This window comes from Nicotiana sylvestris, chromosome 2 (genome assembly GCF_000393655.2).
Source record: "Nicotiana sylvestris chromosome 2, ASM39365v2, whole genome shotgun sequence".
NCBI lineage: Eukaryota > Viridiplantae > Streptophyta > Magnoliopsida > Solanales > Solanaceae > Nicotiana > Nicotiana sylvestris.
The window spans coordinates 26,817,484-26,889,572 of record NC_091058.1 but is presented as its reverse complement, the minus strand read 5'-3'; the positions used below and the strand labels follow the sequence as shown (position 1 = coordinate 26,889,572).

The 72,089-nt window shown below is 41.1% G+C and overlaps 3 protein-coding genes across 6 annotated transcripts; 1 reads left to right on the top strand and 2 right to left on the bottom strand.

Moving 5' to 3' along the window:
• Positions 1-26,711: 26,711 nt before the first annotated feature.
• LOC138883863 (uncharacterized) lies at positions 26,712-27,960 on the bottom strand. Its single transcript, XM_070164581.1, has 3 exons — positions 27,790-27,960; positions 27,103-27,696; positions 26,712-26,777 (listed from the first exon to the last, which is right to left on the bottom strand). Exons 1-3 carry the CDS (start codon positions 27,958-27,960, stop codon positions 26,712-26,714), a joined length of 831 nt encoding a protein of 276 aa, XP_070020682.1.
• Positions 27,961-30,820: 2,860 nt separating this feature from the next.
• On the top strand, positions 30,821-32,992 carry LOC104215289 (putative cyclin-D6-1). The gene is made up of 6 exons (XM_009765058.2): positions 30,821-31,108; positions 31,399-31,485; positions 31,588-31,683; positions 31,786-31,987; positions 32,096-32,226; positions 32,524-32,992. The coding sequence occupies exons 1-6, from the start codon at positions 30,941-30,943 to the stop codon at positions 32,758-32,760; spliced, it is 921 nt and encodes a 306-aa protein (XP_009763360.1). The 5' UTR covers positions 30,821-30,940; the 3' UTR covers positions 32,761-32,992.
• Positions 32,993-42,566: 9,574 nt separating this feature from the next.
• LOC104245645 (pentatricopeptide repeat-containing protein At1g11290, chloroplastic) lies at positions 42,567-57,753 on the bottom strand. 4 transcript variants are annotated; one of them, XM_070167800.1, is made up of 3 exons: positions 54,988-57,753; positions 54,166-54,474; positions 42,567-42,665 (listed from the first exon to the last, which is right to left on the bottom strand). In XM_070167800.1, the coding sequence occupies exon 1, from the start codon at positions 57,649-57,651 to the stop codon at positions 55,210-55,212; it is 2,442 nt and encodes an 813-aa protein (XP_070023901.1). In that variant the 5' UTR covers positions 57,652-57,753; the 3' UTR covers positions 42,567-42,665; positions 54,166-54,474; positions 54,988-55,209. The 4 variants fall into 4 exon arrangements, with proteins under 4 accessions (XP_070023901.1, XP_070023900.1, XP_009799584.1 ...); XM_070167799.1 differs by lacking the exon at positions 42,567-42,665 and adding an exon at positions 53,358-54,019; XM_009801282.2 differs by lacking the exon at positions 42,567-42,665 and adding an exon at positions 53,358-54,002.
• Positions 57,754-72,089: the final 14,336 nt, after the last annotated feature.

The following is a 72,089-nucleotide window of genomic DNA, read 5'->3' as shown; positions in this document are numbered from 1 at the left end:
AAGACACAATAGGGACTACACTGGGAACATTTGAGGCTCAAATATGGTGGAGATTCGTAGGGAGAACTTAAGGAAAAGAAGTATTTGGTTATTGACAGAAAAAGAGACATTTTGGCTTTTGATGTGAATAGTGATAAAAGAGATAGTGGTTGAGTTTATTTAAATAAAGTGAGAGACCAGTTAGGAATGAGTATTGATTTTCAGGGTAGACGGGTCGTTTAGTAACGGGTAGGACGTTTGGGTTTTAAAGAAGGGAGAAAGAGAAACTGAATTTTTAATGACGTGGCACTTTCTCATCCGTTAAAAAATTGTGCATGAGAGTTCAAAGGAACTACTAACCTGTGACAAGGGAACCAGGTTTCCTGACACGTGCAGTTGAACTGACGAATGACTTTATATTAAACCTTGAGATCGAGCCCTCCTATTTTGTAAATGTGAGCCTCATCTTTTTACCAAAATGCAATACCATTAGCTTCTTATTTGCTCTGTAATTGCCATGCGTGTCTACCTGTAATAGTATAGAAACGAGTTAAACTTTGCCAGAAAACACTTTTTAGCTATTTTACCTGTTCATTTCTTTCATAGCCAATCATTGAGGGACCAGGTGCTCAGCTTGATTTTATGAACCCAGTGACAATCGATTCTTTTCAAAGTGCTCTCTGCTCAGTGCTTTGGTGAAGATATATGCAATTTGATCTTCTATGCTTTAATACTTCATGCAGATAAGCCCCTTTTTCAACATTATCTTTGAGAAAATGATGTTGCACATCAATGTGCTTTGTTCTCTTATGCTGAACTGGGTTCTTTGCCATGTTGAGAGCACTGTTATTATCACACAGTAATAGAACACAATTAGAAAATACATCAAAGTCCTCTAATTGTTGTTTGATCCACAATAATTGAGCTCAGCAAGAGGCAGCTGCCACATACTCAGCTTCTGCAGTTGAAAGAGCCACTGAGTTTTGTCCTCGTACCTCATGAAATTATACACGATCCCAAAAAGTGTGCCATGATAGAAGTACTTTTTCTATCCACCATATAACCAGCATAATCAGCGTCAGCATACCCAATCAAGTCGAATTGTCTCCAGAGGGATAGTAGAGAACCAGGTCATGTGTTTCTTTAAGATGCCTTAGGATTCTCTTGGAAGCCTTCAGATGAGATTCTTTTGGATTATATTGAAATCTAGCACATAGTCCTACACTGAATATGATATCTGATTTGCTTGTTGTGAGATATAAGAGTGACCCAATGATACCTCTATACATGGTCTCGTTTACATGAGAACCAGGTTCATCCATGTCCAGACGAGTGGAAGTGACAATAGGAGTACTAATAATTTTTGAACTTTCTATCTCAAATCCCTTTAGAAGCTCTTTGATGTACTTTTGCTGACTTATCATTGTTGCCCTTTAGAGTTTGCTTAACTTGCAGACATAAGAAGAAATTCAATTCCCCCATCATGATCATCTCGAACTTATTTCCCATAAGCTTTGCAAACTCTTCACATAGAGATTCATTTGTTGCATCAAAGATGATGTCGTCAACATAGTCTTGCACAATGAGAAGGTTCCTCCCCCGTTTCTTTAGAAGTAAGGTGTTGTCAATTTTTTCTCTTGTAAAGCCATTTTCAAGGAGGAATCTGGACAACCTTTCATACCATGCACAGGGAACTTGCTTCAGCCCATATAAAGCCTTGTCAAGTTTGAATATATGCTTAGGATGCTTATGAGATTCAAAACCAGGTGGTTGTTTGACGAAGACTTCTTCTTTTAGATATCCATTCAGAAATGCACTTTTGACATCCATTTGGAACAATTTGAATTCCATATGAGATGCAAAGGTACTGAGGATTTTGATGGTTTTCATTCGAGCAACTAGAGCAAAAGTTTCATCATAGTTGATCCCTTCTTCTTGATTGTAGCCTTGAAGTACTAACCTTGCCTTGTTCCTTGTTGTGTTACCAAACTCATCAAGTTTGTTTTTAAACACCCACCTAGTTCCTATAACAGTTCTATCAAAGGGTCAATGAACCATGTGTCATACGTTGTTCCTCTCAAATTGATGGAGTTCATCTTGCATAGAATTAATCCAGTTAGCAGCATCTTTCAATGCTTCCTTGATATTTTTGGGCTCAATTTGAGATATATATATTAAGAAAGCAAGTGAGTTTCTTGACTTTGATCTAGTTTGAATCTTTGAGTCAATAGGAGTGATCACATTTTGAGGAGGGTATGGACTTTTATACTTCCAGTTAGACACTTGAATCTCATTGTGAGAGGATCCAGGTTCTTCTGAATGTGATCCATTGTTGACATGAGTCCCGCTTCTCAGCTCAGCATCTGGGGTTCCTTGCACAACATCAACAACTTTGTTCTCTCCTTCAGTTATTGTGATTGAGGGACCAGGTTCCTCTACATTAGTTGGGGATTCAGCTGCACCATCTTCATTCGATTCCTTCACATGACTTATCAAGTTAGCCTTTCCATTTGCCATATCAATGACTTCACCAGGAATATTTGACTGTTCTCCGTCTTGATCAATCTTATCATGTGAATCTTTCCCACATAGGTGGTGTGATTCATCAAATATCACATGTATGCTTTCCTTAACACATTGTGTTCTTTTGTTGTAGACTTTGTATATTTTGCTTTGTGATGAATAGCCAAGAAAGATTCCTTCATCACTTTTGGCATCAAACTTTCCAAGTGCTTCCTTGACATTGTTGAGGACAAAACATTTGCAGCCAAATGTCCTTAAATGTGTTAGCTTGGCTTTTCTTCCATTCAGCAGTTCATACGGGGTTTTGTTCAGGAGGGACCTGATCATGCACCTGTTCACCAAGTAGCATGCAATGTTGATTGCCCCTGCCCAGAAACTTTTTGCAACACCACTGTCAATCAGTATTGTCCTAGCCATGTCTTCAAGAGTCCTATTTTTCCTCTCCATAATACCATTTTGTTGGGGTGTTCTTGGAGCTGAAAATTATGACTTATACCATTTTCAGCATAGAATTCGTTGAACTTTGCGTTGTCGAACTCTGTGTCGTGATCAGATCTTATGCTCACAATATTATGGTTCATCAGCAAAAACTAAAAATGTCTCATCCTTGGATCTGAGGAACAAGGTCCAGGTGAATCTAGAATAGTCGTCCACTATGACAAAAATGTTCTTTTTTCCTCCTTTACTTGGCACCCTCATAGGTCCACACAGATCCATATAAATAAGATCAAGTGGTCTTGAGGTGCTGACTTTGTTTTTGGGTTTGAAGGAGGACCTAACTTGATTTCCTTTTACACATGCATCACACACCTTGTGATCTTTGAAGCTTAACTTAAGAAGCCCACGAACCAGGTCCTTCTTGACCAATTTGTTCAGCAACATAAAACTTGCATGTCCCAATCTTCTATGCCATAGTTCAGCATCATCATCAACCGCACTCAAACATGTGAGATCCTTGTGCAAGGACTCAAAATCAGTAACATAAATATTTTTGTATCTTTTTGCCATCAGGACCACTTCACTGATCACAAGATTTGTGACTATGCAGTTTTTTGATACACATTCCACTTTGTTTCCTTTGTTGCAGATTTGAGAGACACTCAGTAGGCTATATTTCAAGTTGTTCACATAATACGCATTTTCAATTGAGCGAGTGAGTGTCTTCTCAATTATTTCTACTCCCAGAATGTATCCCTTTTTGCCATTGCCAAAGGACACACTCCCTCCTTGCAGGGCTTTGAGTGAAAGGAAATCATCATTGTTTCCAGTCATATGCTTAGAGCAGCCACTATCCATATACCATCTTTGGATGCTTCCTTTCACTGCTCCCTGACAAGGAAATCAAGGATTAGACTTAGGAACCCAAACAAGTTTGGGTCCCTTGTAATGAGGAAAAGGGTGAATCAAGGCTCTTTTTGTCCAAACAGGAATCATACGTTTTTTATTTGAGGAACCATGTTCTTTAGCAGAAGTTATTTTTTCAGCAAAAATTTTATTTTTCTATTGGGACTGAAATCTAGCTTTACAGATTTCTTTAAAATGCTCAGTGTTACCACAGTGAGTGCAAAACCAGTTGTCAAGGATAGTAACATACTTGCTATAAGGATTGTAAGAAGTCTTTTCTTTTTGGAACTTGATTCCCTGCATGTTCCCCCTATTGTTCTTATGCATAGTAGTGACTGCATCAGCGGACCTGGTCCACTTAATGGATTTATCTAGGTCATTCTTAACTCTACCTAGATCTTCCTGAAGTTGTCTGTTTCTCTCAAGTTCAGTACATAGATTAGATTTCACTAATTTTAACTCAATTTCAAGCCTAAGGACTTGCAACTTCCTTTCCCTTTTGAGTATTTCCATGCATGCTTTCCTTTTTTAATTCCTCAATTGTTTCCTTTAGGTCCACAACTACTACTAACAGGTTATCTCTCTCATGTTCTACATTTGTAATTTTTTCATTCAAAGCATCTTTTTCCTTTTTTAAAATCTTAATAGTTTCCTTTAAATCGACCACTACAATTATTAGATCATCTCTCTCATGTTCTACTTCTTCTAGTTCCACAATTAGCACATTTTTATCATTGATGAGATTGTGATATGTATCAGTAGAATATTTGCCAGGGATATAAGCTTCTTTTGAGAGTAAGACTTCAAATTTCTTTGAACATCCAGAAAGTTTACCTCATCGTCATCATCAGATTTTGCCATTAGGGCAAAGATAAAGTCATACTCAGTTGATTCACTTTCTACTTCCATCATGGAGTTGTCAGCTTGCTCATTATTTTCTCCAGATTCGCGAAAAGAGTCTCCCCATGCAACAAGAGCTTGTTTCACAACATTGTCAGTGGTATCTTTTCTCTTGAATCTTTTGTCAGGAACTGGGTTTCTCTTGGATGCTTTGTATGTGTTGTGCTTGTACTGGTCTTGCTTATAGAGAGGACATCCTTAATGAAATGTACTGGTTTCCCGCATTTGTGAAATAAGTCATACCATCTTGGCTTGCTCAAGCTACCCCTTTTTGGAGTACCTCTATTTCAGCGAACCATTTTCTGAAATCTCTTTGTGAGGTAATTCATATCAGCATCCTCACCACTTGAGTCATTGTTGTCTGTCTTAAGGACCAGGTTCTTCTCCCTTTTGGGATGTCTTCTCTCATGATCCTTATTCTTCTTCATTTCATAAGTTTTCATATTTTCAATGAGTTCATCAATGGTCAGCTATTGTAGATCCTTTGCCTCAGTGATAGCATTTACTTTGCTTTCCCAAGAACCAATGCTTCTAGCTAAGCTAAGTAGGAACTACAAGTAAATCACGTTAACAAAGGTACAACATAACTAAGGACATGTAATAACTCAGTGGGGGAAACTGGTCCTTCGTTGTGATGTTCTCTATTCTTGAAGCCCTGATGTCACTTGCAAGTTGGCAACACACTTAAGAGAAAGCTTGATGAATTGTTTTCACTTTGCTTCATGTTAATATTACATTAGTGACATCACTTGAATGATGCAAGCATGTCACGTACAAGGGCATTCCCCATTAAATGATTGATGCATTGTTTGCACTGTTGCGTGTGTGCAAAGGAACAGTTGCAAAGACTTTATAGTTGTGGGGAGTTGACTAATACAGTCATGTGACGACCCGACCGATCGTCTTAAGAATTTATGCCTCGATCCCCTATTAACTGCTTTTCCCAAGTTTATTTTTGCTATTTTGATTTACCGGGATATTCGGTTTTGAGTTTCGGAGAGTTTTAGGACATTTAGTCCCAAAATGAGAGCTTAAGTGTTGGAAAGTTGATCGTAGTCGGAACAGTGTGAAGACATCATCGGAATGGAAATTCGATGGTTCCGTTAGCTCCGTTTGGTGATTTCGGGCTTAGGGGTGTGTTTGGATTGTGTTTTGGAGGTCCGTAGCTAATTTAGGTTTGAAATGCCGAAAGTTGAATTTTTGAAGTTTCCGGTTCGATAGTGAGATTTTGATCCGAGGGTCGGAATGGAATTCCGGAAGTTGGAGTAGCTCCGTAGTGTTTAATGTGACGTATGTGCAAAATTTCAGGTCATTCGAACGAGTTTGATAGACTTTTTTGATCAAAAGCGTAATTTAGAATATTTTGGAATTCTTAGGCTTGAATCCGATGTGAAATAGGTGTTTTGATGTTCTTTTGTGCGTTCCGAAAGTTGGAGCAAGTTTGAATGAGGTTATAGGATATATTGGTATATTTGGTTGAGGTCCCGAGGGCCTCGGGTGAGTTTCGGGTGGTCAATCGGACCATTTCATGATGTTTGAAGTTGCAGAAAACTGTTGTGTGTGTTGCAGACCAGTTGTTCTTCTCATTAGCGAGTGGACCCTCGCGTTCGCGAAGGATTAGGACGTGGAGCTGAAGGTTTGGCCTTCGCGTTCGCGAGGGAGGTTCCGCGTTCGCGAAGGGCTGGGGTCTTGGAACTACGCGTTCGTGTTTCGCGATGGGCTGGGAGCTGAGCCTTCACGTTTGCGAAGAAGGGGACACGTTCGTGAAGAAGGAAAAATGATCAACGTCAATTTATGCTTCACGAATGCGAAGGTTTGACCGCGTTCGCGATTAAGGGAAATCCATGGGCAGATTTTTAAAACCCAAAATCGAGGGTTTGAGCCATAATTCATATTTTGGACCTGGGAGCTCGGGAGATTGCGATTTTTGAAGAGATTTTCACCTGGTCGATTTGGGTAAGTAATTCCTACTCGGTTTAGACTAATTTCCATGAATATACACTTAAATCCATCCTTTAATTTTGAAATTTTGGTGGAAATTGGGGGAAAAGTTCTTAGACCAAGAAATTGAGTTATGATTGGGGATTTGACTTCGGATTAAGATAACTTTGATATGGTTAGACCCGTGAGAGTGTGAGCATTCTGAAAATATAAATTTTACATGATTCCGAGATGTGGGCCCAAGGGGCGTTTTGGTCATTTTACATAATTGCGCGTACTAGCTTAGACTTTAATTGTAGAATCAGTTACTTGAAGTGTTATTCACATTATGAAATTGAATTGAATAGATTTGGGCCATTTGGAGTCGAGTACTCGTGGCAAGAGCGTGGTTTCAGATTGATTATTGAGCTGGTTCGAGGTAAGTGGCTTGTCTAACCTTGAGTGTGGGACCTTCCCCTTAGGATTTGGTATTATTGTTAATTGAAATGCCTTGTACGTGAGGTGACGAGTGTGTACTTGTGCTAATTGTTGAAAATTCAATTTTCATTAAGTATTTACTAGTGTATTTCCTTTCCTGTTTTTATTACTTGTACTATTAAGCATGTTGTTAACTTAGAAAAGCATGTCTAAGTGATTTAATTGTTTTATTTGTTCAACCTGCTTTACTTGAATTCCGTGCAGCATGCTAGGCTAGAATTACTTGTTGCCTTAATATGAAATTTCCATTTCTGAATATTTTCTTGTTATTGCTGTGTATTTACATTGGGACTACGAATGTGGGATTCCGGTAGCTCCCCCTTGTCTGTTTATTTGGGATAATGGATGTGGGATTCCGGTAGATCCCCTTTGTCTGTTTATTTGGGACTACGGATGTGGGATTCCAGTAGATCCCCCTGTACAGTTATATAGAACTACGGGACTGCACCCGGTAGATTCCCCCAGTACTGGGTATTTATATTTGGGGACTATAGATCGGGATTTTGGTAAATCCCCGCGCACTGATAGTTGGACTACGGGACAAGATCCTAGGAGATCCTTCGGATATATATGATGGACTATGGGACGGTATCCCGGGAGATCCACTGGACAGTTGTAATTGGGACTACATAACAGTATCCTGGAAGATGCTCGGTTGTTATCTCTGTGTTCAGCTGTATTTCCTTCCAGCAATTTATTTTGTCTCTGTTCTAGTTGTTGTTGTTCTTTCAATCCTATGTTATTTCTTGTTGTTGCACTTATTTTTACTATTTTATTCCACACTGTTAACCCTTATATCTTATTTAATCTCAGTAGGGACCTGCCCTTCCTCGCCACTACCCAACCGAGATTAGGCTTGACACTTACTGAGTACCGTTGTGGTGTACTCATGCCCCTTCTGCGCATGTTTTTCATGTGTAGATCCAGGTACCGCTACTCAGGCCTACCATCCTTGAGGGAGGTGATTGCTCTAGAGACTTCGAAGTACATTTGCCGTGTCCGCAAACCGAGAAGTCCCTTTCAATTCTAGTTGTTAAACATTGACCTACTATATTTTTCTTTCTTGTTAAATATTCTGGAGTTAGACTGTTAGATATTCCAAAGGCTTGTGTTTCCGTGAGTTTCCGGATTTTGGGATAGTGTATTAGATTCTGAGAAGTTGTGTTGTATATGCCAAGTGGCATCCTAAATATTGTTTCATTCGGTTATTTTTGGCTTTTGATTATTTCTTACGCAAGTTTCGTTTATTTTTCCGCATGCCAAATGATGGTTCATGAAGGGTGAACTGGGGTCGTGACAAGTTGGTATCAGAGCTCTAGGTTCATAGGAGTCATGGATCACAATCCAGTTTATTAGAGTCTCACTGATCGGTACTTATCACAATCCAGTTTATTAGAATTCATTTGAATTCCTTGTCGTGCGAGATTTTTGATTTCACAATTCTAAATTTCTATCTTATATTCTTTCACCGATGATGATGGCACGTGCTACTAGAGATTATCAGGCACCCGCGCCCATGCGAGAGTCGCCAAAAGTCAAGGCCGGGGTAGAGGCCGAGGATGCGCACGCTGTACAGCCAGGGCACCCGTGCAAGCTGCCACTAGCAGTTCCACCTAGAGCCCAGGCACCGGATATGCCTACTGCTACTACTACTCCAGCACTTCAGGAGACATTAGCACAGTTCCTGAGCATGTTTGGTACATTAGTTCAGGCGGGGTTGATTCAGGTTGTACCAACTATTTCATCGATCGGGGAAGGGATCCAGACTTCCACCATCCCCACTCTAGAGCAGCGAGGTCTCATTGTATAGGTTCCACGTGTAATGGCGATACAGCCTATAGTCCCAGTTCAGAGGGTGGTGAGGGCCTCTCACCGAGTATAGGACAGGTGGGTCCAGGAGAGAGAGGATAAACTAGGTCAGGAGAGAGAGTATAGGGAAGTGAGGAGATCTCATAGACTGGAGAGACCCACTGGTACTTATTTGGGAGGAAGAGTACGACATGGTATAGTTTTTGTAGGTCAGCCAGCTCAGTTTGCGTCTCAGATTTCACACAGTGTTTCAGGTGTTCAGGGGTCTTGGAGTACCCGTACCACACAGTTTCCACTGCTACGTCCTCCCAGAGCTTGTTTTGAGTGTGGTGACACACGCCATATGGTGAGGGATTGCCCTAAACTTGGGAGGAGTGCACCTCTACAGACTTATCAGCCACATCGCGCTCCGCAGAGTTCTCAGGCTATGATCAATGCACCAATTGCTACCCCACCTGCCCAGCCAGCTAGAGGGGAAGGCCAGGCCAGATATTCTACCCTTCTTACCTGTACCAAGGCTATCGCCTCCAATTTTGTGATCACAGGTATTGTCCTGGTTTGTCATAGAGATGCATCGGTTTTATTCGACCTAGGCTCTGCCTATCCTTATTTATCTTCTTATTTTGCTTTGCATTTGGGTGTACCTCGGGATTCTTTGAGTTCCCGTGTTTATGTTTCTACTCATGTGGGAGATTCTCTTGTTGTGGACCACATTTTTTGGTCGTATTTGGTTGCTCTTAGTGGTTTTGAGACCAGAGCCGATTTATTATTGCTCAGCATGGTAGATTTTGACATTATCTTGGGCATGGACTGGTTGTCGCCCCATTATGCTATTCTTGATTGTCACGCCAAAACCGTGACGCTAGCTATGCCAGGGGTATCGCGTGTTCAGTTGAGGGGTACTTTAGATCACACTCCCAATAGAGTTATTTCTTTTCTTAAAGCTCAGTGTATGGTTGAAAAGGGGTGTGACGCATATTTAGCTTATATGAGAGATTTCAGTATTGATACCCCTTCAGTTGATTCAGTTTCAGTAGTATGAGATTTTCCCGATGTGTTTCCAGCTGACCTTCGGGGCATGCCTCCTGATAGAGATATTGATTTTGGCATTGATCTATTGTCGGGCACTCATCCCATTTCTATTCCTCTGTATCGTATGGCTCCTCCTGAGTTGAAGGAGTTGAAGGATCAGTTACATGATTTGCTTGATAAGGGTTTTATTCGGCCCAGTGTATCACCTTGGGGTGCTCCTGTCTTGTTTATAAAGAAAAAGGATCGTTTTATGCGTATGTGTATTAAAAATCACCTGTTAAACATGGTTATAGTGAAGAACCGTTATCCTTTGCCTCGTATTGATGATCTCTTTGACTAGCTTCAGGGTGCACAAGTGTTTTCTAAGATTGATTTGCGTTCAAGTTACCATCAGTTAAAGATTCGAGAGCCAGATATCCCGAAGACTGCTTTTAGGACTCGGTATGGTCATTACAAGTTCCTTGTTATATCATTTGGGCTGACCAATGCCCTAACAACCTTTATGCATTTGATGCACAGTGTGTTCCGACCGTATCTTGACTCGTTTGTCATTTTCTTTATTGATAATATTCTGGTATATTCCTGGAGTTGGGAAGATTATGAGCAGTACCTGAGGACTGTTCTTCAAACTCTGAGAGAAAAGAAGTTATATGCTAAGTTCTCGAAATGTGAGTTTTGGTTGGATTTAGTGGCATTCTTAGGCCATGTGGTATCGAGTGAGGGTATTCAGGTGGATCCGAAGAAGATAGAGGTTGTGCAAGGTTGGCCCAGACCATCCTCAGCTACCGAGATCCGTAGTTTCCTTGGCCTAGCGGGCTACTACCGTCATTTTATGGAGAGGTTTTCATCGATTGCAGCCCCTATAACCAGGTTGACCCAGAAGGGTGCTCTATTTCAGTGGACGAAGGAGTGTGAGGTGAGCTTTCAGAAGCTCAAGACAGCGTTGACTACAGCCCCAGTTTTGATATTATCTACAGGTTCGGGGTTTTATACGGTCTATTGTAATGCCTCGAGGATTGGCCTCGGAGCGGTATTGATGCAGGACGGTAGGGTGATTGCCTACGCATCTAGACAATTGAAGATACATGAGAAGAACTACTATGCTCACGACCTTGAGTTAGCTGCCATTGTTCATGCCCTGAAGATTTGGCACCATTATTTATACGGGGCTCCCTGTGAGATTTATACTGACCATCGGAGCTTGCAGCACCTGTTCAAGCAAAAGGATCTAAATTTGCGCTAGAGGAGGTGGTTAGAGTTGCTGAAGGACTATAACATCACTATTTTGTATCAACCGGGCAAGGCCAATGTGGTGGCCGATGCTTTGAGTCGCCGGGTAGAGAGTTTGGCTAATTTACCAGCATTGGAGAGGCCTATGGCGATGGATGTTCAGGCCTTAGCTAGCCAGTGTGTGAGATTAGATCTTTCGGAGCCCAGTCGGGTTCTAGCTTGCGTGGTTTCTCGGTCTTTCTTATTTGATCGTACCAGGGAGCGTCAGTATGATGACCCTCATTTGTTTGTCCTCAAGGACAAGGTTCAGTACGGTGATGCTAGAGATGTGACTATTGGTAATGATGGGGTATTGAGAATGTAGGGTCGGATTTGTGTACCCAATATCGAAAGGCTTCGAGAGTTCATTATAGAGGGGGCCCATAGTTCACGATATTCCATCCATCCGGGTGCCGCAAAAATGTATCAAGATTTGAGGCAGCAGTACTAGTGGAGGCGGATGAAGAAGGATATAGTCGGATTTGTAGCTCGGTACCTCAACTGTTAGTAGGTGAAGTATGAGCACCAGAGACCGGGTGGGTTGCTTCAGCAGATAGAGATTCCAGAGTAGAAGTGGGAGCGGATCACCATGGACTTTGTAGTTGGGCTCCCACAGATTTTGAGGAAGTTCGATGCTATTTGGGTGATTGTGGATCGGCTTACAAAGTCCACACATTTCATTCCATTGTGTACTACTTATTCTTCGGAGCGGTTGGCGGAGATTTATATCCGGGATATTATTCTTCTGCATAGAATTCTAGTGTCCATCATTTCAGATAGAGGTACTCCGTTCACATCACGATTCTGGAGGGCCGTTCAGCATGAGTTGGGTACTCAGGTAGAGTTGAGTACAACATTTGACCCTCGGACGGACAGACAATCCGAACGCACTATTCAGATTCTTGAGGATATGCTACGTGCGTGTGTGATCGAGTTTGGAGGGTCTTGGGATCAGTTCTTGCCATTGGCGGAGTTTGCTTACAACAATAGCTATCAGTCCAGCATTCAGATGGCACCGTATGCGGTTTTATATGGGAGACAGTGTAGATCCCTGGTGGGCTGGTTTGAGCCGGGTGAGTCTAGATTATTGGGCACGAACTTAGTTCAGGATGCTTTAGAAAATGTTAAGGCAATTCAGGATAGATTTCGTACAGCCCAGTCCAGACAGAAGAGTTACGCGGACCGGAAGGTTCGTGATGTTTCCTATATGGTTAGAAAATGGGTTTTGCTTCGGGTATCGCCTATGAAGGGCGTTATGAGATTTGGGAAGAAAGGGAAGTTGAGTCCGAGGTTTAATGGCCTTTTTGAGATATTGAGGCATGTTGGGGAGGTTGCTTATGAGCTTGCCTAACCTCCCAGCTTGGCAGGAGTTCATCCGGTATTTCATGTTTCGATGCTCCGGAGGTATCACGGTGATCCGTCGCACGTGTTGGATTTCAATTCAGTCTAGTTGGAGAAGGATCTATCCTATGTTGAGGAGCAAGTGGCAATATTAGACATGTAGGTTAGAAATCTGAGGTCAAAGAACATTGCATCCGTGAAAGTTCAATGGCGAGGTCAGCCGACCGAGGAGGTGACCTGGGGGATCGAGCAGGATATGCGCAGCCGTTACCCTCATCTTTTCATTACTTCAGGTATGTCTTTATGCTCGTTCGAGGATGAACGAATGTTTAAGTATAGGAGGATGTGATGACCCAGCCAGTCGTCTTAAGAATTTATGCCCCCGATCCCCTATTTTTCCCCAAGTTTATTTCTGCTATTTTTATTTGCCAGGATGTTCATTTTTGAGTTTCGGAGAGTTTTGGGACACTTAGTCCCTAAATGAGAGCTTAAGTGTTGGAAAGTTGACCGTAGTCGGAACAGTGTGAAGACGGCGTCACATTAGCTCCATTGGTTGAATTTTTAAAGTTTCCGGTTCGATAATGAAATTTTGATCCAAGGGTCGGAATGGAATTCCGGAAGTTGGAGTAGCTCTGTAGTGTTTAATGTGACGTGTGTGCAAAATTTCAGGTCATTCGGACGAGGTTTGATAGACTTTTTGATCAAAAGCGTAATTTAGAAGATTTTGGAATTCTCAGGCTTGAATCCGATGTGAAATAGATGTTTTGATGTTGTTTTGTCGTTCCAAAGGTTCGAGCAAGTTTGAATGAGGTTATAGGATATGTTGTTATATTTGGTTGAGGTACCGGGGGCCTCGGGTGAGTTTAGGGTGGTCAATCGGACCATTTCATGATGTTTGAAGTTGTAGAAAATTGTTGTGTGTGTTGCAGACCATTTGTTCTTCGTGTTCGCGAGTGGACCCTCGTGTTCGCGAAGGGTTAGGATGTGGAGCTGAAGTTTTGGCCTTCGCGTTCGCGAGAGAGGCCCCGCATTCGCGAAGGGCTGTGGTCTTGGAACTACTCATTCGCGAGAAGGGAGTCGTGTTCGCGATGAGCTGGGAGCCGAGCCTTCACATTCGCGAAGAAGGGGACATGTTCGCAAAGAAGGAAAAATGGTCAATATAAATTGGTGCTTCGCGAACGTGAAGGTTTAACCGCGTTCGCGATTAAGGGAAATCCTTGGGCAGATTTCTAAAACCCAAAATCGAGGGTTTGAACCATAATTTATATTTTGGACCTGGGAGCTCGGGAGATTGCGATTTTTGAAGAGATTTTCACCTGGGCGATTTGGGTAAGTAATTCCTACTCGGTTTAGACTAATTTCCATGAATCTAAACTTAAATCCATCCTTTAATTTCGAAAATTTGGTGGAAATTGGGGGAAAAGTTCTTAGACCAAGAAATTGAGTTTTGATTGGGTATTTGATATCGGATTGGGATAATTTTGATATGGTTAGACTCGTGAGAGTGTGAGGATTCTGAAAATATAAATTTTACCCGATTTCGAGACGTGGTCCCGAGGGGCATTTTGGTCATTTTACATAATTTCACGTATTAGCTTAGACTTTAATTGTAGAATCAGTTACTTGAAGTGTTATTCACATTATGAAATTGAATTGAATAAATTTGGGCCATTTGGAGTCGAGCACTCATGGCAAGAGCGTGGTTTCAGATTGATTATTGAGCCGATTCGAGGTAAGTGGCTTGTCTAACCTTGTGTGGGGGACCTTCCCCTTAGGATTTGGTATTATTGTTAATTGAAATGCCTTGTACGTGAGGTGATGAGTGCGTACTTGTGCTAATTGTTGAAAATTCAGTTTTCATTAAGTATTTACTAGTATGTTTCCTTTCCTGTTTTTATTACTTGTACTATTAAGCCTGTTGTTAGCATAGGAAAGCATGTCTAAGTGATTTAATTGTTTTATTTGTTCAACCTGCTTTATTTGAATTCTGTGCAGCATGCTAGGCTAGAATTACTTGTTGCCTTAATATGAAATTTCTATTTCTGAATTTTTTCCTGCTGCTGCTATGTATTTACATTGGGACTACGGATGTGGGATTTTGGTAGCTCTCCCTTGTCTGTTTATTTGGGACTACGGATATGGGATTCCGGTAGATCCCCCTTGTCTGTATATTTGGGACTACGGATGTGGGATTCCGGTAGATCCCCCTACACAGTTATATGGAACTATGGGACTGCACCCGGTAGATTCCCCCAATACTAGGTATTTATATTTGGGGACTTCGGATCGGGATTTTGGTAAATCCCCGCGCACTGATAGTTGGACTACGGGACGTGATCCTGGAAAATCCTTCTAATATATATGATGGACTACGGGACGGTATCCCGTGAGATCCACTGGGCAGTTGTAATTGGGACTACAGGACGGTATCTTGGAAGATGCTCGATTGGTATCTCTGTCTTGAGATGTATTTCCTTCCCGTGATTTATTTTGTCTCTGTTCTAGTTGTTTTTGTTCTTTCAATCCTATGTTATTTCTTGTTTTTGCACTTATTTATATTGTTTTATTCCACACTGTTAACCCTTATATCTTATTTAATCTCAGTAGGGCCCTGCCCTTCCTCGTCACTACCCAACCGAGGATAGGCTTGGCCCTTACTGAGTACCACTGTGGTGTACTCATGCCCCTTCTGAGTATGTTTTTCAAGTGCAGATCCAGGTACCGCTACTCAGGCTTACCATCCTTGAGGGAGGTGACTGCTCTAGAGACTTCGAGGTACATCTGCCGCGTCCGCAGACCAAGATATCCCTTTCTATTCTAGCTGTTAAACATTGCCCTTTTGTATTTTTCTTTCTTGTTAGATATTCTGGAGTTAGACTGTTAGATATTCCAAAGGCTTGTGTTTCTGTGAGTTTTCGGGTTTTGGGATAGTGTATTAGATTCTGAGAAGTTGTGTTATATATGCCAAGCGACATTCTAAATATTGTTTCATCCGGTTATTTTTGGCTTTTAATTATTTCTTCCACAAGTTTCGTTTATTTTTCCGCATTTGTTAGGCTTACCTAGCCGTAGAGACTAGGTGCCGTCACGATGGTTCACGGAGGGCAAACCGGGGTCGTGACAAATCAGCAAGGGAACTTGTGTCCATCTGTTCCCTCTGTTGTTTCTTTGACTCTGAGTGTTGGAACATGTCCCAGACCTGAGAGTTGTTGATCTTGAGTACTTTGAGGATGTGGAACAGGTTCCCCATCTGGTTCTTATCATTAAGTTTGTTAGATCATCAAAACATAATAGGACACATAACCTATCAAGTTCATATCTAAATAGTTGATAAATCCATACATATTTTAAAAAAATACTATTCTATAATTCAAAGAGACCTAGTGGTCCGGCCCTTCCCCGAATCTCGCGCATAGCGAAAGCTTTGTACACCGGATTGTCCTTTCTATAATTCAAAGAGAAGTACCGATCAATTGATTGAAGGTCTAATGGACAGTCATACTTTAACGAATTTGAACACGTGGTAATGTATTTCGAATTGTGACCTAATTTAAGAGCCCGTTTGGCCAAGCTGCCAAAATCTGCTTATTTTGAAAAGTACTTTTTTCAGAAGTACTTTTTGAAAGAAAAAAAAATAATTTGTGTTTGGCCAATTCATTTAAGAAGTACTTTTTGTAATATTTGGTAAACAAATTGTGTTTGGCCAATCTTTTTAAAAGTACTTTTGAATGTCAAATTACCAAAAAGAATAGTACCAAGGTCTTTTAATTCTTTTAAAGAGAAAAATGAACTCAAATATTTATTATAAGAGACTTTTATTATTTTTTATTTAATTTAATTAAAATATAAAACATAAAGTAAGCAAACATATTAAAAATTTAAATCAATTTTACATATATAGTTCTACCAAAGCATATATTATTATCTAGTATAATTACTTATTGTTACATGATGATTTGAGTAATCAAAATACATCATTCAGTATGAATTAGAAGTTTATTCCACAAATTACTATATATTAATAATCTACCATGAAATAATAAGTAAAGTCACACACATGAAAATATTTCTCAATAATTTCATCTCTACGTGTATCACACAACGCATCCATATTAGTAGAAGACTTGCCTTGCATTTCTAAAATAATATTAGAAGGCTCAACTCCTTCCTCAATCTCTGTAGTAATGTCTTCATTAGCATAATAATTGAATTCCTTATCGGTAGAAGAATATGGTCGGATGATATAGTCGTGATAATTATAACTAGATGATTCTGAGTGTCAAACTTGAAAGATGGCATTAAACATTAAATAGAAATAATTTTAAATATATAAAAATAATTTTTTTGGTAAAAAAATAGTTAAGTATGTTTAAATTCAAGTTAAAAAAGAGTAACTAATTATTAACAACACATAATATATAATTTAATTTTTTTAAAATTTAAATTCAAAAAGAAACTAATTAGTATAACCTAACCTTACTAACTTTGTCCTAAATTGCCAAATGGCCTATTGTCGGGCTGCTATTTGGCTTAATGTGTGATGCTTTTCTTTCTTCTTTTAATAATATATAAATAGATTATACGATGCAATTGTGAATTTATTACCTATTTGTAGGTAATTTTCACAAATTAGATTTGATAATTGTTTTAAAGATTCGGATACTAATAGCATATAACAAAAAATTATAAATGATTATTTGTAGAAAAAGAATTGATAATCCAAAGAGGGATGTAGATAATTTGCTTTAGTGTGAAAAAAGAAGAAGATAATTTGGAAAGTTACAAGACATTACACACACAAAAAAAAATCAAAAACAAGAAAAGTCAATAAAGAATTTAGAATGTTACAATATAATTCATGTATATGATATCTTTAATTTTAAAAGAGTGATAAAAACTAGAAACAAAAATGAAAAAAAAACTTAAATTAGTAAGGGATATTTGGAAAATATAAATTTATGGTGAGGATAGTTTTGTCTTGAATAAATTAATTTTTCACTTTTGCTTTTGCTTCTTGGAAGAAGCTAGGATTTTCTGCTTCTTCCCAAAAGCAGAAAAACTACTTCTGCTGTTGGCCAAAATTACTTTTCTGCATTGGCCAAACAGCTTAAATTTCTTAAAAAGTACTTTTTTGGAGAAAAAAATTACTTTTGGCCTCCCAGAAGCTTGACCAAACAGGCTCTTAAGTCAATATCATGTTAGCTATGTTTAAACTTAGGCAATTACCTTATCGACATCTTTAGCAGATGTAAAGTAATCTGGCTCTTATGCCTCATTTGTTTGCACTTAATGGAGGTCTGAATCTTAATCATTCAGATCTCAGACATTAAGTGCGTTTGTTTTTAAAGTCTGAATCTTAATTATTCAGATCTTAATCATTAAGTGTGTTTGTTTTTTTACTTCACAACCACTTAATGAGTCTGAATAGATCTGTATGATTAAGATCTATAATAGAGACTTAATTTCATTAAGATGTTATCACATATTCATTATTAACTGCCGCCACCGCCTACCATTATCAACTACCACCATGCCGCCACCGCCTACCATTATCAACTACCACCATGCCGCCACCACTACCACCATACTAAATCACCACCACCACCCCACCTCCAACACCACCACGCCACCATCATCCTCAATCATAGACACCACCATTATCGATAATCACCACCCACTATCCCCACCACTTCGACCACCATCATTCTCACCCACAATCAACACTCATCCACCTCAACCACAACTGACCACCCATCACCATAAATAACCACAACCAGCACTGCCCATCATTATAACATATCACCACACACCCACCACATTCTTTAATCACAACTACTTCTACTACCTGCCAGTATTAACTATCACCACTATCCTCAATCATAATCGCCACCACTACCGATCACTACTAGCTACTAGCATGAACCACCATCATCAATCAAAACTACCACCGACCACCATCTCTAACCGGCGTTCACCCGTTAGCCATCACCACCAACAACTATCATATTTTAAAAAAACTATATACTTTATTGATAGAACATTTGATTAGTTAGTATTTCATTTGACTTTTGTGTGTATAAATTTTTAAATAAAGATAAATTTTATATATTCAGATTTAAAAACCAAACAGTCTTAATTATTTAGTATTCAGATCTTAATATATATCTTAATATATTCAGATGTCTTGATCTTAATATACATCTTGATATTTAGATGTGTATTCAGATTCAGTCGTCTTAATCTTAAAAAAAACGAGGCTTTAGTCAAATTAGAACTTACTCTAACGACCAAGGCAACACTTCATATAAGAATCTAATAACATTCTTTACATTAAATTCTACAATCTTAAGTTCAAATAACCTCATTATATCAATCTAATTCCTCCAATAAGCGAAACAAACTCTATCAAAAAGTTCTCATATATATGCACTTGGAATTCGATAATCTTATTTATTGATTCTTACGCTTGTTAGGAATCAATTTGTGAAGTCAAAACTACTCCATATATTCTAACATATTACAAAGTGAAAAAAACCAATGGGATAAGAAGACGTTACTTAATATGTCCTTGACCGAATAGTGTATATGTCACGTTTAGATTGTCTTCGGTAGCATTGAAAATATATTGGACCGAGCGGGCATGGAACTTTTGTTGATGGTGCCATTTCATTCGTTAGAGTAGAATTGATTGAATAGCTACTAAGAACCTTCCTAGTTGCTGCACAAATAGTAACGCTCTTAGAGATGGACATGTTTTTGCTACAATGAAAAGAGGAAAACTGTATGGGTCCAAATTTGACCGACCTCGACCTATGATGAGTACGACCAACGACCGAGTACCTTCGAATCGGCGTCCCGAGGGAGACGACCTTAAGGCAAAAGTGGAAACTGTACGACCCTTGTATAAATGTAAGCCCATTAGGAGACATTAAGAATATTCCATCAAATATTCCTTATATTTTTATTTCTTATAATTCTGAAGGCTTTCTCTCTAGTATATAGGGGGGGAGACCTTGTAAAGGGGGGGATATTCTAGGAATCTTATCAATCTTGAAGAAAAGGAAAACTTTGCAATTCTTTTCTCTTTACTTATTATTATTCTAGAGATTATTATCTTCAGTTACAATTTACCGCTTCATCTGTGATTGATTTGTCCAAAAATGTTTTAACATCTTTTGAGCCAAACAATTTGGCGCCGTCTGTGGGGATTTCTAAGCTGAAGCCATAGTTCTCATCTAGATTCCTGAAAGTGATAGTTACTGTTCTTCAAGCTTCGAATAAACCAACAATGGCGGAAAAGGAAGCGAGGCTAAATGCGGTAGCAGATGTCTAGAATAATCTCCTGAACTCCCTCAACAAAGCCGGTAGAGAAGACAATGAGAATGTAACACCAAGCGCTACACCGGAGGGAGAGATCTCGCCTCTTTCACATGGGAATCTAACGATCTTACGTGAAAGGGGAACCTCAACATCCACGGCGGAGGAAGCCCCACCAGTAGTCAAAAGGCTACTAGAAGAATGGCTAACGAGTGCTTTGAGCAACATGCTCGAGAAACCCACTCAAGGATATGTCGAAGACATGCCACCTATAGGAATCGCAGTTGCCGCCGATAAGCCAAGCGTTACACGAACAGGTAACACCCGCACTATTACTAATGCAGGTGACGATGCACTCATGGCCATCTTAAAGAAAATGGAAGAGATGGAAAATGAGAACAAAACACTCCACGGCCAAATGAAGGAACATCAGGAGAGGGTTGATAAAATACCGGGGGCTCCGAAGCTATTACCAAAATGCGACGTGGGTCGATTCGTCGAACAACCATATAGCGAAGGGGCTGCTCCTCATCCAATTCCAAAAACCTTCAAGATGCCGCCATACTTGAAAATATATGACGGGACCATGGACCCGGAGGATAACCTAATCTATTATGTCACTGTAGTAAAGGGCAATGATCTGTCAAAAGAACTGGTACCGTCTGTGTTGTTAAAAATGTTCAGCGAGACTTTGACAGGAAGATCATTGACATGGTACTCCCAGCTACCAGCGTGATTGATATCGACGTTCGAAGAGATGGCGGATAAATTCGCCACCGCCCATGCAGGAGCGAAGAAGGTCGAGGCTAGGGTAAATGATATCTTCGCTGTCAGGCAAATAACTGGCGAGGGACTTCGGGATTTCCTGTACCGATTCAACAAAGTAAGGATGAGTCTACCGAAAGTGTCAGAAGGGATGGCAGTAGCAGCCTTTCAAAATGGGTTAAACAGGAACGGATCAAAGGTGACCAAAAAACTACTCAGTAGACTCATAAAGTACCCCTACCACATGGGAAGAAATCCACAACGCCTATTGCGCTGAGGTAAGGGCAGACGAGGATGACATGAACGTGCCGCTTCAGCGATTAACATTAGTCCAGACCGAGGCAAGGAGAGATCGACGTAACGATGGGCGAAGAGATCAACCACCATGTTTCAATCGAGAAAGGCATCAGCCCTATATCCGTACATCCAACCCGCCCCCTCCACGACATACGGCACCCCTCCGAAATGAAAGTGGTATGTCTCCACTACTATCTGCTCATAATTTTTGTGTTTCTCCTTTAGAAATAGTGTATGCACTGGAGAAACTGAGCACGAAGGTGCAGTGGCCATAAAAGATGAAATCAGACCCAAGTACCAGGAGGTCGAACATCCTTTGTGAATTCCACCAAGAAAGAGGACACAAGATCGAAGATTGCATAGGTCTGCGGCAAGAAGTAGTCAGGATGTTGAACCAGTGGTACCTAAAAGAACTGCTAAGTGATAAAGGAAAGGCCAATTTTGCTCGAGGGAACGACCCATCTCAAGGACCTCCGAAGCCACCATCGCCAGCGCGTACCATACAAATGATCATTGGCGGCGGCGATGATGCGGTAATCAACCATGTGAAGTTCATTACCACGCACAAACTCAAACGGACAGTAGCCCACGAATAGTATTATGACCTCGAAGATAGTATCATATTTGATAAGTCAGATACCAACGGTTCGTCTTTCCCTCACTACGATGCTTTGGTTATAACTTTACGCATCGCTGACACCAATGTAAAAAGAATCATGGTGGATGATGGAAACGGCGCATGTATTGTTCACCCGCGAGTTCTCATGCGAATGAGGCTCGCGGATAAAGTAAGACCACGTCGCATAACACTAACGGGTTTTAATAATGCAATAGAGCGGACATCCAAAGAAATAGTGCTACCTGTTGTAACAGGAGGGGTCACCCTGGAAACAACATTCCATGTCATGAACTAGGAAACGACCTACAACGCCATCATAGGGCAACCATGGATACACGCCATGCAAGCCATCCCCTCAAGCTTCTATCAAGGGATCAAATTTCCCACCCCATGGGAGATGTTCAGCATCCAGGGCGAGCCACGTACCGCCCAAGAATGCTATCGGATTGCCCAAGATTTGCGCATAGACCAAGCATCTAAAAGGGGCAAGCGCGGAAGCATAGCAGTCAGCCATGTCGGGCAGCAAACCTGACATACAAGTAGAGGCCATCAAAGACCCTGACATTGTAGAAGCTTGCAGAGCGACCGTAGAGGATCTTGATCCTGTCTAGTTAGATAACACCGATTGCACCAAAAAAGCTTATGTGGGACACAACCTTTCGGAGCCAGGTGAGTATCGGGAGTTTTTAACTAACAACGCCGATTTATTTGCTTTTTCCCACTCAAATATGCTAGGAATCCCAAGGAAGATCGCCACACACAAGCTGAATGTCGATCCACTTTATCCGTCGGTAAGACAAATGAGGAGGAAGTTCAATGCCACAATCAATGAGGCGGTCAGCGAAGAAGTTGATAAATTACTCGCCAACGGTTCCATCAGAGAATCGAAATACCCCCAATGGGTTGCCAATATGTTCATGGTCAAAAAGAAGAACGGGAAGTGGCGGATGTGTGTCGACTTCACCGATTTGAACAAAGCATGCCCGGAGGACTCTTTCCCATTACCCCACATCGACCAACTTATTGATGCAACAGCGGAGCACGAACTGCTGAGCTTCTTGGATGTATACTCTGGTTATAACCAAATTCTAATGGCTGAAGAAGATCAAGAAAAGACCACTTTCATCACTCACTGAGGTACATACTGCTACAAGGTGATATCGTTCGGGCTAAAGAACGCAGGGGCCACGTATCAAAGGTTAGTCGCCAAAATGTTCAAAGAACAACTTGGTAAGACAATGGAGGTTTACAACGACGACATGCTAGTGAAGTCGGCAAGGAAAGAAGATCACATTGGTCATCTGAAGGAAGCCTTCGAAATACTAAGGCAGTACAGAATGAAACTGAATCCCGAAAAGTGTGCCTTCGGCGTGACTTCTGGAAAGTTCCTCAGTTTCCTAGTGTTCCAAAGGGGAATCGATGTCAACCCGGACCAAATCAAGGCCATCGAAGCAATACCGAAAATACTGACCAGCAAAAAGCAGGTGCAGAAATTAACAGGACGAATAGCCGCCCTATCAAGGTTCATTTCACGATCCTCAGATAGATGCCATAAATTCTTCAATGTACTAAGGAAAGACCATGGGTTGCAATGGAATAATGAATGTATCGACGCCCTGAGAAAGTTGAAAATTTATCTATCCTCGCCACCACTACTCGTCAAAGCGGACCCAGGTGAATGCCTACTTATGTATCTAGCGGTTTCCGAAGTTGCGGTAAGCGCGGTCTTGGTCCTTGAAAATAAAGGTAAGCAATCCCCAATTTACTATATCAGCAAAACTTTAATCGATGCCGAGATGAGGTACCCTCACCTCGAAAAACTAGCTTTAGCACTAGTCATAGCTTCACAGAAGCTTAGACAGTATTTCCAATGTCACCCCATAAAAGTGGTGACGACCTTCCCTCTAAGGGGTATCCTACACAAACCCGAACTATCGGTTAGACTAGCCAAATGGGCCATAGAAATAAGCGAGCATGACATAACGTACCAACCGCGAACTACCATCAAGTCGCAGGTACTCGCAGACTTCGTTGCTGATTTCAGCACGGAAATATTGCCCGAGGTAGAACAGGAAGCACTTCGTACTTCTACACATACCAACCTCTGGGTCCTCTACACCGATGGTGCCTCTAATGCCTTGGGATCGGGACTGGGACTCGTCCTCGAGGTCCCTACAGGCGAAGTAATTCGCTAGTCCATACGATGACAACGAGGTCGAGTATGAAGTTGTGATTGCAGGTTTAATGTTAGCCCTCAAATATGGTGCTCGACGACTCGTCCTCCACTGTGACTCTCAACTCGTAGTGAATCAGGTCACCGGGACTTTCCAAATCAAGGAGCAGAGGCTACAAAGATACCAATCAGAAATCCACAAACTACTGCCAGAATTCGATGAATGCCGCCTCGACCAAGTACCTAGGGCGCAAAATATCGAAGCAGACGGCTCACTAAACTAGTCGCGGGCACCGGGAATATCAATAAAGAAAACGTGGTCACCCTCCTTCATTCCGCAATAGACCACGTCGAGGTACATTCTATAAACTTAACTTGGGACTTGCATAACCGCTTCGTAACCTATTGTAGGATGGAACGCTCCCGCAAGACAAAAAAGAAGCCAAAAAACTCTGGGTGCAGGCAGCCTAGTACAGCCTCACAAACGGCGATCTCTACAAAAGAACGTTCGGTGGCCCCCTAGCCAAATGTCTTGGGCCACATCAAACAAGGTGAGTACTGGAAGAAGTACACGAAGGGCACTATGGCGCCCACACGGGCAACCGAGCCCTCGTCCGATGCCTCATTCGCGTCAGGTACTACTGGCCCACCATGAAAAAAGAAGTTACCAACTATGTCAGGAGATGTGAACAATGTCAAAAGTACTTCCCTATGATACATCGAGCAGGGGAACTCCTTCATTCCGTCACTTCGCCATGGCCGTTCATAAAGTGGAGAATGGACATAGTTGGCCCCCTCCCAGCAGGACGAGGTAAGATACGCTTTCTTTTGGTTTTAACTGACTACTTCTCTAAATGGGTGGAAGCAGGTGCATACACTCAAATACGTGAGCAGGAGGTCATCGCCTTCGTATGGAAAAACATTATATGATGTTTTGGCACCCCCAAAGAGATCAGCTGCAACAATGGACCTTAGTTCACTGGGAAAAGAACGACTGGGTTTTTCGATAAGTGGCACATCAAACGAATACTCTCCACGCCATACCACCCTACCGCCAATGGTCAAGCCAAATCCTCCAATAAAGTAATATTGAACATATTGAAAAAGAAGCTTGAGGAAGCAAAAGAGCTATGGTCTGAACTACTATCAGAAGTATTATGGGCATACTGCACTACACCAAAAACCAGCACCGGAGAAACGACATATTCACTGGTCTATGGGACCGACGCAGTTATACCCATCAAGGTCGGGGAGCCCAGTTTGAGATACTCAAACGAAAGCGGTACAAGCAACGACGAAAGTAGGTTACAACACCTGGATAAAGTTGAAGAACGAAAAGAAATGGCCCACATAAGAATGGTTGCCCAGAAGCAGCAAGTAGAAAGATACTACAACAAGAGAGCCAAGGTGCGACCACTCAAAGTTGGTGACTACGTCCTCAAGGCCAAAACACAAGCGTCAAAAGATCCTAATGAGGGAAAATTGAGAACGAACTGGCCCATACAAAATCGTAGCAGCAGCAAACAAAGGAGCGTTCAAGCTAGAAACAATGGAGGGAAAGCTACTCCAAAACAACTGGAACGTCGCCCATGTCATGTATTTCAACTTCTAAAAAGGCGTCACCTAAGTCGTACTCTTTTTTCCTCACCCAGGTTTTGTCCCAATCGGGTTTTCCTGGGGAGGTTTTTAACGAGGCGACAAGGGGGACGACTTAAGGAGCGACATACTGTTCATTACCTTGACGTGTCGATATGACCCCCGGATCAAAGTAATGAAGGGACTACATATAGATAATCAAATCTCCATTGTATTTATGGAATCAATTCTCCATTGTATGTGCAGGACCAGATCTCCATTGGTCGACATGTGACATTTTCCTATGGGAATACGATCAAATATCAAATATTACAATGAGATTCTACTTCGACGACAGATCAAAGCAACATCCCAATGGCCAAGGCCATCGATGACAATATAAGTTTGACCCCGTTTGAAATACGATGGGATTCTACTTCGACGACAGTTCGAAGCAACATCCCAATGGCCAAGGCCATCGACGACAATATAAGTTCGACCTCGTTCGAACTACGACGGGATTCTACTTCGACGACAGTTCGAAGCAACATCCCAATGGACAAGGCCATCGACGACAATATAAGTTTGAACTCGTTCGAACTACGACAGGATTCTACTTCGACGACAGTTCGAAGAAACATCCCAATGGCCAAGGCTATCGACGACAATATAAGTTCGACCTCGTTCGAACTATGATGGGATTCTACTTTGACGACAGTTTGAAGCAACATCCCAGTGTCCAAGGCCATCGACGACAATATAAGTTCGACCTCATTCGAACTACGACGGGATTCTACTTCGACGACAGTTCGAAGCAACATCCCAATGGCCAAGGCCATCGACGACAATATAAGTTCGACCTCGTTCAAACTATGACGGGATTCTACTTCGACGACAGTTTGAAGCAACATCCCAATGGACAAGGCCATCGACGACAATATAAGTTTGACCTCGTTCGAACAACGACGGGATTCTACTTCGACAACAGTTCGAAATAACATCCCAAAGGCCAAGGCCATCGACGACAATATAAGTTCGACCTCGTTCGAACTACGATGGGATTCTACTTCGACAACAGTTCGAAGCAATATCCCAATGGCCAAAGCCATCGACGATAATATAAGTTCGACCTCGTTCGAACTATGACAAGATTCTACTTCGACGATAGTTTGAAGCAACATCCCAATGGCCGAGGCCATTGTCGAAAAGTTAAGTCCGAGTTCGTTCGAACTACGACGGGATTCTACTTCGACGACAGGTTGAAGCAACATCCCAATAGCCAAGGACATCAATAATATCATGTGTGCAATAAACACAAGAAAAAACAAGCTGACAAAAGTAAATTTTACATTACAGCAAAATATTATTTACATTTGCCTCTACAAATAGGTCCAAGTACGACGCGTGCAAAAATCCCTAAAAAAAGCAAATACAAACTGAATACACATCATCCTCAGCGAGTTAAGCATCTTCATACCATGAATATGAAGCAAGGTGATTTGCATCATCAGAGTTGATGCCATCCCCGTCAAGTGGGGGGTTCATACCCGCATGACTCACGAGTTACACGAGCTTCGGCTTGTACAGCCTTAACCTCCGCCTCAGTAGCCCTTCCATTGGCGTGAAAAGCCTTATACACATCAAGTCGAGCCTTCGCATGGGCCCACAAGTCATACAAATGGCGGGGCACAACCGGATCAGCTGAGGCACAAGATGTAGAAGACTGAGAACGTCAACTCACCCCTTCTGCCCTCGGCGAGGCCATTTGTCCCTTCAATGCAGCCAACTCCGCCTCTTTGACACGCCCTTCGAGCCCTGCAACATGACGACCATAGGCTTCCCTCTCCCTAGTCAGTTCTGACCTAGAAATACGGAGGGCATCTTCCAGAGATACCGATTCAGAAATAGCTTTCGCCGGCTCATCAGTGCTAACGATCAGCTCTCCCTTAAGCCCCTCAATCTTCGCTACCTTAGCACTTAACTCGGCGGTCAAGTCGTCCACCTTCACCTGTAAGTCGGCATTCTCAGCCGTCACCCCCTTGCTCAATTCGAGCTCGTACTCATCCGCCTTAAGGGAGGCCTCCAATTCGATGAACTGGGCTACAAACTTCACAAACTCTTCGTCCCTCTCCCTCAACTCCTCTATCTTGCGCTCCAACTGGTCCTCCCGCTGCTTAAGCCCCTCACGAAACACCTGAAACTCAGGGTCCTGATGATAAATGTCGGACATCGCCCGATGCTTAGCATGGTAATGCTGATACTTGGACGACATCTTCTCATAAAGGCCCGTCCTCTTTCTCTCTCGACAATATCTCGCAACCTCCAAGCCAAGGTTCTGACAAAAGAGAAGGGCAGAAGTTAGAAACAAAATACAGAACGACGAGTACCGCACCAATCCAACGACAAAAAAAGAAGGAAAGGCACCTACGTGCAGGGCCATGCTAGCGACCTTTTGAGATAACTCCACATCGCTCATCGCCCCAAGTATCTCGCTTTCAGGAGCGGCACATAAAGAAGCTAGGGCCAACGCCACCTGCTCGTTGTTCAACAGTAAATTGTAGTTCCCTGGAACGACCACATGACGGTTCGGTTCGTCCATCCTAACCCCCCACATGGGTGTGGCGACCCACAAATTCATTAACATCCTCTAGGTCGATATCTGAACCCGACTTTCCACCCTCAACACGATGACCTCCAATGTTAGACGATGCACCACCCTCAACGGAGCGCACTGAACCAACTCTTGGGCTAACTCCTTCCACTTGGGGAGATGTCCCCGACAAAATGGCATCGACCATGAATACGGGCATAGGGGCTATCCAGGAGGCCTTGCTGCCATCAGCGTCCGTAGCCACGCCCTTCCCCAGCTCCAGCCTCCTCATTTTCCTCGATACTGGCTCATCCCCGTTAGAAGATTCATCCAAAGGATGTGAGGCCAATACCGAAGAAGCCTCTTCCCTTGTGGCCACAACTCGAGACGGATCTCCCAATTGAATAGGTTGAGGATGACCCTCCCGGACAGACTCACTCAAGACAAACTGCGTATCTACAGTAGCAACGACTTGTCTAAAGGCGGGGACTGGCGCCCTTCCCCTGGAAGCTCCTCGACCTGCCATCACAAAGGGTCGTACCATTAAACAAGGTCGTATGTCTAACGAAGTAGTAAGTAGGACATTTACCTGAGGAAACTTTAGGGCCATAACGCTGCACGAAGGCGGGCCAAGTTCGAGTTTCTGCTGCATGAGGCAATAGGCGGGCTACCCAATCCTTGATACCCGCAATGGGGCGAGGCGGATGGCCCATAACTGCAAATGGCAAATGAGTAAACTTTACAGTGAATGCAGAAGAGAGAGGAGCATAACAAATGACGACACTTACGAGTCCCGTTCCACTGCTCCGGGAATCTGGCAGAGTCAGAAACGGCATGCTCGGTCTTGACAAAGAAGTACTTGTGCCAAAACTTGCGACTCGCCCGGTCATCCGTTCCAACTACCAGCCCTTTCGTACCATGAAGCCTCAAATGAACCATGGTACCCCTGAGAAAGCCAGGCGTGAACAGGTTCAAAAGGTGATGGACAGAAACGCTACATTCCACCAACTCTGCATACTTAGTCAATAGCAGAAACACCTTGAGCGTGTATGGCGAAAGTTGTGTTGGGCAAATTGGGTAATATTTACGGAATTCTTTCGCTAAGGGGAAGAGAGGAAGGGTGTAGCCTATCATAAAAGGGTACTCACAGAAAGCACAGTACCTAGGTATGTGGACGTCTATGTAATCTCTCCCCACTGGAACCATTTCTATATGAGCAGGAATGTCATACCTTATACGAAGGGCATCAATATGGACCTGCTCCGTCTCAGAAAATACGGGGTTCGGGGTAGGAGGTGTATCTTTGAGAAAGTCACTTCGGGATAAGGGGTGCCTCGGTAGCAGCTCATCCACCGTAGGAGGGCTGTCACTCTCTTCTACCACCACATCCCTGCTATCAGAAGGAGGCACCGTTGATGACGGGGTGGCTTCAGGAACTTCTTCATGAGAACGACGAGACCTCGGCATAATATCGTTTGAAAGAGTATCAACAAAGAAGGAAGAAGAAGGTTCAGGTGGTAAATGAGAGAAGAGCAGAAGGATAAGAGAGCAAGAGAGAAAGAATGAAAGAGGTCTTCAAGAGAGGAATGGCTAAAGTTTTTCAAAAAATCAAATCCTTCACCTATTTAAAGGATTGGGAAGCACTAGAATCGAGGCGACAGGCCTCAAAGCAGCGCAAGAATCGAAGCACCAAGCCGTCAGTCCCCGCCTCGAAAACCTGCGTAATGATGACACACGTAAAGCTGACATCACTTCCCGGAGGAGTGTACCACATGATGTTTTGCTGAACATGATGACCAACTCCCATTGGCCACGTCATAACGTTCCCACAGGTCAAATTTCTCCAAAAGAATGCACGAAGTCCGCTCATCGAGGACGCATCCGGCCGCGACCCTGACAAGCGGAGGGACTAACTGTATGGGTCCAAATTTGACCGACATCGACCTATGATGAGTACGACCAACGACCAAGTACCTTCGAATCGACGTCCCGAGGGAGACGACCTTAAGGCAAAAGTGGAAATTGTACGACCCTTGTAGAAATGTAAGCCCATTTGGAGACATTAAGAATATTCCGTCGAATATTCCTTGTATTTTAATTTCTTATAATTCCGAAGGCTTTCTTTCTAGTATATAAGGGAGGAAAAGGACCTTGTAAAGGGGGGGATATTCTGGGAAACTTATCAATCTTGAACAAAAGGAAAACTTTGCAATTCTCTTCTCTTTACTTATTATTATTCTAGAGATTATTATCTTCAGCTACGATTTATCCATTCATCTGTGATTGATTTGTCCAAAAAGGTTTTAACATCTTTTGAGTTAAACAAAAACTAGAGTGTCTTACCACTTCTCTCTGTTCGCTTTGAGTGTCGTCTTAGTCTGCTTCAAAAGAATATACTTTTAAAATTAAAAAAAGTTAACTTGAATTTCACATTTTCCTCTTAATAATAAGTCTTTTAAAACACATATATAAATATGATATCACTTTTAATATCATATATTTTAAAAAAATTTACAGTCACACAAATATTATAACATATTTGCGATAAAACATTTCAATTTTTTTTCCTGTGTGTACGGTCAAACTACACAATGTATTTATTAAAACGAAGAGAGTAATAAAGGTCAATTGTGACATCTTTCCCTTCCTTTCCAACCTCCAAAGTGAAAATATAAAAAGAAAAGAATTATGTGTGTCAAGCAATTTTCTTGTAGTAAAATCAACACTCTTATACTATGTGCACAGTAACAGTCGTACCAAACTTTTTTGTAGAACGGGACAAACGTGGACCTTATAAGTTACAGCTCAGCGGGAGTCTATATATACGAAGGTTGGGAATGCGCTCTAACTAACAGTTTTTCTTTTCTCTCTGTTTTCATGCATTCTGACTGAACAAAATTCAACAAGTTCAGTCGCTCTAACTTTCACCTTTCACTTTATTGCCGCTTAATTCGTGTTACTAAACTTCAACGGATTAACAAAAGGAAAAATGGAATTCGATCTCGAGAATCCATTGACGGGCTGCGGAGAACATCATTTCGACGCCGTTTCAGCTCTCTTCGCTTCCGAATCCGATCACTTGCCGTCCTTTCTCGCCTTCAAATCTACCGATGTTCGCTTTTGCCTTCGCCGCCATTCTCTCTCCCTTATTTCTCAAGTAAACACTCTTCATAATTCCAATTTTTCAGCAAAAATTTGTAATGCTTTCATATTAATCTGTTTTGCACGTGTTAAATCGATATGTAAATTCTCTCAGATTAAAATTAAATGTTCGAAAATTATACTATCAGAAGTAATAATTTGCAGTACTCGTTGTATGAAATTGTTAATTCTCGTCTCTTGGTTTAACTCTTAATAGCGATAATAATCGTGAAAATTATGAAGTAGCTACAATAATAGATTGTTTAAGTAGGTAATTACACGTGTTTTTGGTTGTGCTTTTTGCAGACACAAAGCGCTTGCAAATTTGATCCGTATATGGCATATCTCGCTGTCAATTACATCGACCGTTTTCTTTCCGAACAAGTAGTTACGGTAAATGAAATTCATAAGCTTCATATTCGGAGCTATTTACACATTAAATTGAATGAAATAGTTAAGGATCTGATGAGAATTGTGTGAAACTTACTTCTACAGGAGAATAGGCCATGGATTGTACGGATTCTCGTCATTGCTAGCCTTTCACTTGCAGCGAAAATGACGAACTTCAATTTATCACTCTCCGATATTCAGGTATACTGCGAGTCAATACTGAACAGCGCAATTTCAACTTTGTTTCTCATCATTGCAAAAAAGTTCAATTCAATACGATTTAATGAGAAATTTGTATAACAGAGAGATGTAGGGATAATTTTTGACGCTCAATCAATTCCGCGTATGGAATCGCTGATTCTCACTACTCTAGAATGGCGACTAAGATCCATCACGCCTTTCTCGTTTCTGCATTTCTGCATGTCGCTTTTTCAACTCGGTGACTCGTCTCTGACTCAGCCTCTTAAACGACGAGCTTCAGATATCATCTTCAGTACTCAATACGGTATTGTTAATTCTCTGGTAATTTCATAATTATGTTATTAGCTAGGTAACAAGCAACTAATATCTTAACCTTTGATTAATGCCGCCATATTTACAAATTTTATTGCAGAAATTAAGCTTTTTGAGTATAAACCATCAATAATAGCAGCATCGGCGCTTCTGTGTGCAGCTGATGAGTTGATGCCATTGCAATTTTCCTCTTTCTTAGCTGCAATTTCAGCATGTCAATACTTAACTAAAGTAAGTCCTCTTTAAATAATTAATCTGTTTCCTTGTTCCAATTATTGGATTGCAGAGTCAACTTATTCTTTTTTAACTGGCTTTTTTTTAATATTCTAAATACCTTATAATTTTTGGTGTAGTTTCTAAATAAATAAATGTTATTCCAAATAATTAAAGACTAAAAAGTACAATATGTTTTGACTATGTTATTTTTCTTGTATAATATAATAATGTTTTCTCCATTTTTATTAGTAGTACTCCACTTTTTTTCCTTCATTTACATGATTCTAACTGAGGAAGTATACTCTTTGTTAGGAGGAACTTATGAATGCTTTGGCTGTAGTACGGGAAATGCTGATAGAAGGGCGTGAGTCCACTGTCGATTCAGAGTCTTGTAGTACGTTGCCGCCAAAAAGTATTCTTGACTGTGAATGTACAACTTCTGAATGCGAGAAACCCACGAATCTAGATGGGGATAGCATAAAAAGGCGTAAACTGAACGATTTTAGGGATGACCAGACGTTCCGGATTTCTCATATTCAGCGGTGCTAATTTTATTTTTTCCCTTTAATTTTGTTGTGGTGGTAAGTATTGGATCACCAGTTCTTGATCAGTTTGTTTTTAGTATTTATCTCTTCAGATTAGATTGCATTTATCTTCTAGAATAAGATGATATCATAGTTAGGCATTTAGAGTTATCCCTATGATTTAGATAGGATTCATCAGCTATTAGGTTTATATAGAACTCTACAAAGATGGTTATTGTAACTTGTATTTAAACTCACTGAGGTATTCAATAACAAATACAGTATTTTCCATCATCTACTCAAGTCTTTATATGGTATCAGAACATATACTACTCTAACGAGCTAGATCCTTTTCTTTTTTCCAAACACCAAATCCTCCAATGACGAAAGATGAAAACACAACCAGAGTTGTCAATGCCGACAACATTGCTAGTACCATCACCATAGTTCAGTTCAACCCCGCTTCCCAACTACCTATCAAACTTAGTGGCAGCCACAATTTTGCTACTTGGAAAGCTCAGTTCTCCATGTTTATTGTTACGCAACGCCTTCCTGATGTTCTTTGGAAGGGCAACGTAAGGCTAAGTAACTGATGTCAGTGCGGTTGTTGTCCGTCAATGAGGTCCCCTCCGCACGCTAGACTAGATTGTCAGTGTCGTGCGGGAAAACCAATGTCACGAGCAATTGCGGAAGCTGAGAGAGAATTGGGTTTTGAATGATGATGATGATTTTATTGATGACTGAAATGCTGATTACAAAAGATGCGGTGTCGAGGGGGAGAGACACCAGAAAATTGCTTGCTTGAAAATGTTTGATTGTTTGGTCCCTCTTAATAATGCTTAAAAAAAATAAACCAACTTTACATAACTAGTCCTAATAAAGCTGTAGAAGCACACTGAATGAAAATGATGTAAACTAGCCTATAATCACAATGAAAAGGACTTAGTTTATTACAAGGTAGAACTAAGTCCGATGGCAACAACTTTGTCTTGCGGGTCAGGGTCTGCGTGCGCGTTGCTGTGGGCGCGCGTGACACTTGCTGTGTTGGCCTGAGGCTGGGCGCTGGTGCTTGGCATCGGGGTCTGTGCGCGAGGCGCTGCTGGAATGGGCCTGCAGCTGGGCGCTGGCGAGGCATCAGGATCTGCGCACGCGGCATTGTCAGGGCGCGCGGCGCTGTTGTCATTGGCCAGCCCTTGGGCGTTGGCGAGAGGCATCGGTGGGGCGACAGAGGCGCATGCGCGCTTGTCACTTGGCGCAGCCAAGACCACGGGGCCGACCATGGCGCTAGGCACTATGAGGCTTGCTAGGCCGCCATGGGGCGCGGCCAAGGAGTCATGGGGCGTGTCTGGAAAGCAGCCCATGACATTCTCCCCCACCTGAGTTGGCGCCGTCCTCGGAGTCTTATGATGATGATGATGATGATGATGATGCTTCTGGTGGTTGTTGGATGGGAGGTCTGCGCCTCTCTGTTCTGTGAGCTGGTTGTTGTAGCGACGCAATGATTTCATGCGGCTGACATGGAAGACTGGATGGATCTTCCACCAGGATGGAGTTTTCACATGGTATGTGGATTTCCCAATGCGTTTTTCAATGGGCAGGGGCCCGATGTATTTTTGATGCAGGCGAGGGTCATGGGTCCTCTCTGCAAACAAGTACCGCTTTGGGATGCATAGCATTACTTTGTCCCCTGTTTGATGTTGGGCAAAGCAAAGATTTTATTCGGTGAATCTTTTTGCCCGCTCTTGGGCTTTGACGAGATAGCTCCGCACTATCCCCATGTTGCGCTCCCATTCGCTCGAGAAGTTGGCAGCTCGAGGAGATTTCGGCATGGTTGATGCATTCACCATTTGCGGGAGAAGCGGTTGCTGTCCGGTAACAATTTCAAAGGGGCTTTTGTTTGTATGATGGCTCTTTTGAGAATTGAAGCACAGTTGAGCAGCATCCAAGAGCTTCACCTAATGCTTCTGTGATCCGGTTGCAAAGTTGCGGAGATATTCCTCCAGCATGTTATCGAACCGGTCTGTCTGGCCATCCGATGGTGGATGGATGTCTGAGTTAGGCTCTGTGAGCACGTAATTTTTGCCCTATGTGAGAATTACTCCCAAAAAATTTAAATTAAAACAATTTTCCTTTGTGTGCAATTTTGAGAATTTTCTTGGCATTTTTGGATAATTATTTGTATTTGTCTGTGCATGTTTATTTATTAGATTAATAAAAAATACAAAATATGTCGCATTTGCATTTAGGATTTAATTTTACAATTAGGAGCAATTAAGTTTGTTTTACAAGAACAAAAATCATAAAAATAATGTACGTTGTAGTTTTAGCATTTAATGTCCAAATTGTGTGATTTTATCGTTAATTGCTTTGTAATTGTGTCTTAATTGTTATTAAGAGTTAATAAGTACTTTTATAAATTAATTTAGTTCTATTGGTTAATTTAGAATTTTTAGAATTTTAGTTTTATTTTAAGGAAAAAAAAAGAAAAAAAAAGCAATGGAAATAAAAGAAGAAGAAAATCGGATTGGGACTTTTCTTCAATTTTAAACCACAGGCCCAAAGAACCAAACCCCCACCGGGTCGACCCGGCCCGGTCTGCCCCATAACCTCAAACGACCACCCACCCACCCCCCTTCTATTTTTCATTTTGTTCCATTCCCTAAACCCTAAACACTCGCCCCCTTCATCCCCCTTCTTCAAGCAGCACCCCACCCTTTCTGCTTCATCTTCTTCACCTCCATTCCCGTCGACCTCCAGCCATGAACGACGCAGACACCAGGCCTCACGTCGACCAACAGCCCATCTCCACCACGACAACCCCAGCACCCCACCCCTTCTGCTTCATCTTCTTCATCGTCCTCACCAGCAGCTCCTCCTCACGTCCACCACAACCACGTCGTCACCACCCCAGCTCCGCCTCACGACCAACACAGCCAACCCGTCGCTAGCTGACCATCGACCACCCTTGTCTGTCGAGCAGCAGCGAGCAGCAACATCTCCAAGCCACTGCTGCTCCAGCTCCACTGTCGCGCCAACGACCCCTTCGTCGTCTCCCCCAGTCCGTCCCCAAACGACCACAAACCAGTGAACTCCTTCGTCACTTCATCAAAAAAAATGAAAAGGGGCTGAAAACAGAGAGGTTTGTTCAGGCGTGTCGAGGTCCCTGTTCGAACCCGGTCTTTAAACTAGTAGGTTTCCGTTCTCTTTTCTTTTTAGTTCATTCAGCAAATTCGTCTTCCCCTCCTTTTCTTCTTTCTCTGATTGTGTTTGTGTTCTGATGGGTTAGTTTGAATTCGAACCCAGGTCTTTATTTGTATTACAGATAATTCATGTTCATTTTGTTTGAAGTTTATTAGTTCTGGTTTAAATGTAGGAACCCCAGTTTGTTAGTTTGTATTAGTTTGAATTCGAACCCAGGAATATAGACTACGATTTAATGTCGAGTGTTTTATGTGCTGGTCCATAGATTTTAGCTTCAGGGTTCATCGTTGATACACTTTCAATATTCCTACATTTTTTGTACAGGTTTAACTTAGAATTGTGTTATTTCAGCCCATGTATCTGTGTATCAATCGTAGTCTGAAATCTGACCGTAATGTTCAACATAGTTTTGTTCTGAATCATTCATCTTTGTTATGATGTTGTTTGATCTAGTTTGAGTTCAATTGATGATTGTGTTTAGTGATTTGGATTTACTTGTTTGTTCTGCTAAGTTTGTTTGGATATGAATCTGGCTTTGTTGAATTGTCTTAATGTCATTGATTGAGAGTTAGTTTCATGTGTTTAAATTAGTCAATTGTTAATATTTCTCAATTAAGGTTGGTTATAGCTGCTAAGGTTTGGTTAATTGACTTAGGAGGATTGGATATAGCTGATGGGGTAGAATGGTAATTTCAGTAGTTTTAGGGGCATTTTCGGGATTTTAAGTTTTAAAAAATGATTAATTTGAGTGCTATGTCCACTAAGTACTAATAATATTAAAATAATACATTGTTTAATACATAGTGGGGTACAAGACATATGGTAGTGAGAATTAATACATTGTTTAATATAGTGGGGGACAAAACATGCAGTAGTGGGGAATAAGGGAATTAAATAAAGAAAAGACATGTGGTAGTGGGAATTAATACATTTGTTTAATATAGTGGGGGACAAGACATGCAAGTGTGGGGAACAAAACATAATGGTATGAAAAGCTTAAAAAGGATTGATTAAAATATGTTGCTCATACCTGTTTTGGGTTATAAATAGGGTCATTTCAAGACAGAAAAGGAGGCTGGTTTTTGGAGAAAGAAATCAGTTCTCTTCAGGTCTTTTTTTTCAGAGAGTCTAAGCTGGATTTTTAACATTTAAAAGTTCAGTAATTTGAGAGTAATAAAAACAGGCTGGTTTTTAATCTAAAAGGTTCAGTGTTTGAGAGCGAAGAAACTGAAAAGTTAGTCTTTTCTTTTACTGCTGAATATCAGAACTAGCACTGTTGCGGTTTCATCGGTGTTGTTGTGTGGTATTTCTGGGGTTTCAATTGGTTCTTCCTGAGTTTGCTATTGGTTATTGGCTACTGTTTTCATTGGGTTTGCTGGAACTCTGTTGGTTCCTTCATTTTAATCTGTCACTGGGTTGTTCTGTCACTGCGTTGCTGTGTTATTACTGTTGCTGACCGCTCCTTCATCTTCTTGTATTTTCATTATCCAAGTACATGTTCTAAAGCTCTCAAATTTAATGGAAAGGCAGTAAAGAGTTGTTGGAATGGATTTCTGAAAGTCTCCTGTTTCTTTGTGTTTAATATAATGTATAAGCAGTAGTTCACTTGATATCGCATAGCATGTATTAGAATGACTTTGGATTGCATAAACTGGACTGTTAATCTATTTCTACAAACATAAGAATATCAATTGTAATTTATCTTAGTCTGTGATTACTAGTTATGAAATATAGTGTAGTTAATTCTTTTTTTCAGTAGTCGTGTAATAGTTTCAAATAGTTTATGAAAATCAGCATGTTGGTTTAATAGGGTTAGTTCTGAAATTGCGAGTTCGCTTGAGTAAGTAACATCATTTTAAATAGCAATGTGAATAATGTTAGTAACTAATATTCTCAAATGTTAGTGATTGATGTTAGCCTAATGTCAGTTGTTTTTAAGCATTGACGCATTTCTTCGACAAGTCGTAAAAAGAGAAAAAAATGGCTTTGTATTACACATAGTTAGTTCCAATAGTTCAATTCATCTAATAATGTTAGTTTAAATTAATCAAAGAATAGTTAGTTTGTTTTGATATTACTGGGTGTCAATCTCGTGTTCTATTCATAATCTCAACTTTAGTGTTATTAACTAATAGAATAAGGAACAATACAATCTCCCTTGAGTAAGCTCTGTTGCAATTTTCCGTTTGCATTTGTCTTAATCTAATAAACAATAAGAGGCACGAGCTTATAAACATGTAACTAATTACGACCTCTTCTCTTTTATTTTAGAGACGAACTTAATAGAAAATGTAGTCACTTTAGGATTGTCCTTTCAAAATAAACGAGATGAGCCTCGCCTAGTAAAACTCACCGATTGCGGGGCCCTCACGATTGTATATATATTAATTACTTAGAACTCGGGATCGGCCGCTTAGCGAAATTCACGGCCTTTTTCCCAAAGTAATAACGTGTTAGTCACTGTTAGGCGCGTACTTTTAATAATTTACTTTCTTAAACTCGGGTGCACATTTATGTGACCCAAATCCAAATCTCAACGAAGTCGAAATGTGTCGTTAATCACGGGTACATTGATTGTGACGTGGTTCGAGATGCATTTCCACGACGTTGCAAATTCCTTTAAAAATTTAATGAATGAGACGAGCCTCGACAAACAAGAATACACAAACTGCGGGGGCCTCAACGGACAGTTATTTCAAATGCTTAGATTTCAAGACAGGCCGCATAGCGAACTTTACGGCTTTTCTCAAAATAACAACGCGTTAGTATCTTCAGGCGCGTATTTAATAATGTTATCTTCCTAAACTCGGGTGCACATTTATGTGACTCAAATCCAAATCTCAACGAAGTTGGAACGTATCAAAAATTGCGGGTACATTTATGTGGCGTAATTCGAGATGCATTTTCACGACGTTGCAATTCTTTGAATAAATAATAATAATAAAAGCGATAAACAGTTAAATTTGCACGTAGGTTCATAATTGTATAAAATCAGATAATTAAGCCGAATATGACAGTTGAGCGACCGTGCTAGAACCACGGAACTCGGAAATGCCTAACACCTTCTCCCGAGTTAACAGAATTCCTTATCCGGATTTCTTGTGCGCAGACTGTTAAACAGAGTCATTCTTTTCCTCGATTCGGGATTCAACCGGTGACTTGGAACACCATAAATCTCCCAAGTGGCGACTCTGAACCTTTAAATAAAATCCCGTTTCGATTGTCCTTTAATTGGAAAAACTTCCTTTACGTCCCTTAGCGGGGGTGTAGGTGAAAAAGGAGGTGTGACAGACTCTGATACCAACTGTTACGCAACGCCTTCCTGATGTTCTTTGGAAGGGCAGCGTAAGGCTAAGCAACTAATGTCAGTGCGGTTGCTGTCGGCCAATGAGGTCCCCTCCGCACGCTAGACTAGATTGTCAGTGTCGTGCCGGAAAACCAATGTCACGAGCAATTGCGGAAGCTGAGAGAGAATTGGGTTTTGAATGATGATGATGATTTTATTGATGACTGAAATGCTGATTACAAAAGATGCGGTGTCGAGGGGGAGAGACACCAGAAAATTGCTTGCTTGAAAATGTTTGATTGTTTGGTCCCCCTTAATAATGCTTAAAAAAATAAACCAACATTACATGACTAGTCCTAATAAAGCTGTAGAAGCACACTGAATGAAAATGATGTAAACTAGCCTATAATCACAATGAAAAGGACTTAGTTTATGACAAAGTAGAACTAAGTCCGATGGCAGCAACTTTGTCTTGCGAGTCAGGGTCTGCGCGCGCGTTGCTGTGGGCGCGCGCGACACTTGTTGTGTTGGCCTGAGGCTGGGCGCTGGTGCTTGGCATCGGGGTCTGTGCGTGAGGCGCTGCTGGAATGGGCCTGCAGCTGGGCGCTGGCGAGGCATCAGGATCTGCACGCGCGGCATTGTCAGGGCGCGCGACGCTGTTGTCATTGGCCAGCCCTTGGGCGCTGGCGAGAGGCATCGGTGGGGCGACAGAGGCGTATGCGCTCTTGTCACTTGGCGCAGCCAAGACCACGGGGCCGACCATGGCGCTAGGCACTGTGAGGCTTGCTAGGCCGCCATGGGGCGCGGCCAAGAGGGCATGGGGCGTGTCTGGAAAGAAGCCCATGACATTATGCATGGTCATAACCTCTATAGTCATCTTGATGGATCCACCCCAGCCCTCATTCCGAGCACCACTTTTGGAACCAACACAACCCCTAATCATGCTTACACACTTTGGTTCCGTCAGGATCAACTTATTCAAAACGCCCTTATGGATTCCATTGACCCTACCATAGCCTCCACAGTTGCCACTGCTAACACATCAAAACATACTTGGGACTCTTTGCACACTGCCTACGCAAACAAGTCCCAGACCCGAATCTTCAGTCTTCGTGATCAACTTGGCCGAATCACCAAAGACACCACTCCTATCACCGAGTACCTTCAACGTATTCGGTCCCTTTCAGATGAACTTGCTACTGTCGGTGCCCCTGTCACTCTCATAGTCAAAATCCTTAGTGGACTTGGCCCTAAGTTTCGTGAGATCTCGGCTGCCATACGGGTACGTGATACTACAGTTACCTATGAAGAACTATATGAAATGTTGCTTGACCATGAGCTCTTTCTTCGGCATGAGGAAGCTAAGGAAACCCCTGGTCCTGTCACAACAGTTGTTGCCACTCACAACAAGTCAAATAACAACTCCAACAATCGCATTAAGTCTTTATAGTAAGGAGTTAATTAGGATGGTTTCGCATGTAACAATTTTGTTTGAACGGGAACAGACAAGTGAATAGTGAGAAGTGGAAGGACCTTTGAATAAATTGAACTAGTATTTGCAGGGAGAATTGTACCATATTGCTATAAACTGCAATATCCCCATAGATTCCTCTTTGTGCTTCGTAATGGCAATGTAATGATGTATGTTGCTGCAAAAAGTTAAAGCAATTTATGTTCTATTCAGTTAAAATAAAATAAAGCTGTATAGAGAATTTTCATACGAATGAATGTCAAATGAACCAAAGAAAAACTCCATTTTGTTCTTTATTGGGTTCATAATCCATCCCTGATTTTTTAATCATCGCGATTCACGAATATAAAAGGATAGGTTATTTTCATCGTCATTGTTACTACTAAATTTTTTCCCATTACACTTTTATGTTAGAAAATTGGAAGAATCTTGGTTTCATTTAGTTGGATAGTGGCGTGGGAGGGGGTTGGAGGTTGAACAAACAAGGGGGATTATGGAGCTGAATATGTACATAAATTTCTAGTTTTATGTGCAGTCAATGCCGGGAGAGTAGCGAATCCAAAAAGGAGAAATGATTTAAAAAGATAGGGAAAAAAAGCAAGCAGAGGAGAATGGCGCGAAGAAAAAACAAATACTCCTACTCTGTAGTGTATATCGCTTTATCAGTTCCCAGCGAAAATAACTAAAAAAAAAGTTCCCAGTGGGGCAAAGAGAGATGAAAACAAGGATTGAGTGGGGGGCTAAGACAGAGGAAACGTTGAAGGAACGTTACCACTTAAATTTTAGCAAGGTGTTTGGATCTTGGTCGAAGAGACATGTCTCTTACATGTTATTAACATCTTTGAAAGCAGCAGTTATATAAACTCATCGTATATTTCTTGGAGGATGAACTAAATTGGTTTTCCAAAGCCTTTTACCTTTTCTTCCACATGAGAGAAATTTGTTTACTTATCAACTTAAATGTTATCACTTCATTGTACTTGATTAATGCACATTCTCACTCTAATATATTATTTAATCAAGAAAGGGGGTTGGCGTAAATAGATGTGGGTAAATTTTGTGTAGAGGGAGATGTAACAACCTTTTTTTTTATATAGTTGAGCACTATAGCCATTTCTCCCTGGGCTGAACAAGTCCACGTAAGAGCAAAATGTGGTGCACTGGCCGATGTAAGGCCAACAACAGTCATTTCATCAACGTTAATTGGTTTGACTTTGATGTTTCTGAAGTTCTAAGGCAATGAAAATTGCAGAGGGTAGCGTTTCTGTTAAAGAGAAACAAATAAAGTTCTTTTTCATGTTGCATCTGTAACTATTGAAGAATCATACTAGTAGTTCTTTTTGTACCGTGACTAAGATCCTAGACATACTTCTTCAGAAGCATATTTTCCATCACGTGCCCGAAATTTGTGTTTATTATAGAAGATCTTATTGAATTTAGTATGCATAATTAATCAGTACATATTAAGACTTGAAGAGGTAAACTTGGACTCTTTTTATTTAGAAAGGAAGAGAAGAAGCAAACAACAACAACAACAAATCCAGTGCAATTCTATAAGTTAAGGTAGTGTGTACGCAAACCTTAACTGTCACGACCCAATTCCCGAACCTGGTCGTGATGGCGCCTCTCATGAAGACAAGGCCAGTCATTCAACCCAATTCATCCTTTTAAGACAATTAATTAACACAATTATAGTATAAACATGGTTTAATAATATCCAATAGCGGAAAGTATAGATAAAATACGGAAATCCAACCCAACTCAGCCCTAACCGGGGTGTCACAAGTCATGAGCTACTACAGAGTTTACTAAAATTCTACAAAGTATGGAATTAGGAACAAAGTCTGAAGATATCATAAATAACAGAAGATAAGGGAGAAAACGGGTCTGCGAACGCCATGCAGCTACCTCGATAACTCCGATGAAAACTAAACAGCAGAAAACTCGCTCTATGCCTCAGGAATACCTGTACCTGCACACATGGTGCAGGGAGTAATGTGAGTACTCCGACCCAGTGAGTAATAAATATAAATAATAACTGAAGGTAAGAAAACACGTTAAGGCACACAACACTCTATACAGAAGCAGTGAAATCATTTAAAATAACAATTCAGTGAAACATCATGTGAAATTTCTTTTAAACCAGTAAAAAAAAAGATAATTTGGCAGTAAAATGACGAGTAGAAATCTACCTCTCGGGCTCAATATCAAAACAACAAGTAGAAATCTACCCCTCGGGCTCAGTATCAAAATAATAAGTAGAAATCTGCCCCTCGGGCTCAGTATCAAAATAATAAGTAGAAATCTGCCCCTCGGGCTCAGTATCAAAATAATAAGTAGAAATCTGCCCCTCGGGCTCAGTATCTCAGAACAGTATCAGCCCCTCGGGCTCAGTATCTCAGAACAGTATCAGCCCATCAGGCTCAGAACAGTATGAAGCAACCAGTCAATGAAATAAGAGCACATAATTATTATGGCGGATAATGCAGATGAGGAATAAATGCATGAGTGCAATGTAATGCATATGACGGTAACCTCTGGTACCCACTGCGGCGTGCAGCCCGAGCCATCCATATTTATTTATCGTCGACGGCGCTCACTGGGGGTGTGTACAGACTCCGGAGGGGCTCCTACAGCCCAAGCGCAATAACAAGCCATCTCGTGGCATCAATCAAGTCCTAGTCAGTCATTGTTACCTGACCAATTTATATCACACAGTGCCATTGTTACCACTATTTCAAGTCACATCATACAGTGTCATTATTACCACTGTTTCAAATCACTGCTGCGGCGCGCAGCCCGATCCATGCTCAGTCCAGAAATCATAATAAGCCCCTTGGGCATTTGTAAAACAGTAGTTCTCAGCCCGAAATATCATTTAGAAATATCATTTAAGTTTTCAAATCTTAGAAAGATGGCTGAGTTTGCAAAACAGTATTTAAAACCTTGGACTGAGATCAAATGATATGCATGTATGCGAAAACAGTGATGTCAATCCCTGAAGGATTCAAATAATTGGCAAGAAGCCCAAATGTAACAATTAAATCCAAGTAAGGATGATTTTCAATTTAGTTCAAGTAGAAAACACGGTAAAAACATCTCTCGGGACGGACTAAGTCACAATCCCCAATGGTGCTCTACCTCACGCCCATTATCCGCCGTGCAAGTCACCTCAATATAGCGTTACGATGTGAAATTCCGGGGTTTCAAACTCTCAGGACATCATTTACATCAATTACTCACCTCAAACCGGCTACTTCTTTAGCTCGCGACGCCTTTGCCCCTCGAATTGGCCTCCACGTGCGTCGAATCTGCCCAAAATCACAACGAATATGTCGCATTATGCTAAAGGGACAATACCCAATCGAAAGCAATCTATCAAAATTCACGAATTTGACAAAATCCGAGCCCCGGGCCCACATCTCAAAACTCAAAAATTTGTATACCAAAGTTCTTCGTCCTTTCACGAGTCCGTACATATAAAGAACACAAAAATCGGAGCTCATTTGACCCTTCAAATCGACCCTAGAAAATCTCAAAAGCACAAGCCCTAAAACCCCACTTTTCTACTGATTTTCATGTTCTAATTCACATACAATCTTGTATTTAACTTGGAAATAAGTAGAAACAACTCACCTTTGATTCTTGATAAAATCCCCCTTGAAATTCTCTCCAAAATCATCCAAGCCAAATGAAAGGAATGAAAGAAATAAGCCAAATCCGTGTTTAAAGAATCTGCCCGTGCTTCGTCGAGTTGTACCTTGCACTTGTGCTATACAAGTTGTACATCCTATTAAAATTTTCCCTTGTCGGACACCTTCTGTTTAAACACCCATAACGTCTTGTATAAATATCCAAATTACAAACGGTTTGAAGATTTAGAAACTAGACTCGAAGATTTAATTTGATAGGTTTTACACCATATAACTCTTTATATATCCCGAGATATGAGCTTCTAGAGTCGGCTCCATGAAATCAGAAAATTCTGGAGAAACTGCTCCACCAGTCATCTTCAATCGATCATAACTTTCTCTACAGATGTCCAAATTACGATTTCCTTAGCTTTCTGGAAACTAGACACGAAGGGATACGACTTTCGTTTTTGAATCATCTCAAAATTCCTTGTAGATCAAAAGATATAGGACTCCGAAGTACGCTCCACGACTGCACATTTGCTGTTCAAAGACAGCTTAGCAGCAGAAATTGCAGCAGCTTTTTCTTTTCTTTTTGGGTCCGAATTCCATTTCGTTAACCTTCCGAAATCCACCTGAGGCCCTCGGGACCTTAACCAATTATATCAACATGTCCCACAATATCATTCAAACTTGTCCTAACCTTTGGAACACCCAAAATAACATCAAAACATCATATCATCATCGGATTCAAGCCTATGAATCTCAAGAACTTCCAAATTCCATTTTTGATAAAAAAAACCCAACCAAACCACGTCCGAATGACCTCAAATTTTGCAGACAAGTCCAAAATGACATAACAAAGCTACACAACTCTCGGAATTCCATTCCGACTCTCGGATCAAAATCTCACTTATCAACCGGAATTCGCCAAAATACTAACTTTGCCAATTCAAGCTTAATTCTACACCGGTCATCACAAAAATATTCCGGACACACTCCTAAGTCACAAATCACCTAACGAAGCTATCCGAACCATAAAATTCGCATTTCGAGCCCTCTAACACATAAGTCAATATCCAGTTGACTTTTCCAACTTAAGCTTTCTTAAAAGAGACTAAGTGTCTCAAACCTTACCAAAACTAGTCCGAATGACTTCAAATTTTGCACACAAGTCACATTCGACATTAGGGACTTGTACCAACTTTCGGAATCACATTCCGACCCCGATATCAAAATTTTCACTTCCGGTCGAATTTTCTCAAAAACCTTCAAATTTCTATATTTAGCCAAATGACTTCAAAATGACCTCCGGACATCCGAATTCACTTCCGATCGCGCTCCCAACTCCAGAATCACCATACGGAGCTATTCCCAGACTCGAAATCCCAAACGGACATCTATAACTCTGAAATGCCTTCCAACCCAAATTTATGAAATTCTTCTAAAATACTAACTTCCACAATATACGCCGAAATGCTCACAGGTTATCCAAAACCAAATCCGGACATACGCCCAAGTCCGAAATCATCATACGAACATGCTGGAACTTTCAGATCCCAGTTCCGAGGTCGTTTACTCAAAATTCCAATCTTAGCCATTTTCTTCAACTTAAGGTTGCCGCAATGAAAAATTTCTTTCCAATTTGACTCCGAATTTCCCGAAATTCAATTCTGACCATACGTACAAGTCAACAAACCTGAAATGAAGTTGTTCATGACTTCCAACTGCTGAACGACGCGCTAGAGCTCAAAACGACCGGTCGGGTCGTTACATTAACCCTACCTTGTAAAGGTAGAGAGGCTATTTCCGATAGTAAGACAGGCAAATTATTGTGCTTTGCTTTACTTCTGCTCCAGTCACCACCAATGGATTCATTTTTCTCTACCTATTTTGTTTGACCAAAAAGTGCTAAGCTTTTTGTTAAACCAATTAATGAAGAAAATGAAGGATAAACCTTAACCAAACATAATTAACTCTAGATCTAACCATAGTGAACATGAAAATCGAACGAGATCAAGTTTATATAGCTCTTCTTAAGTTTATAAAAAGGCATCAAGCATAAATGATAAGCTTACATCTTTGATGCATTGTTCCACACCTGTAAGAGCAAAGAGAGAAGGAATGTTATTGATAATTATGAGACATATCTTTGTTGAATCAGCGATGGCGATTACGCAGATTTGCGACCAAAATCTAGGCTTTTACCTTGTCGGAGGTCTTCTCCTATTCCACTATTCCTTTCCTCTTTAGGGAGTCAGCCCCCTTCTCTTGCCTTCTTACCTTCTATTTATACTACCAATGTTCCCATTTGTCCAGCGGTCTTTAACCAGAATATTCTCTCTTATATTTTTCATTATTCCCCTCAAGCATTATGACACGTACTTCGCCGTACAAGCTTAGTGTTGGATCGATCTCGGCAATGACCGAGATGCTTATCGTTGTTGTGCCTTGTGAACACGACCACGACTCAGTCGACCCCCTACTATTCCTTTTAGCATAGATCCTCATGGACAGATTTTGACCCATACAGTTAGTCCCTCCGCATGTTGGGGTCGCCTCTTGGCGAGCTCGATGGGCGGACTCTGCTGATTCGAAAAGTAGGAGAAATCTGACCGCCTTACACAAGGGACGAGATCTTCATGGCGAGATAGCAACGTGACGATTCAAGAACTGCATCGGACCGTTATGTTAGTTCGGAATTGGACTATCACATCAATTCAAGATGTCATAAATACTTCTCAAGCGTCATTATGGCGCACATTTTCCAGGCATCATGTCGTTTCCCGTGCCCTTTCCGTTTTTCTTTCTTAATTGGCGGCTCTTGGTTTTCCCGCTCAGGACATTACCCTTATAAATAGAGGGGGAGCCCCTTAGTTGAATGTTGCGTTTTTCAACTGTTTTAAGAAAAGAGCTCTGCAAATTTTCTCCTCCTTATCTAGTTCCTCATACTTCTGCTTCTGCTAGAATTCGATGTGACCATTGTTTTTTTCCCTTCACCGTTTTCGTTTCTTTCAATCAAAGACAACAAATGGCTAGTACTTCTTCCCATTCTGACAAGGTTGTTGGTGCTCCGGTGCCGGAGAATGACGCATCCCTACTTGAGGAGGGAGTAGAGGTGTTGGAAGATGAGGGGTTCCCGACGGTGGATGAGGTGGTTCCCTGCTTGGGAAAAGCGAGGACTAATTTTAACAGCCCTGCTGGAGATAACCGACGCCCGTTCCTTCCACTATGGATGAGGCAGCGATCACGACGCTCAAAGCCAAGTGGGGAATCCCCGTTCATATCGAAATGGTGTCGGCGGGAAAGGATATAGTACATTTGTACCGCCCGGGATACTGCGCGTTTTACGCGTATCCCTTTGTTGTTGGGTACACGCTTCCCTTTCCCTCTTTGGTGGTTGATTTCTGCCGCTTCTATGAAGTGTGCCCGTCCCACTCTCTCCATATGCGTACAAGCTCTTTCTTATGCTTATCAAGTATGCGGAACTGGTCGGCCGAGGAATTTCCCTAGGGCATATACTCCACATCTTCGCCCCTCATTTTCTTCAGGGTACGATGATTCCTCTGCGATAGGTTTTAAATATCTTTGCCTTATGTTTTGATGATCTAACAAATTTACTGTTAAGAACCAGATAGAGAACCTAACACACTTGGACTACACTGCAAGATTAACGGATTCTAGCTAAATGTGAACTGCTATAGCTTCAGGAGATAGGAAACCAACCAACGACCTGATACCCCCGTGGTTCACTCATAGCAGTACAAATTCAATTGGACACAACTAGAAGCGACGTGACCGCTTGCACTATTTCTGCCTTGCCTGCACTGTTTCTAGTGCCCACTTATTCCTTGACCAACTAAAGTGCTTACATCATTTCAACTGATGTCATCAAGGTGTATCAACAATGAGTTTATATCAAAATATCACTTGAACATTTCTGTTTCTCATTCAAGCCTTTTGCAAAACAGAGAAATCAATTCTCACGAGCTTGAAGAACAAAGTTAAATGCTACTACGGACCAGTTCCTAAAGTTAGTATTTTGTTGTCCTTAGTTGAGTTGTAACTTTGTGATTGTTCTTATTGTATCTCCTAAACTACTTAGCCAGAAGCGTTGATTAGGAATCCACTTGTAAAATCCGTAAACTCTCTGAGTTTATGTTGTGACTAGGTTTAGTCATGAGTTAAAGTCTTTGTCACTAGAGAGTGACAAAGTGGCTTGTGGTGAGAGTATCATAAGTTAGTCAAAGTCTTTGTAACTAGAGAGTCACAAAGTGGCTTGTGGTGAGAGTGTCACAAGTTAGTTGAGTTGAATCCTTTGTAACAGAGTTATTACAATGTGGCTTGTAATAGGTGTTAACAAGTTAGTAAAGTTGAAAGCCTGCAGATGTAGGTCGTGGTTTTTGTCCCTTGAGTTGGGATTTTTCCACATAAAAATCTTGTGTCTCACTTACTTACAGTTTTACTGGCATTCTCAGCATAAACCCATAAAGGACCATGTACTCTACTGTTTGGTGGACTCATAAAAACTAACAATGTGCGTCATCGAGGAACCAAGAGTTTGGTGCTGAAGATGGACAATAAGGCTAATTGCCACTTTTGGGAAAGCTACTTCTACGTACGGACAGAGCACCTTGTGGCGAACTCGACAGGGTTTCCGGAGACGTGGAACTTCGCTCGTGAGTTTCCCTCTGTTAACTTTGCGATTTTTCTTAAGATGGTCATTGACCGTCTTCCTTTGGCGATTTTGCTGAGGATTTGTTTTGTTTGTTTTGTTTGTTTTTGCAGCAGGGAAATTACCTCCCCCGCTAGTTGCCGATATCCGCGAGTGGGTGAGCGCAATTCTCCCCCATACGGTTAGGATTCGTGAATGGGCGCCTTTCCATGAGAAGTTTGGGCGCAAGCCTCTTACTGGTGAGTTCGCTTGTAGTTTTGCTTTTGCTCTCTACTTCATATTTCTTTAACCTCGCTATTATATGATCTAACCCCTCCTTGTTGACAGGTCGGAGAGGACTGAGAAGGATGAGGGCTCCTCCGCTCGCATTCTGTTAACCGGCGCCCTCTATCCGGCCCGCACCAAGAGTTACTATGGGCGAGGGTACGGAAAGCATAGCTGCTCGTCAAACCGCGCTCGCGGCCGAAGCAGTACGCTTGGAGGTTGCTTCCCAACTGGAGACTTCGGTCCCTGCAGTTCGCTCAACGGGCGAATCTTCTCTCATCAGTAGTGGATAGGCCTCTTCGAAGAGACGGAGGGTAGTGCTGGAAGAGGCCTCTGTAGCCGAAACGTCCTCGAGGGGCGACCTTATTTCGACGGTTCCTGAAATCGGCTGTAGGGCTAACCAGGAGGTGGAGGCGATGCCTGTTGCGAACGCCCAAGAGGTTAATGTAGTAGAGGTATGGAGTCCCGAGGCCGCCATAGTTATTCCGAGCATACCATCATCATCCCGGCAGAACCACACCCCTTCTTCAGTCGAAGAGAAAGGGAAAGGCGTCATGGTTTAGGATTATGAGACCTAATTTGACATTGACCCTGATGACATGAGGGTGTTCGAGGAGGACTTTACCAGGACTGTGGTAAGGGCGGAAGGCCCCTCCCGCATACTCGAAATCTCGTCGGATCCCAACCTGCTGCAGGATATGGTGTCGCAGTTTGATCTTCTCTGCTCCGCAGCTGAAAGCGGAGCCCTCCAGGAGGTCAGCGATTCTCAGTTGTCACGTGGTGTGGCCGCAATGAGCTTAAGGGTGAGTTCCCTTTTGTCTTATTTGTTTTGTGACCCTTTTATCTTTATTGACTCTTTCCCTTCCTTTTTGCAGACTTACTCGCTGGAGATCAAAAGCGCTCGTAGGGCTGAGAAGTGGCCGAGATTTTTCTGAAAATGGCCGAGAAGTATTAGCGGTATTGTAACAGATACCGTGAGTTGCGTGAGCGGCTTAGAGTGAGCGTCAGTACGCAGTCCGCCAGGGAGGAGTTGGAGAAAAGAGATGAGGACCTGATGTGGTCTATTTGCAGGTGCAGTGAGCTCGAGGAGCTACTTCATGCCAAGAATGAGAAGCTCGAGGTGGACAAAGGGGTCGCCGCAGAATGTGAGGATCTTCAAGCGAAGTTGCTATCTTTACGAGCTGAGCTTGAACAAAATGCTGCTAGGGTCAACGCTCTCAGTGCAGAATGGTCGGAGAAGGTGGCCGACTTGGAAAAGAAAGTGGCCAAGTTGGAGTAAGCCGAGGATGCTCAAGTGTCAGCTTTGGCGAGGGCTGCGGCGTTAGAAGACACTATTCTCGTCCTCAAATCCGAGCAAGAATTCGAGAGGGCGACGACCACGATGAGGGAGGCGAGGTTTGAGAAGCGCATTAGTGAAATTGACCGGGAAGCTTCAAATTTGGGAGACAGGGTCGCGACTCTCGAGGATGAAGGCGTAACTGTTGGCTCAGGTTGAATCTGCTTCCGTCGTTATTCCCCGCCCCTTGTATGAGCTATGGGTCCATGCCGAGGCCCAACGAGATATATACAATGACTTGTGGGAAGCGGGAAGTGTTCCTGAGGCGCCTTTGACGATGCTCGGGTGAAGGCGCGCAAGGCTCGTGTTGCCTGAGGCTACGACCCTGCGACACTGGAGGTTGCCGAGGATGTTGATGTTGAGGATGGGTTTCCTGAAGATAATGATGGGGAGAACGGCGGTGATGACGCCGAGTGAAACGTTGCTCCAGCATTCATAGTTTTTTTGTTGGTTTTCATTTCTTTTCTTGTTTTTGAGGGCTAGTTTTGGCCTTTTGTAAAGTGCGGATGTTGTGTACATATATATGAATGAAATAGTCGCTTCGACTTCGTTTGTGTATCTTTTGATTTTCTTTTTCCTTCCCTCGCTTGTTACATATTTTTCATTTTGGCATAGACCTTCGGATTTCTTTGTGACGAGTCCTTGATCTTTTTGATTGGGGATCCGACCTTGCCCGGATCGAGTAGGATCTCGTCGCGTGAGTTCAAATAAAGTCACTTTGGATCTGCAAGTCCGAGCGAGGTTGACTTCTGATTTGCCGACTTAAGCAAAATCAACCCTAATTCAAACGAGGTCGAATTCAGACTCGCCATCTTGGACGAAGTCAATTTCGACTTTTACATTCGAGTGGGATTGAATTCAGACTTACCAATTTAGGCAATGTCGATTTTTCCATATGTATTCGAGCGAGGTCGAACTTGGAATCGCCATCTCGGGCGAAGTCAATTTCTGACTTATACATTCGAACGAGGTCGAACTTGGAGTCAATATCTTGGGCGAAGTCAGTTTTTGACATATATTCAAACGAGATCGAACTTGGAGTCACCATCTTGGGTGAAAATTTCTGACTTACATATTCGAACGAGGTCGAACATGGAGTAGCCATCTTGGGCGAAAATTTCTGACTTATATATTCGAACGAGGCCGAACTTGGAGTCGCCATCTTGGGCGAAAATTTTTGACTTATATATTCGAACGAGGTCGAACTTGGAGTCACCATCTTAGCGAAAATTTGTCGATTCGGGTGGGCAAATTTTCACTTTTACTTGGCGGTGGCCGACGGTCGTAAAGATGTGAATTTGAGAGGTCGAAATTGTAATCTGTTGTGAATTCGAGCGAGGTTGAAATTTCCTTTCGTTTGGTGATGGACGATGGTGTTAATTCGAGCGGGGTCAGATTGTAACCCGTTGTAGATTCGAGCGATGTCGAACTTTCCTTTCGTTTGACGATGGCCGATAGCCGTAAGGGTGTTAATTCGAGCGGGGTTGGATTGTAACCCGTTATAGATTCGAGCGAGGTCGAATTTTCCTTTCGTTTGGCGATGGCCGTAAGGGTGTTAATTCGAGTGGGGTCGGATTGTAACCCGTTGTAGATTCGAGCGAGGTCGAAATTACAACCCGTTGTATTATTTTACTGGAGAACATCACTCGTCGCTGTGTTGTTTACACGTGCGTCGGGGTAGGTCCTGATTCGCTTAATTTCGCTTTTATTGGAGAATATTGTGTGTTTCATGGGAGAGCCCCCTGTTCTGGAGATTGTTTCTCAACAGTCGACCCGTGCCAAACCGTTTTCGTTATTTGTAGTATGGTACGGCTTAGAGGGCTTTGCTCGGCCGTTACTTGCGAGATGGCATGGTACGAAACCTTTTCCTGGGGTGTTTTAGTGGCGTTCGTTCCTTGTTCGTGTACCTAGGAGAGTGCTCGCATTCCTGTTCTGAACTAACAAAAGAGCGTAATAAGTTAAACCCAAACGAAACTGATACCTTGGCCTGGCAAGTCGGTGAAAGGAGGAACAACACTGTAGGTTGCTTGCTTCGCCTCGTACTCGAATGATGGTTTCAAATTTGGCAGTCGTGTTCGGCCTCCTCGTTAATTGCGCCTAGGCTTCTCGTATGTTGGACTTACCTTGCCCATTGGGATATCGAGACCGAGTACTAGTCCGGCTCCGTTCGATATGTGCAAACAATAAGGGAAACATGTCATACTTTGTTCATAAATCATTCAGTGCGTGTGGGTACGAAGATAAGGCAGGATATGCCCGCTATTTCAAAGGATCACACAGTAGGCTATCGTCTCTTCCTAAGAGGTGGAAGTATAGGCTGGTATGTAAGGTGAATACGTCGAATGGGATTGTGGTCATGCCAAGCGCATAGTGATCGTGATTCTACTTTAAACATGCATATGACGTGTCAAACCCAACGCTACAGGTGAGGTGTGGGTTTTGCATAGACGTTGGACATTGTCTCGACTTTATGTGGAGCTCTGACCCAGATTGGGTTGGTTATCTCAACCACTTATCTTCTACTTTTTCGAGTTAGTGCTCGCAGCGAGATGGTGAGGTTGTGACAGCCGGGAAGTGATACTCTGGCTAGTTTTAGATCTAAAGGAAACTAAAATTTTGACTAGAAAATCCCCACAAACGGCGCCAAATTGTTTGACCAAAAAGTGCTAAGCGTTTTGTTAAACAAATTAATGAAGAAAATGAAGGATAAATCTTAGCCAAACGTAATTAACTCTAGATCTAAGCATAGTGAACATGAAAATCGAACGAGGTCAAGTTTATATAGCTCTTCTTAAGTTTATAAAAAGGCATCAAACATAAATGATAAGCTTACATCTTTGATACATTGTTCCACACTTGTAAGAGCAAAGAGGGAAGGAATGCTATTGACAATTATGAGACCTATCTTTGTTGAATCAGCGATGGCGATTACAGAGATTTGCGACCAAAATCTAGGCTTTTGCCTTGTCGGATGTCTTCTCCTATTCCTCTGTTCCTTTCCTCTTTAGGGAGTCAGCCCCATTTTCTTGCTTTCTTACCTTCTACTTATACTACCAATGTCCCCACTTGTCCAACGGTCTTTAACCTGAATATTCTCTCTTTATTATATTTTTCATTATTCCCCTCAAGCATTACGACACGTACTTCGCCGTACAAGCTTAGTGATGGCTCGATCTCAACAATGGCCGAGATGCTTATCGTTGTTATACCTTGTGAACACGACCACAGCTCAGTCGACCCCCTACTATTCCTTTTAGCGTCGATCCTCATGGATAGATTTTGACCCATACATGTTTCTGCTTGGATTAACCTAAATTCCAAAATGACTTGGAAATTACGGACCTTTCAAACGTCACTTCTCTTTTCTTCTTTTCCATGGTTAATTTCCCTTCTTCTCGATTACTGTAATTTGCAATCACCTCTCAGATACACCAAAAAAAACGAAGTTTACATAAATATACATATCACAGCAACACATTGTTGCCTTGTCACAAAGGTTACAGTATCATTCTCAAACTTAAAGAGGCTGCAGGGCATTTTATTTTCTGAAACTGAATACACATACCTGCATATCTACTCTTTCAGCGTGGCTATCCCTTTATTGGGGAAATTCTAGATTGGAAAGCAGCAGTCACAACCAGGCACTAGTTGAATTTACCAGGAAGTCCATCAAGCACCAGAGATTTTGCCTGAAGTTGCTGGAATCTTCTCTCTTTAACTTCCAAATATTAGGAAGTAAGATCGTGCTCAAAAGTGATATTCCACTTGTTGGTAAATGGCCAATAGTATCACTCTATTAATCAGGTTTTTTCTTGAACCAAGTATGCTACTTCTCGTTGTCAGTTCTTCCATGTAAGGTGCAAGTGTTGACAATCTGAAAATAAGACATCTATCGGTTAAACTTACTTACAGATAACCATGCCTAGGAAAAAGGAAACATATAACTTTGAAACCTTCTCATGTTATTATGTAGAAGTGCAATGTCAGGTAGTGTAGATTCTTGTTAGGGGGATTAGAAGATTAAGAGCTATGAGGACATTATGGATTCTGTGATACAGAATAGACAAAGAGAAACAATAAGCATATAACATGTACATTTACTCCCCAAAATATTTACTGGTTGTAATTTGTAAGGACCTTTTAAAAATATCGGTTCTACTATTATGAGATACTGATAGAGCCAGGTTTTTCAACTTTGGCCTAAGATCTCAGATTCGAGGAGGGCAATATTTTGCCTTCAGCCAAGTAATGAAATGGATGTTAATGTTATGATACCAGTAGCAGTTTAAGGTATTAATCCACTTCCAAAAAATAGCGGGGGAATATAGAAAGTTCAGCAGAATAAAATTGAAGTATCTGCAAATATTTGTGGGTAAGCAGGAAATACCTGAAAAATTTGTTGTCGAATAAGATGATCATCCCTCAATCAATACCTCTCAAGGTTTCTATGTGACTTGGAACAAATTAGAGACAACAATTTAGCCTCGGTCATGCTTCCGATCTTTGCTTCTGAATTGTTGCATTTCTGTATATCTTTGTTTCAGATAAATATAATGTTTTACAAAATCAACATGAGGCAACAACTTGGAAGAGTTATGAATCATTCAGATCACCAATAATCTCCACATGAACAGACTCCATTCTTAAAATGGTGGAAGCGGTGCATATCACGTACAATAATTTCTCGTTTCATGACAAGCGAGATGTACTTTGTTGCACTATGGCAGTCCCCACAAACCCGAAGATTTTTCCTGATGTGAATAGTTGTACCAGCACTTGTATTTAAAAGCCCAAATGAAATAGCAAGCTTCTCACTGTGGCTCTTTAACAATTGCTCCTGAACATCATCTTCCACATCATGAATTGAATCGGTATCAGGTATATACCCAGCAGCTTTAATCCTATCAAGCAATGTCTCAAGGTAAGCATAGATCTTCTCAGACTGAGGATGGCTAGTGCTTCCTGAGTAGAATGTGTGGACCTCGTTTCTTAAATCAACTAGACTGCATCCAGGTGTCTTTTGAATACCTTTTCTCTCCATCATAGTTCTGACTTTAGCGACTTTATGCCACATTGAAGCTGTAGCATACATATTAGCAAGAAGCACATGATATCCACCATCATCAGGATCTAGCTCAAATAGCTTGTCTGCTGCCTTCTCCCCCAGATCAACATTTTTGTGAATCTTGCAAGCTCCCAACATTGCACCATAGACGTTGAGTCCTGGTCTGACAGGCATATTATCGATGAAGTTCCAAGCTTCACCGAGCCGACCAGCTCGACCAACTAGGTCAACCATTGCCCCATAATGGTCCATTGAAGGCTCCAAGCTGTATTCTTCCCTCATGATCTTGAAATAATTGCGCCCCTTCTCTACAAAGCCAGAGTGGCTGCAAGCTGAGATGACACATAGAAATGTTATGTCGTTAGGCTTTACATTCCCCTTTCGCATTTCCTCAAATAATTCGACAGCTTCCATTCCAAAGCCATGCGTGCCATATCCATCGATCATGGCATTCCATGTTGTAACATGCCTATCATCCATTATGTCAAATAGCTTTCTTGCTGTGTGAACTGCTCCACATTTCGCATACATGTCAACAAGAGCAGTGGCTGCAAAAACATTCCTGTTCAAACAAGCCCTTATAGCAAATCCATGGATCCACTTAGCTTGACGCAATACGGATAATTCAGCAAGAGCTGTAACAACACTCACCATTGTAAATGAGTCAGGTTTGATGTTCAGCAGATGCATTTTACAAAAAAGAGTTAATGCATCCATCACATGCCCGTTTTGTGCATAGCCCAATATCATAGCATTCCATGAGACAAGTGTTTTTCCTTTCAAGTTTTTAAACAATTCAGCTGCAATATCCACTCTTTGGCACTTGCAGTACATTGAAATCAATGAGTTAACAACTGCAACATTAGAACCAAGACCTAGTTGGTTGACTAATTGGTGAACAAATTGTCCAAGCTCGAGATTCCTTGACTCAGCACACGCATGCAAAGTGCTCATAATAGTCACATTCGTCGGTTTGAATCCTTCATCCAACATTCTCCGAAAGATAATAAGAGCTTCATCATAATATCCATTCCGTGCATATCCGTCTATCATAGCATTCAGCGATACAATGGTCTTAGAATCAATCTTATCAAAAACCAACCTTGCAGTACCCACTGACCCACATTTAGCATACATATCAACCAAAGCAGTCGAGACATTCACAAGCGACTCAAACCCATTTCTATAAACATATCCATGAATCGACTTCCCCATTCGCAAGGACCCAATAGCAGCACAAGCAGGCAAAATGGACACAACGGTAACCGAATCCGGCCTATGACACCCTTCCTCCTGCATCCTCAAAACCAACTCCAACGCTCTCTTAGACATCCCATTTTGTGCATACCCAGCAATAACCGTATTCCAACAAACCAAATCCCTATCAGGCATTCTATCAAACATCTTATACGCATCACCAACCATCCCACATTTCGCATAAAGATTCACTAAACTAGTCATTGCAAACAAATTATCCGAAAACCCATGAAGAATCAACTGCGCATGCACCTGTTTACCCTTTAAAACATCAGAATTATCTGCGCAGGCTTTTAGCAGATACCCAAAATTGTAAATTACCGGAGTAACATTTTCATATCTCAAACGAGAATAAAAAGATAAAGATGAATCCACAGTAGATTGACGAGTATGAGCTTTAAGCATGGTATGATACATGGGGTCAACTTTGAGATTAGCAAAGTCAAAGACTTTGGTGGCATCATTAAGGCTACCATATTTGGTGAATAAGCTGATTAATTTGGTTTCGAAAAGGTGTTCGTTATAAAGACCATTTTTAATGATGTGAGGGAGAATTTGGTGAAGCTCTTTCATGGAAGTGCAGAGCTCGAGAAGGATTGCTGTTGGGTGCTTATATATATGTGATGGAATGTGGACCCTTTGAGTTAGAGACGGCGGCCGGTCGGGAATCGCCGTCGGTAGCGGTGGTGGTGGTGGAGTGGTGGAGCTGGCTAACAGCGGGAAACTCATGAAGCTTGGCGAGTTTCTCTGGGAATCTACAGATAGAGCTAAGTACAACTTCCAAAGCGCAGCTTACTATCGAGTTGTAAATGTCCATTAATAATCATTGGAGTATTATCTTTCAGCTTCTATGTTCTTGCAATTTTTTTCTTTAATCTAAACAATTTATATTTTGAGAATATAAGGACTTTCATTTTTAAAATATTTCTTTCGGGACATACTTAACAAAAAATCACTAATCAATATTTGAAAGATCTGATCATCGGATAAACTCTATATTTATTTATTTACTTTTGTTTTATATGAATAGATATTCTATTTACTCTTGAAAGAAAAAAATAAAGAATTAATTAATATGTCAACAAAGATAGTTACATCTTGTAGTAGGGGCGTACATAGGAAACCGACAAACCGTACCAACCCGATAATTCGAGTCAAATTGAGAAAAAAACCCGACTATGATTTGGTGTTGGAAAAAAGACCCCACTATAATTGGTTTGGTTTGATTTTAACTAAAGAAAGTCAAATCGAAACCAAACCAACCCGACATTATATATATAGAAAATTTTAGATATATTTAATATATAAATATTACACCGGGTCATTGTTGTTGTTGTTGTATTTAATATACTAGTCTTAGGGTACGCGCTTTGCGCGTGTACCTATATCAATGAGTATATAATCTTAAAAAATTACGTAAATATTATTAAATAATATATTTGAGTTATTGAATAAAAATTAAAAAAATAATTTATTTATTTTTGCATTTGGGATTCGTGCTTTTACAATGATATAGAAAATAGAAATACTTTTTGAAACTCCTTCTTACTCGAATAACATTTTTTCTCTTCATTGATGTTTTCGCATAATATTTAAAAATTATATTTAATTATTAGAAAAATAGTTAATTAAGTACATACATCTTAATTTAATAGTAAGAATATATAGTGTCATCCCCTTAGAATTATAAGTTGAAACATATTTCATATAAAAATTGTCGTAAACAAATATAAGCAAAAGACAATGTAATACTGTTCTTTCTCCCCAAACAATATTTATGTTAAGACAATGTAATATTATTATTTCTCCCAAACAATATAAGTAAAATAATAAATCTTTGTGGTCCGAGCCTTACCTGGACCCCGCACATATAGTGCACCGAACTTTCTTTAATATTTATATTAAAGAGAAATATTTTATAACGAAATTAGTTGATTTCAAAGTACTGTATATTACGATAATAACTAAATTACGATTTTATCTAATGTGAAGTTTAATTTTAAATGGTAAAAAAAAAAAGGCGAACGATATTTCATTAAGGATCTTCGTGCATTTAATATAGATAAATAGAACGATATGTAAGTTATTATGTATTCTAGAAATTAATAAATTCAGTAGTGTACTTGATTAATCTTCTCTTTCTTTTTTTTTAACGTTTTAATTTAAAATCCTACAAATGATATGGAGATTAGATGTGATAAAAAGCTAGTCTTGTTTTTCCTTTTGAAACAAAAGTCTTTATTGTATTAAAATCACGTCTTCCTATTGCAAATAAAATTGTAATACAATCTAATAAGGAAAGATTAACAAATTAATTCTAGTTGATTTTAAAGTTCTAACTTTAGAAAAATTAGCATAAATGGTAATTGAATGGTTATTGTAAGCACGTGATTTTTGACCCTCCCCGGGAATTTTTACGTCCTTAAGCTTAAATATCTAATTTAGGACTAGTATAGCCATTTTAACTATTTTTACTTTATTTCGTTGCAAAAAAAAAAGAAATTTCAAAAAAATATATATATAAAAATTTTAGTTTATGTATCTCTCATAAACTTGAAAAATACAAAAATTGTACTTTATTTTTGTACTTTATAATTTCGAAAATTACAAAAAAATAAGTAAAATATAGTTCTATTAAGGTTTTATAGTCATTTTAACTTTGAAAAATACAAAAATATTACCTCATATTTTATCTTAATATTTAAAACGAAAATTACAAAAAAATAGTTTCATTAATATTTTGTAGCTATTTTAAATCTTGAAAAAATATTTAAAAAGATATAGTTTTGTTTAAATACTAGTCTTATTTTTGGTAGTTATTTTACTTACATAGGACTAGTTAAGCAACGTGTTCCTATTTCTCGGGTCCGGGCAAAAGAATAATATTCGGGTTCAAACTACCCGGTTTTAGGCCTAATTTTCGGACCTAGCCCATAATAAACCGTGTCCAGGACACGTGGGGAACCCCACCACGCGTGGGGGACATATGCCTTGAACCCCACCACGTGTGGGGCTCATTTTTATGGGCATTGTGTTACAAAACACGGACAGAAGGCCAAAGGAGGAGGACTTTGAAGATTTTTGAAAAGAAACGTACTGTTTCATCATCTTCTTCACTAGAAGAAGGAGCAAAAACCTACTGCCCAAAAACCACCATTAACGATCCTCACGACCAAACCATCACCCTCCTCCTACCAAACTCCATTCCCCACTTCCCCCTCGCCGGAACATAACCATCGTCGCACCCCGTCGTCACCCCCACCAAACACTCCATCGTCGACCCTCCATCAAAACCCAACCAGCCCGCCTCCATCTACACCACCCAAACCTCCAGTAAACCACCAAACGAACGCCATAACCACCACCCCCCACGTCCAAACACCTACTGTAAACGATCCCTACCCCCCCCCCAAACGCAAAAACCACCAGGCGTCCTACAACCACCGGCAGTCCACCATCGCTGCTTCACTCGTCAAACTCACCGTCAACCTCTAGCTTCCCCCCCTCCATCGTCGACTGTCCAAAACCAACGCCAGTTCCGTCGACCATGACCACTCCTCCATAGCTGCTTCTTCTTCACCAAGAAAAACTTAGCAAGGAACCCTAATCCATCAACGTCGGAACACACACACACACACCAACTGAAGCTTAACCGAAAAACGTTCGAAAAAGCAGCCTAGAAGTTCTGTCCGGGGTGAGGTCCGTTGAGGTCGTCTTTTGTTCGTCGAGGTCCGGTACGTCGAGGTTGTTGTCCGAGGTTTCGTCGCAGGTCCAACGCATCGGACGTTAATCTCAAGTAGGTCATCTCTGTCCGTGTACCTCATATTTTCTGTTGGCAATATGTATATGTGATGTTTTAGGATACCACCCTAGTTCATGCGGATAGTGTGCGAATTGAGCGAGACATATATACATGATGTTTGCGAATGACTATTTTTGTTAATTAACTCCGTATGATATTGAAATCTGGCCGTGAACGTCTTTTCCCTTTGTTTCGTTTGCTTCAAGTAGTTATTTGACATTTTCGCTTCTTCATGTTTAGAGTGTTGTTATCTAAATATTTGTCATAATAGGGGAAAGGTGTTAATTATTTTAGTTTGTCTTAATAGTTGTTTATACATGTGGTAGTAAATGTTGAAATTATAGTAGCAATTTTAATTCCGCGGAAAAATACTCGTTTCATCAAATAAGTCCAATTTACAACCCATGACCTAGCAAAGTAGCAAAAAATGTAGTTATTTTTAGCCTTATCCTTTTTTTAAAAAAAAATAAAAAATAAATAAATAAAAGAAAAATTAAAGAAAAACGATACGAGCTTCGTCAAATAAAAAATGTATAGATTGTGGAGCCCTCGCAAAATATATGTATTAAATACTTAGATTCCGGGACGGGCCGTTTAGTAAATTTCACGGCCCTACCCAAAATAATAATGCGCTAGTTGCTTTAGGCGCGCCTTTAATAATTTAATTCTCCTAAACTCGGGTGCACATTTATGTTACCCAAATCTAAATCTCAACGAAATCGAAATGTGTCTCTAATCACGGGTGCATTGACTGTGACGTGGTCTGAGATGCATGTCCATGACGTTGCAAATTCCTTTTAAAAAATAAGAATGAGATGAGCCTCGCCGAATAAAAACACAAATTGCGGGGCCCTCAGTAAATACTTGTTTAAAATTACTTAGAATTCAGGAGGGTCGTTTAGCGAATTTCACGGCCTCCGCAAAATAATAACGCGATAGTCTCTTTAGGCGCGTGTTTAATAATTTACTTTCTTAAGCTCGGGTGTGCATTTCATGCGACCCAAATCCAAATCTCAAAACATCAAATAAAATGCGTTCCGGATTGTGGGTGCATTTCATGTGACGCAGTCCAAAGACGTGTTTTAAGCGATGTTCACATTCTTGTAAAAACAATAATAATAAAGCGGTTAAAAGTTAAAATTTGCACATAAGTTCATACTTGTATAAAATCAGATAATCAAGCCGAATATAACAATTGAGCGACCGTGCTAGAACCACGGAACTCGGGAATGCCTAACACCTTCTCCCGGGTTAACAGAATTCCTTATCCGGATTTCTGGTACGCAGACTATAATATAGAGTCATTATTTTCCTCGATTCGGGATTAAAATTGGTGACTTGGGACACCCTAAACCTCCCAAGTGGCGACTCTGAAATAATTAAACCAATCCCGTTTCGATTGTCCTTTAATTGGAAAAAACTCCCCCTGCGCCCCCTCGGGTGCGGAAAAAGGAGGTGTGACAGCTCTGGCGACTCTGCTGGGGATGAGAGACCCAGAACCACTGGTTCAGGGTTAAGAATTCGAGCTTAGAATAATTGTTATTATTTGGCTTTATTTATTATCTGATTATTACATGTTTTGAGCCTAATGTGCTAAATGCTGCTTTTACCGCTTTGATATTATTTGAACTGTATATAAACTGTGCCGAAACCTTTCTCTTCTTACCTCCGGGGATGTGCTTACTGGTTGAGACTCCCTATTCTGTTAGTGTCATACCCTAAATAAAAGAGGCTCGGAAAGTTTCTAAGCCGGCTGGCCTTTTGGTTCCCGGAAAGGAGCTCCTTCCTCAGCTCGAGTTGTCCGCTCGGGTACACTGTCTAGAACACCGACCCAGGTTTTTGAACCTAGTATAACAAAGCCACATGCCGGATCCCTAGTAGGAACGTTTATTTGCATCATGTGCATTTGACTTAGGGGACTCAACATAGGGGTTGGGTCCGTCTAGGACAAGCAACCTGAAAATAATAGACAATCTTTCGGCATCCTATGTGCTACATGTTGTATTTAGTCAAGGGCGTATGGGTCATTTGGTCATTTCCAGCATGATGTTATTTTAATCAAAGCATGGGGAACATTTGTGGAATCCAAGAAGCCTTGGAATTCCCTATGTCCCCCACGCTTGCTTTTTGGGAAAGCACATGGGGAACATTTGTGGAATCCAAGAAGTCTTGGAATTCCCATATGTCCCCCACGCTTCATATGTTGGGAAAAGCGCATGGGGAGCATTTGCGGAATCCAAGAAGTCTTGGAAATCATTATGTCTCCCATGCCACATTTTTGAAAGAAATAATAAATATAAAAATAAAATTACAAATAAAACAAAGCATGAAAATTCAAAAAGATTTTGTATGTTTTCATTATTTTCCACAGATAAAAAAAATCGTGAAAAAGAGGAGAAAAAATGACAGTGTAAAGATATAACTACTTATTTTTAGAGAAAAAATTAATGTCCGAGTAGTATCGAAACTCTGCCGAAATTTTGAGAAAATGAAAATGAATGTCTTATTAGTTTGTTATATTAAAAGCAAAGGAAAAATAGAGAAAAATCATCATTGTTCTGTCTTGTTTTTAAAAAAATATAGAAAAGAAAATAGTTTGTTTTGCCATAAAAATGAAAATAAAAAAAAAGGTTTTGTTTTAAAATGGGTTTTTATTTATTTATCTGTTTATGAAAAATGTCAAAATAAAAATAAAAATAATAAAATAAAAAGAGTTGGGCGTTGAAAGTAGTTTTATTATTTGTTGCAAACATATATATATATATATATATAAAAAATCCAAAAAGTTTTTCTTTATTTCCAAAATATGTATATATATATCTTTATCTGTTGCAAGAACATTTGTCTTACCAAAAGTTTTTAGAATCCCAATTTTCAAAACAAATAATCCAAAAATATTTTCCATTATTGACTTCTTTAGAAAGTCTTTCTAGTTGTTTCTTTAAAAAATAAAATAAAAAAAAATAAAAAAATATATAATAAAAAAAAATCCGAAAATATTTGGATTCTTTTTCAAAGTTGAAAAGAAAATTCAAAATCCAAAAAAAAAACATTTTGAGAAGCATTTCTTTTATTAAAAGCAAAATTCCGAAAAATATTTTCTTCTTCTTCTTTAGAATAAAGAAAAAAAAGAGCAAATGAAAATTCAAAAATATATCTTAGAAGTGTTTCTTGTAAAAAGAAAATCAATCAAAAAATGCTTCCTTTCTTCTTTTAAAGTAGTTCATTGGCCCGAACTACGCGGGTTTGATTCTCACCGGATGTGAGATACGTAGGCAACCCTCATCGGGTCCAACCCCCTTTTGCTAAAAAGCCAAAAACAAATAATAATAATAAAAAAAAACATGTCAAGATTTTTTTTCATAAATAAGTCAGGTGATGTCCAACTTCCCCTTTTACAAAAAAAAATATAGCAAAAATATATATGTCAAATTTCATAAAGAAGTCGGGTGACGCTGTTTTATCAAGACATAGCCGAATGTTCCCGAAAGGGACGCCGGAAGGCTGACTTTGCATAAACAACCACTTTTGGGTCATTTTTAAGACTTGGTCCAGTTGACCCCCACAGCCTAAAAATCTTCGTCCCCGAGACGTTGAAAGGCCGTGTTTGCAATATTGACTTTTCTAATTTGAAAAACGATAAAAAAGAGTTATAAATAAGTCAGGTGATGCTGTTTTGTCATAAATAGCCGAATGTTCCCGAAAGGGACGCCGGAAGGCTGACTTGGCATAAACAGCCACCTTTGGGTCATTTTGAGATATGGACCCACACAGCCTTAAAAATCTTCGTCCCCGAGGCGCTGAAGGGCCGTGTTTGCAACACCAGGTTTTTATTATAATTTGAAAAAAAAATAAAGAGTCGGCGGTCAGGTGAATACCGTTTGAATTTTGTCATAATAAGTCGAGCCAGCTTCGGCCGCGTCTTAAACCGTTCTTGCCGAAACAACCTTAGAATATCTTTCAGTTGTCGAAAGGTTGTTTTCGTAAAAGAATGGACAAGTTGGTAAAAGTGTCATAAAATAATCCTCCCCGACCTCAAAATTCATGTGAGAATTGGAAGGGGCCACATTTGCAAAAAATACCATTTGGTTAAAATTAGCAAACGGAGGAAGGAAGTTGGCCATTTGTTTTGAAGTTTATAAATCTTTTGACTAGAATATGCGGGTTGTTTGATTCTCAAGTTTGTGGGTCATCTTTAAATCCTTGAAACCCAGTTTGTTTTAAATTTTTTTTTAAAAATGTGTTTAGTATTGTTTATCTTTTATTGGTCCGAACTACGCAAGGTCTGATTCATGCGGGGTCATGATACGTAGGCAATCTCTATAAGATTCGACCTCCAGTAATAAAGAAAAAGAAAATACGAATTGAATAAAATACAGGGGTTCCCAAAGTACTTCAAAGGGGCAAATAAGCAAGCCGGGATGACGCATGTTGTTTGAAGCAAAGCATGTTAGAAACGGTTAACTGCCTAGGGGAATTGCATCCTCAATGTGTTGTTATCAAATCTGTTACACTCTAAACGCTAACAAGTTTGTTGTTTTCCGAATCTCAAACAGTTAGTTGTTAAAGAATTCTGGCAGCACACCCTTACCAAACTAGATCCAAAGGACCGATAACAACAAGCATGACTACTTCAGAGAATAGTACCGAGGAAGAAAGGCCGATGAGCCAGTTGTTAAAGGAAGCGATGGGAAAGATAGAAAGGATGGGACTAGATATGAATGCAATGCAGCTAGCTCTAGCCAAAGCACAAAAGAGCCCTGAGCCATTGGGGCACATGCCGGAATACCCTCACTCCGGCCCTTCAACAAGCCTCCCAAATCCCCGTTACCATCAAGAAAGAAGCCCTCATGATTCCCAGGCTCCACCACCCCATCAACCTCTCCCCACACCCGATATTCCCACTTTTGTGGGACCCACATCAGCCCCCTTGCACAGAACGACCAGTGAGCCATTGTTTCAGGCTCACGATACGCAATACTATCCCCCTGAGCCTGCATTCCATGCCCCCGAACCACATGCTTACAATCCACACTTGGAGGTACCGGCAGAGATCGAAAAACCGGTTAAAGCCCCTGAACAGGATGAGGTGTTAAGAAAGTTCAAAAGCCTGGAGCAGTCCTTCAGGAACCTGCACGGTTTGGGCAACCAGGTCAGCGTGGCCTACAAGGATCTATGCCCTTTCCCGGACGTCCAACTCCCGCCCGGGTTCAAGATGCCTAAATTTGATTTATATGGAGGGCACGATGATCCCATGGCGCATTTGCGGGGATTCTGTAGCAAAATAAGAGGGGCAGGTGGCAAAGATGAGCTGCTGATAGCTTATTTCGGCCAAAGTTTGAGTGGATCGGCACTAGAATGGTATACCAGGCAGGATTCCAGCAGATGGTATACTTGGGATGATCTGGCGCAGGCTTTCGCAGGTCATTTTCAATACAATCTCGAGATAGTCCCTGACCGTCTCACATTGCTGAGGACTGGAAAGAAGCCTGGGGAAAGTTTTCGTGAGTTTGGGTTCCGCTGGAGAGAGCAAGCGGCCAGAGTTGATCCTCCCATGAGAGAGGGAGAAATGGTGGACTACTTCTTGCAAACATTGGATCCAACCTACTTTGGTCACTTGGTGACAACGATTGGGAAATCCTTCAATGAAGTGGTAAAGATAGGGGTCATGATAGAGGAGGGCCTAAGGTCTAACAAGATCCTAGATTACTCAGCACTCAAGGCAACGACCCAGGCTATTCAGAGCAGCACGGGAGGTGCGCGCGAGGTCGCATCAGTCGAAGCAGGTACTGGGTCCAAATTCAGAGGTCCTTCATCTCACTACCAGCCCAAACCCAGTCATCCAAATTATCCACGCACTCCATACAACCTTCCACAACCCTACTACCCACCATCAGAGCCACTCTATTTCAGCCTATCATGCCCAAGCCTGCCCCCGAGCTCCATATAATCCGCCTCAATATTATCCTCCAAACAAGGTCCGGTCGCAGGGTCAACCATCAGGTCACCCCGGCTGGCGAGAGCCAGCACCACGTAATGCATTCTTGCCTTCACATCGTTTCCAAGCACCCAACGACCCTAGAAAACAGGGGTATGGGGGAAAACAAAGGCAAGGAAACAATTTCACGCCAATTGGGGAGTCCTACGCAAGTTTGTTTGAAAAGCTAAAGCTTTCAGGACTGATTGAGCCGCTCCTTGGCTATACTCCAGACCCATATGCAAAAGGATTCGATCCTGCTGTACGATGCATGTATCACTCTAATGTCCAAGGACATAGCATTGAAGACTGTCGTTCTTTGAAAAAGGAAATAGAAAGAATGATTCAGGAAGGGGCAATTGTGATCGACGACAGCGACAGGGAGCAGGCGAATCATCTTGAGAACTTGTTGATTGATGTTGATAATACTGAAGTTGGGGATGGTCTTGGCAATGTTGATATAGAGCTCAATGGCTAAAATGTCATGCTTTGCAGTGGGAAGATACTCCATTTTGGGTCAACCAGAGATGTCGTGCTTGGATAGTTGGAAAGGCACTCCATTTTGGGTCAACCGGAGAGGATCTTTGATGGTCTATTTTGTTGTCATTTCCGTTGTTCGGATTATTAGGATTGTAATTCGGATTTGTTTTGTGTCAATATCTTTCCGTTTTGTCATAGCGGCTTGTTTAAGTTTTGTCCAAGTTGTTTAGGATTTTATTCCGGTTTGCTTTGTTTTTAAAACCATTTGTTCAGTCCAACGCAAAAAATTCCGTCTTTGATTATTCTCAGTCATCTTTCTGTTTAGTCCTTTTATCATTTCGTTCAATGCCGATTCTAGGGACATGACATGCGCACACACTTTGGGCCTAGTCTTTAAAGTTAATCATAAAACCCTGGAAAGGCGATCAGACCATTTAAAGAAAATAAGGACGGTTTGAGATTATTCAGAGCTCGAGTCATGTGGAACTGGGGCAAGTTAAACACAAAGAAAACCGTTAAAGAAAGATTCGCCTAAATTGGCATGAGGGTCGTTCATAATAATGAGAATGAGAGTGTCGCCCAACGGTGCTTTAGAAGTGACAAATGAACAAACATATGTTGAATATAATTGTCAAGTCCAGCACCATCGGAAGAGACTATAAATCTATTGTTTGATTGTGTTGTTTGCACTTGGCATGTTTTGAAGACGGGAATGACGAAGGCATTTTGTTCTGCTACCCAAACACTTTATCCTTCGTTAACCCCTTTTGAGCCTTATTTATTTTTTCTTTCATACCCCTCGTTCGGAATCAGTAGCAACGTCTAGAAGATGCGAACATGGAAGATAAAAAAAAAAAAGAATATCAAAACAACAAAAAACAAGCAAGAGAAAAAAAGCAAAAGAAAAAGAAAAGAAAGATAAGAAATGAGTGAAAAGAAAGTCAAATGAAAAAAAGAGGAATTGGGAACTACGTTTGACCTGATTCCTCAAAGAGGATACGTAGGCGCTTCACGGCTCGTTCATAGTTTTGAAAAATGAAAAATTAAGTAAAATATCCCCAAGCAAGAAACTGGGGCAAAGGTTGTGTTTATTGTAAATAAATCTAATTCCGAAAGTTGTAAATAATAACCCAAAATTAATGCATTTTTTGAGCCTTTGATACCGTTTCTTTCTAACCCTATCCAAAACCCACATTACGGTCCAAAGAAAGACCTTCCGATCGGTCTTCAAAAGATGCCAAGTCAGACAAATGAAGAGTCTTACCGGCGAACATAACATTCTGTTCCACAGCAGAAAGGACTCTAATCTCCAGCAGAAAGAGTCATACCGGCGACACTCCAAATCCCCAGCTGAAAAGTGATACAAATGAGAGAGTCTTATCGGTGAAAACCTTCACAGGCACCATAAGGCGATGAAAGCTGAGAGAAGAACCCAAAAATGAGAGAGACTTGATAGTGAAAACCCTCCGGGCACTACAAGTCGAATAAGATTGAGAATCAGATGGGGAATCGCCAATTGAAGATCTTGGAAGATGATTGACGATAGAGGATAGGCCACATACGCATGTCATGGCCATTAGAGGCGGTATCTGCATTTGATAGGGTTTTTATTTATAGTTTCTTTTGTTAAAGAGTAATGTTTTTTTCCCTTTGTCTTTTTATTCTGTTCCCTTTTATCTTTCTCCTTTCATAGAAAAAATCCCCAATAGAGTCTGTCTGGTCAGAACAAGTATGAAATGACTTCAAATATGTCATCAGCTTTTCAAGAGGAGATCTGACTAGTACATCCAAATGGTATAGTCAGCAAGGAACAAGCGCGAGGCCAGTGTCAAAAAAGATATCCCCAGCAAAGGGAATTGACAAAAGGATTGACGAGCGTCAAGAGAGATATCCTTGCCAAACCCAAACCTCAAAGGCCAAGGCCCATGAACAGAGCAAGGAGAGCAGTGAGCATAATTTGGCGAAATCCATACTAGACTAAAAGGTCGGGGAAATGCCAGTTTTCAAGCTATGCCACAAAAGAAGAGGGATATCCCCCAGCAGGAAGGGATTATCCCCAACACATAAGATCATCCCCAACAAGTTGTTGAACGAAGAGCAAGGAAGGAGAAAGGGAAAGCCATCCCAGTAGGAGTATCACAACCAACCACCATGTTTTAAACTAACAATTTTGTTTGATTTGAAACAGGTAAAGGAAATGGCATTGATGCCAGAACTGCGTGCCACAAGGGATATTATCAAACTGGGGCAGAAAATTTTCCTTCCATTTTGAAAATTTTCTGGGAAGTCAGGTACCCCCAGCTGATAACATTTTACCCCCCAACAGGTAAGTAAATCAAGGAGGTAGTCTTTGAAGGAAGAAGCTATGCAAAAACAAAACAAAAAAGGGAATAAAGAAAAAAAAAGAATAATAATAAAAATGGGGAAGGTAGGATATGTCGGGTTCATCCGCCCTCAAATAGGATATGTCGGGTTCATCCGCCCTCAAATAGGATCTGTTGGGTTCATCCGCCCTCAAATAGGATATGTTGGGTTCATCCGCCCTCAAATAGGATATGTCGGGTTCATCCGCCCTCAAATAGGATATGTCGGGTTCATCCGCCCTCAAATAGGATATGTCGGGTTCATCCGCCCTCAAATAGGATCTGTTGGGTTCATCCGCCCTCAAATAGGATATGTCGGGTTCATCCGCCCTCAAATAGGATATGTCGGGTTCATCCGCCCTCAAATAGGATCTGTTGGGTTCATCCGCCCTCAAATAGGATATGTCGGGTTCATCCGCCCTCAAATAGGATATGTCGGGTTCATCCGCCCTCAAATAGGATATGTTGGGTTCATCCGCCCTCAAATAGGATATGTTGGTTTCAGTCTTTACTTTTAAGTGTTGAAATTGGGAGCCCGCCCATAATAACAGAGGAATACATTCAGTCTTTACTTTTAAGTGTTGAAGTTGGGAGCCCACCCAGATAATAGAGGCATACATTCAGTCTTTTATTTCAAGTGTTGAAATTGGGAGCCCCCGCCCAGATAATAGAGGAATACATTCAGTCTTTTACTTCAAGTGTTGAAATTGGGAGCCCGCCCGGATAATAGAGGCATGCATTCAGTCTTTACTTTTAAGTGTTGAAGTTGGGAGCCCGCCCAGATAATAGAGGCATACATTCAGTCTTTTTTTAAGTGTTGAAGTTGGGAGCCCGCCCAGATAATAGAGGCATACATTTCAATCTTTTCTTTCAAGTGTTGAAGTTGGGAGCCCGCCCAGATAACAGAGGCATACATCCAGTTTTTACTTTCAAGTATTGAAGTTGGGAGCCCGCCCAGATAACAAAGGCATACATTCCACGTCTTTACCCATAGGAGATGCATTTCCCCCTAAGTTCAGTTCTACCAATAGGAGACGCACTTCCTAAGATAAGTTTCACCAGTAGGAGACGCACTTCCTAAAATTCAGTTTTACCATAGGAGACGCACTTCCTAAGCAAGTTTCACCAATAGGAGACGCACTTCCTAAGCAAGTTTCACCAATAGGAGACGCACTTCCTAAGCAAGTTTCACCAATAGGAGACGCACTTCCTAAGTTAATTTCACCGATAGGAGACGCACTTCCTAAGTTTATTTCACCAATAGGAGACGCACTTCCTAGGTTCAGTTGTACCAATAGGAGACGCACTTCCTAAAATTCAGTTTTACCATAGGAGACGCACTTCCTAAGTTCAGTTTATCATAGGAGACGCACTTCCTAAGTTCAGTTTTACCATAGGAGACGCACTTCCTAAGTCAGTTTCACCAATAGGAGACGCACTTCCTAAGCAAGTTTCACCAATAGGAGACGCACTTCCTAAGCAAGTTTCACCAATAGGAGACGCACTTCCTAAGCAAATTTCACCGATAGGAGACGCACTTCCTAAGTTTATTTCACCAATAGGAGACGCACTTCCTAGGTTCAGTTTCACCAATAGGAGACGCACTTCCTAAGAATAGTTTCACCCAGTAGGAGACGCACTTCCTAAGAACAGTTTTTCCCAATAGGAGACGCACTTCCTAAGCAAGTTTCACCAGTAGGAGACGCACTTCCTAAGATAAGTTTCACCAATAGGAGACGCACTTCCTAAGTTCAGTTTTACCATAGGAGACGCACTTCCTAAGTTCAGTTTCACCGATAGGAGACGCACTTCCTAAGGAGACGCACTTCCTAAGAACAGTTTTTCCCAATAGGAGACGCACTTCCTAAGCAAGTTTCACCAGTAGGAGACGCACTTCCTAAGCAAGTTTCACCAGTAGGAGACGCACTTCCTAAAATTCAGTTTTACCATAGGAGACGCACTTCCTAAGTTAAGTTTCACCGATAGGAGACGCACTTCCTAAGTTCAGTTTTACCATAGGAAACGCACTTCCCAAGTTAAGTTTCACCGATAGGAGACGCACTTCCTAAGTTCAGTTTTACCATAGGAGACGCACTTCCTAAGTTCAGTTTTACCGTAGGAGACGCACTTCCTAAGAATAGTTCACCCCTAGGAGATGCACTTCCTAGTTTGATTCATTTTAAGTTCGACCATAGGAGACACAATTCCTAGTCCAGTTTTTGAAGTTTACCCGTAGGAGACGCACTTCCTAATCGAGATTTTATTCATAGGAGACGCACTTCCTAGTTCTAGTCACTGAAGTTTTCACCCTTAGGAGACGCACTTCCTAGTTTAGCTCATTCCGATTCAACCATAGAAGACACACTTTCTAGTTTGAGTCATTGAGGTTTTTATTTTAGCAGACACATTTGCTAGCAAGAGTTTTGGTTTTACTCATAGGAGATGCACATCCTAGCCTAGTCTTTAGTTTACTCTCATCATTGCATCAGTAGTGTAAGTGAGTTACGATTTTGCTAACGACTCACAAATCTTCCCAGTACAAACT

Excerpts from the sequence above, each read along its gene's own strand:
- LOC138883863 (XM_070164581.1), bottom strand. The coding sequence starts at position 27,960 with ATGGACGAACCGAACCGTCATGTGGTCGTTCCAGGGAACTACAATTTA. Across the intron at positions 27,697-27,789 it reads TCGCTAGCATGGCCCTGCAC|AACCTTGGCTTGGAGGTTGC; the intron begins GTAGGTGCCTTT and ends CTCTTTTGTCAG. Across the intron at positions 26,778-27,102 it reads CCTCGCCGAGGGCAGAAGGG|GGATTTTTGCACGCGTCGTA; the intron begins GTGAGTTGACGT and ends TGCTTTTTTTAG.
- LOC104215289 (XM_009765058.2), top strand. The coding sequence starts at position 30,941 with ATGGAATTCGATCTCGAGAATCCATTGACGGGCTGCGGAGAACATCAT. Across the intron at positions 31,109-31,398 it reads CTCTCTCCCTTATTTCTCAA|ACACAAAGCGCTTGCAAATT; the intron begins GTAAACACTCTT and ends TGCTTTTTGCAG. Across the intron at positions 32,227-32,523 it reads CATGTCAATACTTAACTAAA|GAGGAACTTATGAATGCTTT; the intron begins GTAAGTCCTCTT and ends ACTCTTTGTTAG.
- LOC104245645 (XM_070167800.1), bottom strand. The coding sequence starts at position 57,651 with ATGAGTTTCCCGCTGTTAGCCAGCTCCACCACTCCACCACCACCACCG.